Here is a 72,089-nt window from a genome sequence, read left to right on the forward strand (position 1 = left end):
TACCGAAAAACTCGAAGGGGCAAGGAAACAGAGCGTCATGAGACTCGTACAGCAAACCAACATGAACCGTGAGAGATTACAGAAAAGCTAAAGGAAAAAAATATTTCAAGAAACTGAGCAAGAGCCCCCCACAAACTATCGAGGCGCTTCGAACAAATAGTTGGACTCCCCTTTCACCGACGCGGAACTGAGATATGAAATTTCGGAACTCAACCCAAAGTCCGCGGCCGGAGATGGAGTCACGAACAAAATGCTAAGGAATTCTGATGGAAGCTCAATTACAGCACTCACAAACTACATGAATGACTGCTGGGCAGGAGGGGGCATACCACACGAATGGAAGAAAGCCAAAATAGTATTCATCCGCAAAGCCGGTAAGAGACTATCATTAGAAAACTTAAGGCCCATCTCCTTAACCTCATGTGCAGGGAAGTTGATGGAGCACGGAGTCATCACCAAGATCAAAGGGAGCAAAGGGACTGTACCCACACATCATGCTAGGCTTCAGACCAAAACTCTCTACTCAAGACCGTGCCGCTACAGCTACAAACACACATGTTAGACCCAGGAACCAACACAACGGACACAAAAGCCATAATGGGATTAGGCCTTAAGCAAGCCTTCGATAATGTCAGGAATGCGACGATACTCGGCGACATTCAGGACCTAGGCCTCGTGAGAGTATCTTCGAGTACATCAATGACTTCCTCATAGAAAGGGTGGCAACCCTGCACCTGGGATGCTCTCACTTTGAGAAAATAGAGTTTGGAGCGAGTGGAATGCCACAAGGGGCGGTGCTCTTCCCTTTCTTCTTAAGCGCTGTTATGATTAGCCTGACAAAAGAATTAAATCAGTTAACCGACCTAAACTACAGTCTGTAGGCCGACGACATCACCTGTTGGGTGACGAGAGGCAGCACCGGAGGCACCGAGGCCACGCTGCAAAAAGCGGCAACCACGGCAGAACGCTGGGCCGAAAATAAAGACGTGGCTTGCTCTCCAGAAAAATCAGAAATTCTCTTTTATGCACCGACTTCTAGCGACAGGAAGAGTCGCACACACAGACCGGATATTAAAATTAAGATTGGCAAAGGCAAAATACCCACAGTTAAGGAAATCCTCGTTTTGGGTCTACACATTCCGGAAAAGGGCCAAAGTGGAGAAATCATTAAGAAAATTGAAGCAAAAACGGCACAAATTATAAGGATGGTTATGAGGGTGGCAAATAAACACCGAGGCATAAAAGAGAGCAACGCATTGAGGCTGATCCAGTCTTTCGATATCAGCCGAATAGTATACGAAGATTCGTACATCAAATCGCACAAAGTAAAATAAACAAGACGGATGCACTCATCCGAAAACTTCACAAGCAAGGCCACCAGCAAGTAATATAACTGTCGCTGGGATTACACAATGATTTAGAGGAGCTCATAGAAGCACATTCCACAGCTCAATACACAATACTAACACAGGTAGATACATCCTGGAGAAACTAAACATCAACTTGCTCATAGCAGGGAAAGAAGGCGAATGTGAGATCATCCCGAATGAAGTCAGGGACAGACTCATCATTCCCCCACTCCCTAGAAAGATGCATCTGACATATTACCCGGAAAGAAGAAATGAATGAGCAAAAGTCCTTCACAGAACACACAAAGACGATACACGGGCATTGTACGCGGACGCTGGCGGGTACAATGGCAGAAAAGCCACAGTGGCAGTGGCCACCAATTTGCCCGAGGACACCCAAGTTACAACCACGATTCCTGTGCGACTGCAGAGAAGAGGCAGAGGAATGCGGAAAAGCCCTAGCCCTCAACATAGATGGTGACAGAAAAATTACCAGGGATTTAAAGAGAGCGATCAATAATTACGCAAGCGGCATAACATCCAAAATGGCACTTAGACTCCCAAATTCAATACCCAAAAATCTTATAAATGTTCTGAAATGGGTCCCCGCACACTCGGATCTCCCCGGCAACGAATCTTCCGACGCTCTAGCCCGAGGACTCGCATACCAGGTTAAAAGACTAAGCGGAGACGAAGATGAAGTGGGCGAAAACACGGCAGAACGGTTACTCAGCTACAACGAAATCACCGATCACTGCAAACTCCGAAGACATAAATATCCACAAGGTAATTAGCAATTAGATAAACATGAATGTGTATAGAGGAGACGGCAAACGCGCACGTTTCCAAAGGCAGCCTCTATGAACAGAATATATCAAGTGATATACGATCCCCACTGCAACCTTTGGGTGGCATCACAAAAATTGCAGTGGCTCTTCCACATCGCGGCGGCTCTTCCACATCGCGGCGGCTCTTCCACATAATTTGGCAAGCCCCCCTCCGCCCAAAAATATGCATTAAATATCATGAACGAAAACAATTGGGAGGACCACCATGGCTAGCTCAGACCTGAAAATCCAGTTGAATATCATCAACGTTGCGCGGCTGGAGGCCACCTCCGTCCGCGGGACCGAGCTCACCTCCAGCGCATGAGCGAAGGGGTGTAGCCAACTCCGGCTGATCTTCCCAAATGTTGGAAATGAAAGTTGTACTCTCTACCTCTCTCTCATAAGAGTAGTAATAATAACAGCGCTTCGCAGTGCCATGCAGTCTATTTTGGCAATTTGCGCCTGCATAATAGCCAGGAAAGTTGGCGTACTACGGCTAAAACGTTTTGCTCAATAACATTGCACTGCATGCAGCAGGAAAATTTCAGTTTTGTGTGGAAAACAGTGAAAAATAACTTGCTGTGGTGTCTACATTGACATCATGGGGCGTCATTGCAAGCAGTTGGACCCACTAGAAAGAAGCTATTTGCTTTTTTTTTTTGTGATCGCGATCAAATTATGTGCAAACCTATAGGGGATAATTTGTAGTTACATAAAAAAATATATGTACGTGATCTAGAAACAAGAAGGAAAAATTATTTCATCTTTGCACTGATGATCCACACGTGACAGTTGCGCGGCAGTTGCGCGTACACTCTAAGCCCCGTAACCCCTATTATAGGTGCACATTTTTAAATTCTAGTATACTTATATTTTAAGGGTTAAAATGTAACTTATACATTTGAAACCCTTAGTATAAGTATACAGGACAGCATGTAACCTTTAGGATTACGTGGTGTGTATGTACCACTTTACAGGTTACACGTCTGCTAACTATATATATATATATATATATATATATATATATATATATATATATATATATAGCTGTTAGATTTAAATAACGGTTCTGTTTTCAACACAGCACCTTGTACAATCTATATATATATATATATATATATATATATATATATATATAATAGTACAAGGTACTGTGTTGCAAACAGAACCGTTATTTATTTCTAACAGCTTCGACTGTGGACCAGTCTTCTGGAAAATGTAGTTAAATGAGTCATATATAGCACCATTTCACTACATTTTTCTGAAGAAGTGAGGTCCTCAGTCGACGGTGTTGGAAATAAACACTGCTTCTATTTTCAACATAGTCTCTTTTATTCCAAGGGCACATATATATATATAGTTCGCAGTTTTTAGGTTGGCGTCGAGGTTTAAAGAAAATGTCACAGTTTCGCCCTAAGGGCGAAGCAATGAATGCGATAGCAACAGAGCAATGTCATACGAAGTAAGGTGAGCGGCTCTGGTAGCAACAACACGCAGAACTGTTGTCGACGCCATCGGCGTTTTGCCCGCGTTAGCTCAAAATGCGTGCGGCGTTGGTGACTGTTGCTGGAGCCTCTGATATAAATAGGCACTTGGTGCCGCAGCTAAACGTCGGCTCCCTTCCCTCCCCCTCCCCCACGGACTCTCGCGCGTCTGAAGAAGGCGCGTTTGCTCTACATATATGGTCATTGTAAAGGAGAAAAGAGACGCCTACTTCTGCAGCCCTTAAGCGAGCATGGCGCAGAACGCGCGTTTGTTCTCCGCCGTGCGTTCCCTCCCTGTGAAAGCGCGCGTCCCTCGCGCCCTTTCACTCGCACATACAGCGTTCGGCGGCGCGCGGCGACGATTTCATCTCCAAATGACGTCATACGGAACCTCACGGCGACGGCGACGGCGACGGCGACGCCGACGGCAGAAATCTGCTTTTGAGTGTCCATATAATTGCTATCGCAATAAAAGATTGGCAAAAAGAAGTCATGTATTTTACAACTATAAGGAAGTATATATATATACATTAAGTGGCCGGGATTCTTCTTTCTGGGGTTTTACGTGCCAAAACCAGTTCTGATTATGAGGCACGCCGTAGTAGAGGGCTCCGGAATAATTTCGACCACCTGGGGTTCGGGATTCTAGTTTCAAAAAGCCCTTCACGTATTTTACTAAGCTGGCTGTAATAGCAGTGCAATATTGCATGGCACTATAGAATTCTCCCTCACCATATATTGCAGCTCAAAGGATGTACAGTGGGCTTTCTGCATATGCATACAAATGTGTAATCTGTTTAAAAAGAGTTCATAGGGATGAAATGGAATAAGTTTTTATTCAGGAAATTATAAACAGGAATATTAACTTCATGACTTAGTCTGATAAGACACAAGTGTTGTTGACAAGCTACAATGATTATATTGGACTAGACTAAAAAATAACTTCTTTAAATTACCTCCTTTTAAGCAATACTCCTTTTCTTTAACAATGCAAGAAAACTCTTCAAGCGCTTGCATGTAGCTCCCGCAGGCACAACTTCACATGGCAACACCAGCTTCTGAGTTAACAAAAGCATTTGGGAAAAAGCATAAGGGTACTGAAGGCTCTTAATGTAGTAGACCAAAAGGCAGAGAATGAGGGCACGCTCCAGACCGACAGTAGTGACTTGGATAATTTCTTTGTGACTTCCACCAAAAATACAGGTTCCCGCCGTACTGGTGATTATTGGGGAGCAGTTACAGCAAACTCTCCTGAAGGCAGCGGCATCTATACAAGTGTAAAAACATGAAAAAAAAACAATGCAAGTGTTATAAGTACAACGGTGTGAAGCACTACAAGATGAGACAATTGCGAAAGAACAAACCCAATCAACTCTTGTCACTAACAGCTCCGCAGAAAAATTGTTGTACATATAGTTACCTTACCAAGTAAGTTTACCATTGTTAAATATAGCATTTTAAATTTTCTGCTGTACCCATCAAGTTATTGTAAATTAGATTCTTTTTTGCAACTTGTTCCGTAGAACATTTTAACATGTTTGACTTATGCACATACCTCATTTATCCGAGCATATGTGGTCTTTCGCTGTAAGTGGTTCATTAGGTCCAAAAGTGTGCACTCGTGTCCTTGGCTTTCCGAGAAAACTTTCAGGGCACTGGCCACTTTTTTCTCCAACTCAGTTATGCTCAGACGAAACCTTAGTTCCGCTTCACTGCACAGCTACAAGAAATATCAATAAAATAAAAGTGAAGCGTTGGCTTCTAGTAACTACATCTTATATTCCACAGTAGCTAGTTCTATTTATGATATTTTATTACATATTGTGTACCATAACCGTACTGCTAACCATCAACATTATTTCACAATGTCCCACTGGCAATCCAATAGCAAAACTTCTTAGCTTCTTTGTCCACTGTCGAAAACTTAACACCAGAAAACAGTGGTTAAAGTGATTATATATAATGAACGGCAGTTGATGTGTAAAACTTGGGTAAACTTCTTATGAACTTTTTAGTAAACACCTTCCTTTCACTTCATTCTGTAGTGACCGTTTCTGTATGTCATAAATCTGCACTCTTTTAGTGATTGCTATATTGTCTTTTTAAGTGCTAAACTTAAAACTTGGAAAGAGCAGAGCTGGGTAAAGCTCAAGCTCTACAAAAGGCAATTAATATTTATCTTCTAAGGTGGTTATTTCAGCAGTCGTTTCAGCAAATTTTCTAATGAATCATTGGCAATAATTACGAAAAGCGTAACAAAAATATGTATATTTTCCCACACTAGAACAATACCAACACAGTGCTTACAATTTTTTCCACCAAAAAGTACGAAGGCAAAGGATCCAAGTGTACCTTGCATCTATCGGAAAGGGTTATTTGAAGAAGGTGCTTTATCATTTCCATGTCATACACTACACCACTGAAGTTGTATGAATTCAATGACTGAAATTCGTAAATATATTGTAAATATACCATGTTCCTCCTCCCAAATGTATCAAAGCTCAACATGTGTGCATAACGTTAAGCAACCCCAAGCACTAGACAATATTTTGTCAAAATGTCCTGCAACAAACCCGCAAATCAGAGGTAGCACGTTCACTTGTGATGGCAAGGATGTCTGTGGAGGCTGGACCAAGCGCTGATCTCTTCTTTTCTCTGTGCCTTCTAACTTTACGCGCAATTGATAGTCTTCGTATGAACACACTCTGTAAAAAAAACATTGAGCCCTTCTTTTATGACGTAGAAGTTTGGTAAATTGAACACAGGAAATAAAACAAAAAATGGCAAATACGCACTGCCATTCTCTATACTGTTTAAAATGTGTTCTGTCACGATAAGCTTCATTTTTAGGAAAAAAGATAATAAATTTAATATTCCGGAAGATATATCAGGGTTCTTTAGACCAAGAAGAACATGAATGCACTTATAACTTTTTGCTTAGTCTGTGACTTACATATACACGCCTTCGGGTCTGTTGAATACGGCTGCCTGGTTTGGGATCCTCCCACATGAGCCGGGGTTACTTTTTAAAAAGCACCTCCCCAAGCGCGTCATACTGCCAGCGGCACTCGGCTGTGTTGCAACTGGTAATTATCTGATTTTCACTGAAAACGTTCAAGACAATGAAGTTCATTTTTACATCACAATAACATCTTTATTAGGAGCTCAATAAATTTATAGGACAAGAACACAGTAATAACCTGATAATCAACAGTTACATCAGAAAACCAGAAAACAAAACGACGTGACTTACTCTGAGTACGAATAGAGTGACTTGCTGATGAAGCTTCAGTATCAGCCTCGTTATAGCACATAGCAGTGCTTACTACTGTGCTCACCGGCTCTGCAAGTTATAAAATGAAGCATAAAATAATCTTACACTCACGAACAGCCAGTTATCTCATTAAAACCACTGAAACAACCACTGCTGGGCTAATTAGTGAATAGTTTTTTACAGATTTCCGTAGTGTATCTATACAGCTTTCGTTCTGTGCACTGTAAAGCAACATGGAGTCCTCATCAAATACTCCGGCGTTAGCGCTATCCTAATCTCGCCAACGGGTAACCGCTCATGTAATCAGCATTGCACCTTATTCAAGAACAAAAAAGGTAACACTGACACAGAAAGGTCAAGCGAATTACACCCAACATCTGTCGACGAAGACAACGATGTGAGTTAGCGCACTATATTTAGAGGCAACAACAACAACAACAATTTGTTGAGCCGGCATCTGTGACGAGCCGCAGGAAGCCGCAGTTCACAAATTCGCTGTAATTTCGCGAAATGAGTGCCCATGGTACAGCACTTCAATGCGGGCGAGCAAGCGATTCGGATTTCTATTCATCGGTTGTTTCTTTCTTATCGCTCACCACGCCGAGTGAACAGCAGCTTGTTCCGTCCTCAATTACGTGCCCACAGCGCAGGTCGCATGAAATGAAGAGCGCGCAGCGCGAAACGGAGCAGAGAAGAAACGCGACCACGATAGGCCACGGACACGGGTCGGGGTAAGAAACGTACGCGTATTCTCGTAACGTTTCACACGGAATGGATCGCTGTTTACAAATAAATAGCTCAAAGCAAATTCCAGACCCGCGCTGTTGGTCTGGGCCTGCGCTGGACCAATGGCGCGCCCCCGCCTCGCAGTCGCGTCGACACACGCCACGGCTACGGCGCGAAACAGGAGCCGCAAGTGACGGCCAACGTGCAGCAGTGAAATACACCTACAATGTTCGCGCGCGGAGAGCCTCGGCAACACCAAGGTCGCAAAGGCGAAACTTCCAAAGCGCGCGCACAAACAACCTCCCCGCACGGTATGTTCTCAGAAGCAACGTGGCACCACGTTCTCCGCGGATAAATTCACTTAAATTAATAGACATAAATGCAGCGCAAGGACCAACAGAGCCTGTAAACACCGCAGCCATTCGAAATGCTATACGCACGCGCATGCAGTTTGAACAAAAAGCACTCACCAAGCTCGAGTATCTTCCCGTGCACGCCGTAGCAATGGTCACAATACTCCCATTTGATCGTTGATGGACCAGACACCGTATATTGCTTGCAGTCACACGGTTGCTCATTGCAACGGCCGCGTACAATCCCGAACAAATCCTTGTTGGTGAAGGTCACGGTGGTACGCAGCTAATATATCCAAATGGCAAAAAAACTAATGAACAAGGTGGGCAACGTGTAACCGTCAAGGCGCCAAATCAGCCCATCTCCCATCAAGCGCAAGAGCAACGCAGCAAGGAGATATGAAGCAACGAAGCTGGCAAAATGGCGCCTGCTCTTCAATCTTCAAGAGGGAACTCGCATGTCCCTCTAGCGCTCTCATAGCACGGATACTTCGCGCCGCCGCGTATAGATTACTACGTAAGGGTTACGCATTGGATTTTTTTCACGCAACCCATAAAGGTGGTTCGTAACCTATATTGCCTTAGTATGTCGGGTCTTGTAACCTTTAAACTTACCGAAAAAATCTAAACACCAAAATGAGCACGTTGTATCCTTTATTTTATGAGTTAAAACCGCTTATAAGTTACAGTATGCGTTACCGGGCTTAGAGTGTATAGCTGCGTCTGCTGCACATGGTCTCCGGGATATGAGTGGCGTGCTGCGTGGCGTAGTCTGCCGCGGACATCGCGCGGGGGGGGGGGGGGGGGGGAGGCAACGAGCCCCCTCGCCCTATACTTTGCTAACCGTAACACTGACCTCCGTTTTTTGAGACCACCACGCTAACCGATTCAGTCACTGTGGGTTCATCGTTCATTTTAAGCTTGAAAAAGTAGACGCGGCGTGCACGCTCTTCAGTGCACGCTCGGGCAACAAAATCTCTCACATAGAGGCTCCACAGCTGCAGAAACCTTACACAATTGGTATAGAAATGATTAATGGAGGAGGGAAAGATTGTGATCGCGTGTTTGCTCGCTTCCTGCCCGCCGTTTCCTGCCAGTTTAGGCCCGGCGGTCAATTGGGGAAGCTGTGTTTGGTTCGTTCTGCAGAAGTCACTGCTTACAGAAATCCTGTCCGTACTGTGCGTGGGCGAAACTGCCCAAGGTAAACGCTTTGGGACTGTATATGAAACAGACCACCGTCAGCCAACAACGTTAGCCTGCAACCTCAACAACAAGGAACCGTTTCTCATTCACGAACAACCATGTCTCTTTAATGTGTCTCAAACGCTCAAAAAACTAACCAACTTATACAACACTTGTACAACCCTCCCCTAGGGCTGTACAAGTGTGGCGTTCACCCCTGTTCCCGGTAGGGGACGGGTTTTAATTTTTTACTGCAACTTTTCTGCAACTCGAGGCGCCCGCTCATCGAATAATTATGCTCACCTCTCAAACGTTGGGGGCAATGAAGTCGCAGGTGGAATTGCAGATCACCCAAGTCATCCACGAATACAGAAGATGCCGGCATTTGCTGTATACATGTGTGTCTGCGTGCATGCGTGCGTGCATTTCTCACTCTGTGTGTGTGTGTTTGTGAGTGTGTGTGCTAGTGTGCATTTGACGAAACTTCTGCCAAGCTACTTTGTCCTGCGTCCTATTCCGCAGGCATACTGCACTTGAACGGCAGCGGCAGTTGTATGGGCCCATGTTCCCTTTCACATCTCATTGAAAACTCTGCGTGAGAAACAAAATGTACATTCTCGTCCAACCACAGTTTTTCTTAGCTAACGCACTGGTAGGCTTCCGCAGAATTCACCACAGTTGCCTCTTGAGTTGCGCCTCACCACAGAACGGGTCATTTTGACCTATTCTTGGGTCAGAAACATTTTTATAATAAAAATAACAGCCACAGTAAATTATCCTATGTAATTGTTGAAGCTGTTTTGATGCAGCGTATCTTCATAGTTCACACAGCTTGTTCTTGACGGAGATTTTCCTTATTTGTAGTAATGCGGTCTTCCAAACCTAACTGATCTGCGGGGACTTAAGTTCTCCCTGTTGTACAGTGCAATGACCTTTCTTACGAAACTTCAATATCACTAATCTCGTCTACGACCTCATTCTGACTCTTCTCATGACATAGCTGAGCGCGACAATGCATGGAAGCTACAATTTTTGCGAACCACTACGGCTCTTCCCAAAGGTGACCGTTCGGGAACGTCAAAGGTTAACGGTTTCATAGATGCCGGAGTGATAAGGGGAAGGCCAGGGGTCTAATGTGTTATGACCGCCCGGCACGCGAGATCGACTGTAATAAAAGCGCGCTCTTCTTTTCTGCTTTACCCAATCCCATCGGTGAGCTCTATTCCTCTGGGCTCTTAAGCACACGCTTCAGCCTATTTCCGCGTCATAAATCATTCTCCTAGGTAGGCTCGCCGTAGGGAATATAAAACGGCAAGAGAGCACCGTCGTATGTAAGCAGAGGCGCCGTGCTTGATCGGCTCTGCCCCGCTGGGGATGAACCGCCAGCTCCTGGTTCTTGCGTTACTCGGTGAGCACGCTTCTAGCCAAGCCTCGTACCCCGATTTCTCCTTCAAGGTTTTTTCGTTGTTGTGCCACCTACACATTAGCTTTTCGTGCTTTAGCACCTCTACATTCCATGGTGTGCGGCAGGATGTCCTGTTCCTGCACGTGGTCACTGAAATGTACCTTGTTTTTTTTTTCTTTTTTTCCTTTTTTCCCCGGCGTGCACAGCCTTCTGTGCGCCGCCTCTATGCCATGTCTTCACGTGGCTGTTGCTTTTCTTCGGAGTTCAACGGCGGGATTCCAAATATACTTTCCACACATTCCCAGCTGCAGGATATTCATGCTTTACTGAAACTCAACTTTTTCCAAGCAATAAAGGTCAGGCATTGCAGGAGGAGGAAGGAAGGCGGTGTCATTTATCACAGAGTGTAAAATGGCAGCAGCCGCGACCAGGTCACTTCATGAAGTTTGTTGAATGCTTTTGTGCAGTTGTCCTATTATTTTTTCTCAGAATTTTGCATATTTGTCTGTTTTTTTTTGCACTTTTGTTTCCTCATCTAAACTTGGGCGAAATGAAGTGTTTCTTTGCTTCACGAAGTATTTGACACAGGCTTTAGCTTAGGTTTAGTGTATTGATAAAGGGTCTTCAGTTATTTTAGGCAAATGCGAGAAGTTCTTCCAAGCAAATGGGATGATGATTTATCCTTCCTTTACAAATAGTAACTACTCCTCACGCACGTCAATAATTAAAATTCTCGTATATTTTCGCATTTTAGTTCACGTTCCAGGAGGCCGTTCGTAGGTGGTAAGACAAGTATATAACATTTGACCATAGCTCACACAACATTGCGTTTGTTGAACTGGGAGTACTTTCACCAAGAACATGTTTCCTGTTGGCGGCCATATTATTGACGGACTAAATTTAGACATTTCTATGGGCACACAATATGCCATAAAGTTAAAATTTTGACGCGAGACCGTTAAGGACCCTGTGTCGCAGAAAATACGCTTTCGGCGTCAGCGCCGGGGGCGTGGCCCGGCCAAGGAAATCATCTCGAACCACCCCAACCGCGCCGTCCCTCCATGTGGCGCAAGGCGTTAGTGAACAAAAACAGAATTTCTCAATATAATATCCGTCAGAAAATCGTAAAGTACGACTTAACCACAACCTACAGGTATGCTGGTGTCGGATCTTAATTTGAATTTACGAGAAAACATAATTTTGTTACGCGGAAACGCAAACACAAGCCCCTTTTCCAGCCTTTATACCACTCAAACAGCGGCGCGGAGCAGTTACCTCCTGGTAAAAATACCATCCAGATGACGCTCGACTCCACGGCAGAATACAAAAGCGTTGCATGTAGGCCCCCTACGGCATCCGCTTGTGGAGGCGAAGTTGGAAAAAAAGATAGCTGCAGTTGCCGGGAAGCCTGAAAAGCAGCCAGGGATCTGTGCAGGCTATGGCGTTCCACTATTAAAAGCGAAGCTTAAGGATCCCCCTTTTTCTTCTTTTTTGACTGTTATTCCTTCGGGTCTGGCGTGAAACCCTTCGTCTTACGTGCATATACATATGCATACAAATATATATTTTCCCCATATATATGGGAAAGTAGTTCTCGGGATGTGGCGTTTAATAAATTAAAAGAAGTCCATGGCGCACCGAGAAAACCACTAATTTCGGCATTTCGGCCGGGGTCCGGCCTTCATCAAGAGTGCGATGGCAAGCATAAAGAGCTCAATTTATACATTTTGACTTAACGAAAGGAAAAAAAAAACAAGAAAAAATACGGTACCTAGCTTATGACCTCAAGCACGTGTACATTTAGCGACGTCATGCACACCAACACCTACATTCATTCATGTCAATCTCGACGGGACAAAAAAAAAGAAGAGAAAAGAAATAGTTCCTAGCCTCTGGCCAGAAGCACGTGTAGATTAAGCTGCGTCACACATACATTCACTCATGTCAAACTCAACGGGAAAAAAAGAAGAGAAATGTGGTACATAGCCGATGGCCACAAGCACGTGTACATTCACTGGCGTCATGAATACCAACACGTACATTCAATCATGTGAAACTCAACGGATAAAAGAGAGAGACAGAAAGAAATCAACGTGACTACAAACTTTCGGCGCACATTTCGGCGCACATAGCGCTACTGTACGTGCGCAGAAAGTTTGTAGGCACGTTGCTGTTTCTTTTTTGTTTTTTCTTTCCATTGAGTTTAACATGAGTGAATGTATGTGTTGGTATGCATGATTGCACTAATTGTAAACGTGTTTGTAGTCATAGGCTAGGTACCGTTTTTTTTCTTTTATTTTTGGATAATTGTATAAGTGTACGCACCACGAGCAGAGATCCGGAAAAGGCAGTGAGTGAGAAATAACGAAGCAGTGCAATCGTAATTAGCGTAAAGAAAAGATAATATCAAAAAATAAGTATTAGCGCTCCGGCAAATGCTCATAGTTGAGGCATTATCCCCATGATTGTGCCAGACACGTGTAAGACGAAGAGTAATCTTTAGTGGGGACCTCTTTCGCAGTGTTTTTAATTGAAAGTTTCTTTGCAAACCCTCCCATGCTTTGCTGACCGTGGCTGCCGCAGCGATCTTGCTGAATATCGGCCAAGAAAGACAGCACTCAAACACTTGGCCGGCAAGTTTGTGCAAGAAGTAATTTCACGCTTTTTTCTTAGATCCTTAGGTTATTGAAAGGCGCGTAAGCCAATTGAAACCAGTTGGACTCATTATTTTATTCTATCTACAGTTCTTAAGACAACAAACATGTCAGTTTCAATTTCCCTGATCCAGTCGGAAACAAAAATCTTTCTATTCAACTTTTCGGGAAAAAAAGGACAATAGTTATAAATACAACAAATAATTGCCTTTTGCATGATAAAATGTGCTTGTGCAAGTGTCACACTTCTCCTGTTTTTCATTATGATAGCCTAAGGAAGGTAGCTAGCCAAAGAAATTGTCTCGTACGACGACCTGCCCTGACAAGGTTTCTCTTTTCTGCTCGCGGTGTTAGTGGTTCATGCCTTATTGTAGTGGCGAATGACACAAGTATATGAATTGATTACATTTTTTCCAGTATTATTCATGGTACACAATGAATTCGATCACGTGGTGTAGGTGCCACCTTTATTACAGCATCGCGCCTCCCGAGACTTCAACAGCTGCGCCAACCATATACGAACTTTGTGGCCCACACAGGAAGGCCACCAGCTGAGCCACCTCTCGTGGTTGGGCAGGGCGACCGAGTGGGATGCTTGCGGTAAGTTGCTCCTTCTCTTCTGCAGTCAGGTGGTCAGAGAGGGGCGTCACCGTAAAGCCGGGAAGTACGGCGTTGCAGCGTATGCCCGTGGCTGCGACGTCTAGGGCCATTGACTTGGTCAGTCCCAAGATGCCGGACTTGGAGGCTACGTAACTAGCAATGCCCTTCATTCCGCTCTTGGCTGCGAGGCTCGACACGTTGACCACGGCTCCTTCTTTGACCCCGGCTGCCAGCATCAGACGAATTCCTGCGCGGCTCATAAGGAATGTTCCCTGCAAGAAAATTCGAGTGAATGCCAGTTTAGATGCAGGTAGCCGTGAGTTAGCGTCGATAGGTTTCTCTTTTGAGTTACATTTCATTGCGCAGTAGTGGTATACTGTAGTTTGCTGGTGGTTTCCTCTTTAGCAGCACGTATGCGACATTTGTTTATACCGCGCCATTACCAGCACATTTTCATTATCATATTGGCTTCTTTTTCCGTTTGCTTCTTGCTTGGTTGCTGTCTCTGTCTTATAACGGCTACCTGAACCTATGTCGGGCTGTCATACAGCTTTTAGCCCTGCAGGTAGCCTTCTAGTGCTTCCTGGTGAATATAATGAACGAATAAATGAATGAATTTAAAGTTTCACCATGAATGCGGCAGCTTCTTTCTCGAGGAAGATATTTTCTAGCATACAATGTTTGTGGCGAAAAAATACGTAACCACTGCGCCTGGGCTTCAAAGCTGACCTTTACATGATTTAGTCCATCATGCACTGCTCGGAAGCTCTGAAGAGTTAAAGTGAACTCTCATCCTCAACCACATCCAACCCTCTCAGGGAGCTTTGACAAGGTAAAATAAACTTCGCAGTTCAGGCTTCAAGAGTTGGTCGAGTGCAACACAATGCCGCGAATGGATATTTGGCAGCAATTGTACTACTTCAGAGGCTTCCCTTGAAACGCTTTACGCACATATCACAAAAAGATGGCTGACTAATGGAGTAGCACACGAGGAATAATGATTATAAACAGGAATAAGGTGCCTCAGAAAGGCTGGCCAACGTTTCAATGGGAGGACCTATCTTTTGACGAAGATAGGTCCTCCTATCGAAACGTTGGCCAGCCTTCCTGAGGCACCTTATCCCTGTTTATAATCCTTATTTACGCACATATAGCAAGACATGCTTGTGCCTAGAAGTCGAGAATAACATATTCGTACTAAAATGCAGTGATGAGAAACGTGAAATATTGTTGAATGTGCACGAGGAGCACGAGCACTTGATTAGCATGACGAGGACGGAGAAAAAGGGTAAACAAGGCAAAGATGGCAACAAGAGATATTTTGCCTGAGCCTTGCTACTATCGTGGCCTAGTACTGAATGCTCAGCGATATGTAATTATCATAAATCAATCTAGCCCTGCAGCCAGTTATTTCCGGAAAATAAATAAATAACAAGAGTCTTGGAAAGAACTTCTCAATTAAAATTTGCGTGTTTCAGCAAAAGTACTACATGAAAAGTGAGAATTGCTGTCCAAGTAGAAAGGGACAACCAAAAACGCGTAAAAGAACGTGAGCGGTGACTTGAAACAATGGATGCTGAATACACAGAAACAGCTTCACAGATGCACTCAGCATGAACAAATCAACGGAAAGAATGCGTTGTTTAGTTAGTTTCGTGGTTAAAGTTGGTTTTAAAGTTTTTCATAATTTGTTCATTTCATATGTGTATATAAGGCTTGTTTTGATTTCTGCAGGATGCTCACTGTAAGTTGTCAAGCGCTTATGTACTAATTTATTATTTCCTTTCATGTCGCGCTCTAATGTTCCCTTCAAAAACATACAGTAAAACGTAGGACATTGACTAGTACCCCTAGGTCTTGCCGCTACTGTCGGAACGGCGCGTGAACTTTGCGCACGTGGAATTCGTATAGTTTCTAATAATGTCTAGGACACTGTAAGCAAGAAATGTGCGTTAAACATACTCAAGCGATCACGAAAGTGAAGAAACTGTCTTAATATTAAATTACTGGCAGTCATACGTCACGAAGTGCGACATGAAAACCATCTGGGTCAATATGTGCAAAACTTATACTTCGTAGTATTCGTCATTTTCTGGCAGGTTTCCCCAACAGTAGATATGTTCGCTAAACGGTTGCCAACGCCTTTTTTTTACAAGCCGCTCGGTTGTATACGGCAGGCTTCCTCAATGTCGGATTTCGTTCTAAGCGGCCGCATGTATTAGGTGGGCGATAATGTACATGTTTGGCTGATTTATATGTACGCCTACTTTCACAGCCCTAACAAACCATCGATTTCTTTTCGACATAACTGCAAATAAAGCTGATTGTTACAAGTTAATTACCGTATGTTTACAGTGGCATGAAAAATAACTGAAGGAAATCTGCAATTTCTAGGAACAAGTTCGCGAAGCAGTTCATGTGCTAGAACGGGTCGTAGTCACAGGCGCCAGTCAATTAGGACACAAAACAAAGTACAAGCACGAATGTGACAGCCAACAGTGAACAGTTCTTGCGTACGAACAAGTGCCGTTCCAAATTTGGTCCCTATTTATTATTTGCACCTACTGCTCTTACCCTTGCACTTTCGACTTAGCCCGTGCAAGAACCTTGACCGTGATGTACTCACACTAGTGTCCCATTTCGCATGCAGCAAAGGTGTCAATACTTGAGCCTCACCTTGAGATTAGTTTTTATAATGTGATCAAAGTCGTCTTCGCTAGCGTCAGCAATTGAAGCGAAGCGAGCGCCGATGCCGGCGTTATTAATGACTATGCTGACTGGTGTGCCACCACTGAACCCCTGAGTTTCCTCAAACAGTTTCTCGACGGACGCCGATTCACCCACGTCCACTTGCACGGCGCGGTGGTCCTGGTCCCCTGCGACGAAGAACACGTAATGCATTGTGTCAAACTGTCCTACTCTATCGGCCTAAGGAATGCCGTGATAAAAACAGCTGCGCAAATTATACGCGCCTTTTTTTGATACAAAAAAAAACCCGCATGACTCACTCCCCACCAAAATACATAAATATTTTCTTTAAAGTGCACCAAAAGCAATATAAAGTTCGTTGTCTGTCTGTCTGCACCAAAAGCATGCTCAAACAGGCGTTAGTAAATGTTAACACAGCCAAGTACATAGTTGCTAGCTGTTTTTCTCGTTAAAATTGTATTGAGCGTGTTCAAAGCATCACAATGTAAGCAGGCACGTCCCTAATCAAACGGAAATTCTGCGCTGTACTAATTAAAGTAAACACAAATAAAAGTAACCTGCTACTGCAGTACGCTGGTACTATACTTCGGACTCTCTTACTCAAATTAAAGTGAACAATATGGAATCCTTACACAACGGAGCCGTGTGGTTATTTTCTGGCAATTAACCCAGACCACCCGCAATTATAGTGTAATAAAGTGTTGCTTCAAACGAACGCAGCTTTGAACGCGCCGAGAACAATTTCGTCTGGTATGTTTAAGACGCAACCTTTTTAATCTTACAGTCGTTGACCAAAATGGGTAATTGCAGTCAACGACGTGCGTTACAAAACAACACAATCACCGTTCATCTGTCATCGTTCAGGAGTTTTACGTGCCAAAACCAGTTCTGATTATGTGGCAAGCCACAGTGGAAGGCTCCGGAATAATTTTGACCACCAGAGGTTCTTTTAAAGGGAAGACAAATTTCGCACGTGTTCTTAAACCATGCAATCAGATCGCTCGAGAGGTCTCCCAAGTTAATTAGATTTTAGGAATATCATTAAGACATATCTGGCTTTTTGGCCTGATATCGGACGTACAAAAACGACCATGTAGGAGAGTCGGTGATCGTCCAAAATGTGATCTGCGCGTCAAGCGCGTCGGCTTTCATACATGACTCGACGAAGGTTCCAGTGTAATCAGGTTACAAAACAATCCCAAACTATGACAATCGAAACAAGCGTGAAAGACGCCAAATCAAGCAAACCAAACAAGCGCGAGCTGACGCGAGCAGATGATAGGGGCACGAAACGAGTGGTCCGGCGGATACGAGTACGCATCAAGCGGGTTCGCATAACAGTAGCTTGGCGTACGTCACTGACGTTCTCCCTTTTCGCTTAGTTCGTTCGCTCGGTTACGCCGCCGACGCTCGCCGCAGGAACGGTCGCCTAAGAGCAGCGCTATAAAATGTACAAGCAATCAAATTATATTGTGCCCCGAAGAGGCCAATGTTTGAAAATCACAACGTTAGAATATTCGCAGGGGCCTTAGCTATTTTCATCCTTAAGCTTAGCTTGGGCAAGGACTCCTAAAAATTCGCATATGAAAGCTATGAGATGATATTGCCATGGGCAGCGATCCTGTGGTCGGTGCTTGAGTGATGCTGACGACGACGGTGAGGCAATCTGGTGTGCACGCACGCTCGTCCTACCATTGCTGCAGTGTAGTGTGATTTCCACTGTAAATAAATCCTTACGACGGCACCTTACATCACTACAACGCCCGTTCTGATGGTGCTGAGCTCTTGCTTGTTGTTCCTGCGCATTTTCGCTCTGCTGTTTTTGGCAAGTTTCACGATGCACCGAGCGTCGGACACTTAGACATATCACGCACCTATGATGGCATTCGTAAGCGCTTCTTTTGGCCTGGTTTCTATCGTGCTGTTTCACAGTACGTTGTGCCTTGTGACCTCTGCCACAGACACAAGACAACTGCCTTCAACTCGTTCATATCTCCGATGAACCATTTTTCCGGCTGAGACTCGATCTTCTAGGGCCTTTCCCCATGTCAGTCACAAGCAACAGACGGTTTGCAGTTGCTACTCACTACGCAAACGTGGTCCGCTTAGACATCAGCACTTCCCACCTGCTCTGCTACTGATGTAGCCGATTTCATTCTTTAGGATGTCATCCTGCGCCACGGTGCTCCTCGTGAGTAAATCACGGACCGCGGCCGCTGCTCCTTGTCTAAACTAGCCAACGACATTCTTCGTTCCTGCACAACCAATCATAAGCTCATCACAGCGTACCCTCCACAGATAAATAACCTCACTGAACGCCTCAACTGTACCCTCGTAGATATGCTTGCAATGTACGTGTCTGAGGACCACCGGGACTGGGACATCCACCTCCTTTTCAGACTTTTACCTACAGCTCTCCCTGTGACGACACCAGCTGGCTAGTCGCCTTTCTATCTACTGTTTGGCTACGACCCAACATTGCCCATAGACACAATACTTAATCCTCACAGAGACGCATCCACTGCCTGTGCTCGTGATGCTTTTGCCCGTGCTGACATCGCCCGCCAGGTTGCCTTTGATTGCTTATAGGATTCACAGGTTAATCAAAAAAGTTGTCGCAGTTTCACCTGAAAGGCGAAGCATCAATTGCGATAGCAAATTTGTAGAGAGCTATACGGAGTAATGATAGTAGCTATGATAGTAATGATAGTATAAACTTGGACACCGGCAACACGCAGAACTGTTGTCGACGCCGTCGGCGTTTTGCCCGCGTTCGCCCAAAATGCGTGCGGCGTTGGTGACTGTTGCCTCTGATATAAATAGGCACTTGGTGCCGCAGCTAAACGTCCCCTCCCTTCCCTCCCCCTCCCCCCCCCCCCCCATGGCCTTCGTGCGTCAGAAGAAGGCGCGTTTGCTCTACATATATGGTGATTGTAAAGGAGGAAAGAGACGCCTACTTCTGCAGCCCTTAAGGGAGCACGGCACAGAACGCGCGTTTGTTCTCCGCCGTGCGTTCACTCCCCGTGAAAGCGCGCGTCCCTCGCGCCCTTTCACTCGCACATACAGCGTTCGGCGGCGCGCGGCGACGACTTCATCTCCATTGACGTCATACGGAACCTCACGGCGACGGCGACGGCAGAAATCTGCTTTGGAGTGTCCATATAATTGCTATCGCAATAAAATGTCTTTATGACCGCCGACACGGAGTTGAAATTCCCTCCAGGATCGCTCGTCTTGCAGTGGTGGTCGTCACGTCGCGTTGGCCTTTGCGAAAAACTTTTCTCACGTTAAGTTGGCTCTTACCACGTCATACGAAAAGCCGCTAATGTGACCTATGAGATGGCTCCGCTAAATAATTAGTCAGCATCTGCAACAATCACGAGGGACATAGTCCATGTCTCGCGCCTTAAGCCGTGCCACTCTCGAGCCGAGCACAAATAGCACCAAGGCGTTGCTTCTGCCGTTGGCGGGTAATGTCACGGGCAGTGATCATGTTGTCGATACTTGGACGACGACGACGGTGTGGTTTTCTTGTTTGCACGCGCTAGCTCTGCCATTGCTATATATCCCTTGTGTATAGATTCTCCCCGTAATAATATAATACATGGTGTTCAAAATTAAGCTTTATGGTTTTCATAAAATTGGGCACTGGGAGGCACGCGAAGACCACCAGTGCAAATGAGTTATGTTGCCAGGGGGCACAAAGTGAGAGGATAATTATCACTGCCAGCAGCCCAATTACCAAAATTGAATAATTAACTTTTTGTTGACTGCTAAAAGTGGGTATGTTGGTATTGTAAAGTTAGATGCAGTCTTGTTTCTACACAGTATCAGTTGGAAGAATTCTTCTAGCGTGTCTGTGTTCCGAGATATCCGACTCCATATTTTAATTGTCGTTCTCATGATTACGCATGCACGAGAGCTAGGATCGGCGCAAAGCTCTTCGCTTATGTGACGCGGCTGTTGCCTGTGGCGTTTATTCTGACAACGAGGCGGAGGCATTGGCAAAGATGATAACTGTCCCCCTTCCCCTCGAGGCTGGCGAAAAAAAAATCTAGTAACCTGGAACCGCTGTCGTAACACACGACTGCGCAGCCTGCAAAGATGGCGGCAGCTGCCATGCCGATATAATGGCACGAGCGGTGAAGCTGGAGGGTAGTGCGCTTGCGTAATGAGGATAGACGAGCGGGGATGGCCCTTGCCTGGGCTACGCAAATGACGTGACTGCTGAATTCCAAGTATTGTCAGTTTTATTGAAATGAAGAGCAACAACTACACCGTCACCAGCAGAAACAGTTTCAGCTATACTAACGAATATTTCAAACTGCCACTTTAAGTTTGGCGTGGTCTTGCACAAATCTCATGAAAACACTTCACCCATCGAGATGTCAATACCCCAAAATGTTCAGAATGCCTCACTTCCTCAGCAACGCAAAGAATAACCCGCTATCGCGTTCACTCGATAACTCCGCACAGTACTTCTGGACGAATGCTCGCACAGGCAGATGCTATATACTGTGCTTCATATCATTTACATCACTGGGCTCTGTTGCATTATTTCGATCTTTAACGTAGCCCCAATGAAAAAAGTCTAACGGAGAAAGGTCACGGGATCTTGGCGGCCAAAACATCGCTCCTGCACGACCAATCCACTGTCGTGGAAAACGTGTGTGCAACGAGCTCTGCCGTGATGAAGAAATGTGGTGGTGCTCCGTCATCCTGGAAACACACTTGGCGCAGTTTCTTCAAGGAAAGACTGGAGACAAAGTCAGTTGGCGTTAACACCTAATATTTCCTTCCGTGGACAACTTTCCGTTCAAGTTGTCCTCAAAAAGTAAGGTTCAATGATCCTGTCCACGAGTATTCCACACCACACATTCACATTCCAGTGAGCTTGATGCCTGTGCTGCCGCAGCCAGTGTGGCGTTTCTTGTGACCAATAAAGAGCGTTATGAACATTCACAGTGCCATTGCGGAAAAACCGAGCTTCATATGTCCAAATTATTCTGTGTAAGAAGTCCTCCTCTTCGTAAATTTTGATCAGGTCTCAAATACAGAAGTGAATCCGGCTTTCAAAGTCCGCCTTACTTAGGTCCTGCTTAAGGTAAACATGATAGGGATGGAACTTACGCTTTCTTACCACATTTGCGACTGTTCCAGCGCTGCGACCACACCGATTGGAAATTTGCCAGATGCTGAGTTCTGGTATCAACGTTATGCACGCGACAACGTCTATTTAGAAGTCTTCATCGGAGATTGTCTTCCTGGTCTGTCTCGGATGGTGCACTGACACGGTTGTACGAAAGCGCCGAAACATGTTTATAAAGGTAGGCTTACTCGGAAGGGGACGGTGTGGGTGGCGAACAGCGTACAGCCGCATTGCCAATGAAGCGTTGCCATTCAACTCAGTCATTGCAAGTACATGTCTATTTTTTCTTCGGTAGAATACCTCGTCCCACCAGAAGCAGCCGCATTAGCACAAGGGGACTCCACGTGGATATTCTTCGTTATGTTTCCGTACATTGGCGCCCCTTTTCCAGAAGCACCCTAGTAGGTGACAGTGAAGCTAGCGTGTTCACAAGATGGTGTCGCGGTGCAATTTCTAGAAATACAAGAATGTGCCGAAAAATTATCTCCTGTTATCGTGTTTAACAGGATCATGCGTACTGCGTACGGTACACCGCACTGTCGTATCTTGATTTCGCCAGCCGAGAGGGGAAGGGGAACATGTATCATCTTTGCCTTTGCATCCGCCTTGATGTCAGACTAAACGCCGCCCGCAACAGCCGCCTCACATCAGGGAGGTGCTTTGCGCCGATCCTCACTCTCTTGCATGCGTAATCATGCGAACGACAATTAAAACTTGGAGTAAGATATCTCGGAGCACAGACATGCTAGAAAAATTATTCCAAGTGGAACTGTGTAGAAGCACGACGGCCTCTAACTTTTGAATACAAACACACACACTTACTGCAGTCAATGAAAAGTTAATTATTCAATTTTAGTTAAATCCACTGCTGACAGTGATAATTATCATCCTAATTTGTGCCCCCCTGGTCACATAAATTATTTGCACAGGTGGTCTTCGCGTACCTCCCACTGCCTAACTTTAAGAAAACCATTAAGCTTAATTATGAACACCCGGTATAGCATTGGTGAAGTAAGCTTCATGCAGAGCGTCTAGCAAGAGACAATGCACACATGATGTCTGCACGCGCTCTAATTAGGAGAGCTCACGGAGACGACATTGACATAGTTTTCGTTCACAAAAAACAAAAGCGACAACTCGGGAAATCATGGTGGTCTGGTTGCGTGTAAGCCTACAGGAAAAAAAGTTCATCCAGCATATTACAGCTCTCGCACTTAGTTTGGCATACTGGAGATCGTCTTTGATGGCGCCGACGTAGTCTCTGATGATGCGGAGGGGCAGAACCCATAGAGCTTGGCACAATATTTACTATAGAGAGAACTGAGGCGCTAATGTCTACGGGCACACCCAGCAGAGCTGGTCCAGCCACCCCCATGTGAAAATGATGGTTAATATATAAATTTCCTATACTTCGACCTGCTGCCTTTTAAACGGCTTCGTGACTTTGTAAACTAATCATTTTCAAGAAAGTGCTGCGTGATAAATACTTATATATGCTTTATGAAAATTGACCGTAGGAAAGATTCGAACACAGGAAGTCTAGCACAGAAGCCCGCTATTGAAGCCATTATGCAACAGAGGCATGAAGAAGCGGAACCGTTCCAATTAGCAACAATTTTGGGCGTTCGCAGAGTCTTATTTCCTTGTGCACTTTAACAAAACATTGATTTGAAATTTAGGCCAACGAAGGCAGACCGAGCTTAATAAAAGAACTCCCAAAGACGTCTGAAACGACAAGCACAAAGCTCAGACAAATCTATGTGCTGTCATTCTCATGGTGGAAGAGTGATCACAGCGCCCGAGCTCCTTCTAGTAATATTCTAGGAAGCCATATATGGCGGAAGCCCTCTTCGGCTCCTCATTTCTTTAAGGAACTCCCTGCCACGCCCAATCGACGGCGCGAAGGCATCCCGGTGAAGGGCGACGTACTTTGAAAAACAGAAGTGAAACTGCATTTTCTGAAATTTCTTTTTTCGTTCCACAAGTTTCGTTATTCCATTTGTCATAGACACGCACGAAGCTGTGCCCATGCTATCGGCAGTATCAATCGATCGATGCAATAGATGATAAGGAATAAATGGAATGGGATAAATGCGTGCTTGAAGGCCTCCGAATTTCGGGGCGAACATGTGCGTGCAAAACTGAACTTCACTAAAACACGTCGAAGTAAGATAGCTGCAGACAGCAGTCGTCGTTCCGATAAGGCGGCCACCTTAGTGCCTTGAAATTAGCTGCCATACGCTGTATTTTCTAGCAACGACTGCATGAAATCATCAAAAAGAAGGAATTTGAGTTCGAGTAATTGGCTGTTTGCTGACCAAGCTCATTAATGATGGGCATCAACCTTTATATGCCAGTCGTCAATATGATTGTATTTAACAAAATTGTTACTAATTAAAATTTAACTCAATGTTATAGGGGCATGCTGTATTTGCTTTAATTGAAGACATACACTACTCAGAGGACATCCTTTAATAGGAAACGTTTCTGACGACGATCACGATAAATGCAGAATAAAGTGGGCCATTGTATACATTGCGTTTCCCGTTATTAGGCTTTTTATTACTGTATTTTTTTAGCCTCACATCGCACGCACTAACTTCTCAATCCAGACGCATTGCCGGGAGTTTCTATCAAAATGTTATCGTTCGGGCTAATGCTTGCCTAAATTGTGGGGAAACAAACCACCGCCTCATTCACCTAATAAAAATTAGTTAAAATTCGTAACACTAATTATGACACTTTTATCGCATAATTTGCTGTCAGGTGTTGCTATAAACGTTTGTAAATAATAATCGTCATTCTGTGGGAAATGCTCTGTTTTTATCAATAAGAGAAAGTCGTCGAATTCGTACTCGTTGCGTGTTCTACATCTGATGGCGGTTGCAACGACCCCTTAAAATGGCACTACATTCAGAGCATGCATCACGTTAATTAGGGCCCATCATTCTGCGACACTCTAACGGCAAGTAATCTAACCGTGAGCGCATCTAACGGAGAGGCGATAGCACACGTGATAATACAAGATAACACCTTGTCTCCGAGCAAATTATTTCGCGATAATGTGTTATGCGTCCCTTGCGCGGAGCTTTCATACGCGGGGTAAAATTAACCAAAAGGCCTCAGAACAAAGCAAAGTACAGGGGTGGCAATACGAACCTGGCAGGCAGCTCGAGACCTTTTGAGCCGCTTCGAAATTGATGTCAGCTACGACGACACGGGCACCTCTCTCGGCTAGCACATGACAGATGGCTTCCCCAATTCCGCTGCCTCCTCCGGTGACCACTGCAAGGCGACCGGATAACTCTTTCTCGGCCGACATGCTCGCGCGTTCGTCTCTGGACAGCGTCTGCTCCAAGTGCAGTGACCAAGATGCAAGGGGCCTCGTCTAGCCTGCTCCCTTGTCGCTATATTCTCCGCCACTGCACCGCTCCCTATCACTGCGATAAGCCATCTCACTTGGTTTGACCGTATTTGAGCTTGTTTCGGCTGGCTGCTAAGAAGCAGCTGTCTTCTGTTATTTTTAAATTTTTTGTCGTACGGTGCCTCATTTCCATAACCACCGCTTTGTAGCCGCCGTGGGCCCTTTCTCTCGAAGTCGCATTTTGGCTGCGTCATTCCTTTGGATTGTCGCGAAAGGATCAGAAAACGAGTCAAGACGAGAAAACCAGTTTTTTTTTTTTTTAATTCGGCGGCCGATTCTTTGAAAGGCACTCCCGATAAGCTGTCGTTCTTTTTTTCCACCCTGCTGTGGCGCCCTTTGTTAGCAGCCAAGAGCAATGACAAAGGCGGCGGATAAAACAAAGATGAACGGATGGTCGCGCTCGAGTGGAAAGAATCTCGCTACGTGCTCCGTGCCTCCCTCCTTGCTACGGCAGCGGTTTGAAAACGACCCGAGGTGGCGACGGCGCCAAAGACCACGAATGGGTTTGTTACGCCAGCCGCCAATTAAGAAACCGGCTGCCGTTTTTCGTTGCGGCAGAAAACCTTCTTCTGCGCACAGGCAATCTACCACGACAACCACGACGAAGACGGCAAGCAGGATGAGAAAGATAGCGAAGTCGTCGTCGTTGTGGTTGAAGGTGATAGCAATGACGACGAGCCTCCTGTCAAGACACAGCAGCGAAAACTAAATAATAAATATAAATAATCTCTCCGCCATAAGATACCGTATAGCCTATCAAAAATGCCCCGCAAATTTTTTTTATACGTGGCTTGCACCGACGTCACATCCGGTCGCCGTGAGATGCCTGTCGGCCATGCTGACGCGCCACTGCCGGGCCACTGCTTGCTTACCGCCGCCTTCGTCAGCTCGCATCGTGTTGGTTCGCGACCACTCGCAGCTTCAATATGGTTTTCTGCGCAGTCGTTGGCTGCTCCAACCGTAGCGACAACTCCAGGCGAAAGAAGAAGCCTACTAACACGAACTTCCGAATTCCGAGGATCGTCGTAGACAGGTGCGAGCGCTTGGTAAGACGCTCAGCACAAATCGGCGCACGTTGTGGCTGGCTCGCATTAATCGAGCCGATCTGTACCCCTAGAACCTCAATTTACGGGTGTGCGGAGCGCACTTCGTGACAGGTAAGAGACTTGTGCCGTGAACTAAATGTTCGGGAAAACGTGGGAAGCAAGGACTACGCTCTGCATGAAGAAGTGAATTTTTTTTATTCGCGTGGACGCCATCCGATTTTTTCGATAGCACGAACCCAGACTGGGCCCCGTCGCTGCATCTCGGCTACAGCATTAGGCAAGCAGATGCGAATCGCTACGAGCGCAGCGAGCTACGACGGAAGAGAAAGAGACGGCAGAGAAAAACGAGCGTATGCACACCAGATAACCTGGCCGCGAACAGAGCAGTGTAAAAGAATAGGCATTGTTTATCTTCATTACTGTATTTTTACAGTGGAAATCAGACTAATTGGGGCGGAATTTGAACCTCGTAGCGTTTGCTGACATGCTCGGTAAATTTTGGTACGCGGGCGTCCTTGAAATTTGTCCGTCACCTAAAAACGGTGCCACCACATTCAGATGCACGATTTATTTTTCACTCCGCGTAAATCACAACAATAGCAGGCTATTTTTCTAGAAACGTGCCAGAAAAGGTTCTTGAGCTCACCTCTCCGAGGAGAAGCACCTTTTCGTCTCGTAAACGCATTGCAGACAGGCTTCTCGCCCATCTGCTGGTGAAATAGTTGTATGCTTCCATTGATTTGAAAGCTTTCATTTCTTCCAACGTAACAAAGCTGGAGGAGTAAACTAGATTGTTCACGAGTCACTTCAGGGAACACATTCAAGTCGATCGTCGTGTCGACGCCCGGTCGCAGCGTGTACGGGTCCATATCGTCGCACATTTGAACCTTCATAGTGTACGCGCACCGATCCCACAAGTTCAGAGTAATAGACTGCACCCAATGGTTCATTCCTCTGGGGAGGAGACATCGTTCCCGAATAGATAAGAAAACAATTCGCAGCGTATCAGGAGCGGTCAGGCGTCACAGGCAAGGCACTTGTCGGTACGGACCGCACGGACGGACAGCTGCGAAACGAAGAATGGGTCGCCAGCATGGACGCCGGCGCTTGATTTGGGCGGATGTGACGTCACGTGCAAGCCATGTATAGGGAACGTAGAATATTTCAACGCACCGAAAGAAATTTATGCTAAATTCACATGCCCAAACCTTCTCGGTGATCCCATGCCGGAAAAAGATGCAAGGGTTAAGCAATGTGAAGATCCGTGAATGTATGTTGACGTATTTATGGAGGACTAAAATAGCAAGAACACACGAGCAGATAGCAAATATTACTTCACAAACAAACTGTCCGTTATTTCTGTTTCTGCGCTATGAACGCCACAATGCATTACCACCCAGACGCCATATACGCAGTAACAAACAGCTCGCGTTCTATCTGTCTAGACGCACTTGCAGAGCTGGTTTACTTGTAGACGAACGTTGGGATGGCGCACTTCCAAAGCAACATCTAGAGTAGAGCCAGCAGATTCAGTATAAGCATGCATAATAATGTTGCCGATTTCCCTACCGAATGCTGTTTTATTGACGTGGACGAGGCTTTAAGTTTGACGTGAGAAGCAACAAGCCAAAGGATCTGTTTGAAGCTTGGTTAAGCTTTGCTGAATGTTTACTGGCAGCAGCGTGATCGCGGTGAGATATGCCCAATTTATTGCTCGCCTTTGCCTCAGGACACGCTTGCAGACTCTGAGCGTGCATTTAAGTAGTCGGTGATATGCCGAGCAAATGCTGTGAACAAGGCAGAAAAGGAAAAGACTGACCATGCAATTTGTGTATCAAATTTATTTACTGAATTTCAAATGAATTTGATTATTTTGCACAAGGGGGGTCAGGGCAGTTGCGATTGAAGCGTGACCAGTTAAGGAGGGGAGAAATACTATTAAAGAATAACTCAGTTCTAAATAAAAAAAACATGATTAGCTGTATTTTATTCAAACAAAATGTAACTTATAATTAGTTTAAAATAGATATGAATCGCACAGAAAAGGCGATCGCCTTTGATTGTAGCATTAATAATATTTGTACATATGTCTCTTTCGTGCTCCTGGGAGAAAAAGCGGGTGTCTACGCCGTTGCAGTAAAGCACGCTTGTGTTTTTCGCACGCCGTAGAATACGCCCCCATCAAATGTTTTCGGGTTTTGTTCCATCGGGTGTTTTCTGAATTGTGGTGGCGCGAATTTTACGCTTGCTGAGTACGGTGTTTACAAGGTGTGTTACAAATATGAGGTAACGTGGCTCAGTGAAAATCTTTCACGTGAAATGAGTAAGTAACACGAGACAGGTGTCGGATTCAGTGGCGCAGCAGTGTATGTGCAGCAATTTGTATGTGCCACAGTCAAGGCAACAAGTGCCACAGTAACCAGGCAACAAGTGCGAAGTTTAATCGCCTTAGATTACCCAAGGTACACATAGGACCCGTCCAGTGGATGAGTTTCCACAAAAGGAAGACTTCAGCCCATTTGTAAAAGTTGGTTGTTTTCTCATACACTCCCTATTTTCCGTCCTTATCATGACACGATTCATTGATTTATGGAGCAATTGATTGAATAGTTGATTGGTTGATTGATTGATTCATTCATTCATGCTGTAATATGTCGAAGCTGCCTTGTCAGGTTTCACAACAAGATAGACAAAGAGAGAAATAAGGAAATGCAGGTAGGTTAACCAGACGGGACGTCCGGTTCGCTACCATGCACGGGGGAGAGAAAGGAGAACAAAATTTTCGAGGGCACCGCAGGTTGCGTGGTATGCACAACTGCAGATAAGTTATGTCTTATCGAAGGTTCAAGTCCATGCATCGGCGATCCTGAAAAGAGGCAGAAATATAAAGTGTTTTAAAATCTTCAAAACACACATCACTTCATTTTACCGAGCTGTAAAACTAACACTATCAACAGGAGTACACGTAGAAGCCAAACATAAATCTAGATCGTGCCAGCTGCGTCACGAGACAAAAAGTGCCGATATAAGTATTGACAGATACGCAGTGCAAGAGTCAAGGTATTAAGTTTGAGCCAAAATTGGTATCCATATTCTGGTAGTTATGGTATGTTTGTATGTTCTCTAGTCACTCTAGTGTTGAGGCAGTTGTGTATCAATATGCAGAGTGCACTTTGTGGTTGTTATGCGCAAGGTATTGGGGAGCGCGAACCGCTGATCGTCATGTTTTCTTGTTGTCAGATTTAGTGTGGACTGTATGCCAACTGTGTAATTCTTTTTTCGGGTTTTTTACCCAATAAAACTCAACTGTTGACAGAAATGTGTGGCTAATTATGAATTACTTTGTTTAAATGGAAATTCGCTAGCAATATGGAGCATCACTCTGCATTTTCAATTCCCTGTATGTCTAAGAGACAACGAATTAATGCAATAACAGGTGCTACGATGAAGGGTGTGCTTAGCCAAATGGGAGAGGGATATTAATTGAGATCACAGTTAAAGCCGAGTACTAATTCTCGCAGAAAAACTAACGCGGAGCGGTGGTTATACCTAAATTCCAATGACTTCCCCCTAAAAATGAGTCCCTAGAAAAGCTATGAATTGGGCTAGTTGGTGTGTATTAATGTTTCTTGCGCTAAGTACTTCAGGACAGAATGCGGTTGAGTCGAACACTGGATAGGAGTCGGACACGCAGTGCACCCCCCCCCCCCCCTCCTCTGCCGGTGTCACTTCGTGTCCGCTTCACATTCAGTGTTCCACTTGGCTGTACTGCGTCCTGAATGCCGATATTTCACAATAAAACATGTATAGCGCAAATCTTAGCGTGTATCTACATTTGTGCATAAAGAGTCTTACATATGTGCGAGTAAATTGTACTTCTTGAATATTAATGTTTGTATTTGTATAGATTTGAATATGTTTTGAAGTTCTGTAACCCATTTATGTATTTCTATATGCTGTAACTCATGCCAAGGCAAGGGGAGGGAATCCCGTCAAGCTGCTTTTATACAGCTTTTTGTTCCTTTCCCTGCATTTTTTTTCTTCTTTGCAAGAAATGGAGGGAAAATGCGAAAATAAAGTTGAAGTTGAAGAAGTTAAATAGTTCCATTGTGTAAGTTGGCTTTCCCGCAGTGCGTTTTCGACGCTCACGGATAAATCAATGAGACATAGAAAGCATTGCTTTAATAAATATACAGATTTCTCTGTATGGGCCACCGTGGTAGCTAAGGGAGACATTCTTCACATAAGTGTGCAGCGCGTAGTTTATCGAAATGCGTAATCTATCCCCTACAAAGATATCAACCCAAAATTGATTCTGGAGGGCGTGCTTTTTTTTATACACTACCTCTCACGACCGGCATATACTGGTGATAAAATAGCTGGCAAGATCGATCCAAATAGGTTGCGAAGCTTCGGGCGAAAATCGCTTCATAACCAATTGTCACTGACATCAGCAAGGGTGGTTATGGGTGCAGCGACTGAAGCGCGGCTATGTGAGGAGGGAACAAACATTGAGAAAGAAATAAACACTTTTTTAATTAAAACAAGACACCGTTTGATTCACTGAACGAAAAACATTGCTATTCAATGTTATTCAATATTGGGCTGTCACAATATCTGGATAACTTAATGCTGCTCAATATTGCTATTCAATAGTGTGCTGTCACAATATCTGGATAACTTAATGTTATTCAATATTGCTATTCAATATTGTGCTGTCACAATATCTGGATAACTTAATGAGCCGCAAACGAAGTAATGGTCAGCAAGTTTAGTTTCTACTATAGCGGATTTTACGGCTAGATTCTGAGCGCGAAGTATAACGTGATCAATGCAGGACACGGTGAGCTTACCGGCCAAAAATTCTTCACGATTCGCTTGATAAATTAGACATTCCAAGCCCCATTTGGAGAGGCTAACTAAGTAATCTGCTACCAAGCCTACAGTGGGACGCAAAAGGTCAATATTGATATCACCTGTGATACAAACGTGCTCTTCAAGCGATAAGGTTGACAATGTGGAATCGAGTTCGGATAAGAAAAGCCGCGCATTGAAACAGGGAGGTCGATAAACCGCTAACAGAGACACCGAAAAAAAAAGGTGTGCTCAGGCGCAGCGATATCAGTTCAGCTTGAAAAAAGAAAAAAGTTAACTGTGAAGCTGCCCATCTGTTACAAAAACTGCTATGCCTCCTCCTCTTCTGGTTGGACGCGTGTACGAAAAGGTTTGGTAACCCGGCAATGAATACTGTGGAGTGCTATCGGAAGAAATCTTAGTTTCAGTAAGAACAAAAGCATCGAACGTGAGGCAAGATGATGAAGTGATGGCACAAAAGTGATTCCAATGTTTCCGAAGGCTGCGAATGTTAACGTGCGCAACTTTAAAACTGCTGTTAGAATCATCAAGAAAAAAACTATTTACATCCGCAAAGCCAGAGCATTTGATACTTTCAATGTCAGCCATGTCTAGGCAATCTTATTCAAATCCGAGAATTTTTCGACTCAAATGAAAGGTGCTCCCTCAGACTTTCTCGCCAGAACCTTTCCGTTTCTCTTCCACACGAACTTATATCCATTTTCCTTTCCTTTGGAGCGGGCCAACCGGAAGAGCTCTCGGTTCATCCGCGTCAGGTTTTCGTTAATGAACAGACGAGGAAACTTCTCCGACTGAGCACGATCTGGGAGATCTTCCCGAGCGCGAAACCATCTATCTTTCACTGAAGAGTTCTGTACTTCCACAAGAATAGGCGGGCTAGTGCTAGATTTATTGTGGGACGGTAAACGGTGTATCCTGCAAATGTCATCTTCCTGGAAGTTCCTTAGGCCCAGTTGTCCAGCTAAGTCGCCCATGAAGGACTTCAAGTCTTAGCCAGGTATCAAAGGGAGGCCATCGATTTCAAAATTGCAACGCCTGCCATATTGCTCAAGTTCATGTATTTGCACCGTCGTTTGGTCTAGAATTTCCGCCTGATGGGCGACTGTACCGGAAAGTGACTCCACTTGAGCCCATAGCTGAGACACTTCGGTTTGACGAGTAGTAACAGTAGAGAGCATAGAATCATATTTTTCCGAAAGGAAATCGATAGAGGCTTGAATGTCGGTCACCGTATCAGCCATATTTTCACAAGTGGCCTTGAAAGAGAGCAGTTATTCAACCCTCACCATGAGCGTCTCAACAGTGCTGGTTAGTTGGTCCAGTTTAGTATTATTAGTCGAAATGTGGGGACCAAGTGAGCCATCGCTATGACTGGAACCAGTTCCAGACCTACAAGTCTGACACGTCCATGTTTCACGTTTAACAGTGGTCATTTTGGAGTAAACACCGTCTGGTAATCGCGGAACAGTTTTTCCCTAAATGGAAACTTCCTTTGCAACCGGAACATACCAGGAATTTGCCCTCTACCGGCTTGTCGCATATCGTACACACAGAAGACATTGCAGTGCAGTCAGCGGCAAAACAGCTAAATGTGTACGTACTTAAGGCAGTTTAATACCCCGGACACACGGGCAAAAGTAAAGTTGTTCTTGTTGTTGCCTCAAAACATGGCTCGTACCCACGAGGCGGATTGGCCACACTGGGAAAGTAAAGTCCTTTGCAGGAAACTCCTTTTGTTACTCTGAAGGACCCTTTGCTGAAAGGAGTTGCGCTGATGACACACGGCAGCGCACTAACTTCTTTAGGTGGTTCCTCAAATGAACGCCGCAAGAAAAGAAAAAAAAGCGCTGCTTGTTAAAGCAGCAAGAGAGAACATTTTCAAGAAGCTGCGCATGAAGGTTACATTTAGTGATTGTAGAACCTAAAAACATTTTTTCCCATTTTTGATGGCTTATAATGCACATATTTGGAATTTAACATGGCGGCGCTATAGCGACGTTGTGCGGGCGTTTGAGAGTATAGCTAGAGTAAATCTTCACTGTTCGACAAGTCGCATTACCGCTAAAATTGAAAACATTTTCCAAAATAAAACCAATACTTACAGGGCACCTTAGTTATGTAACAGGTTTTCTTCTATTGGGCCAGTATTTTGTAGCGATGCCTTTCCGGTAATAATGCCGTTTCGCGCTTATCGCGCTTTGTCAGTGGCCAGAGCGACGGTCCGCTCGCGTTATCAACGGAATATCAGCCGGCCGTGAGCGGTGGATAATAAGACTAGTGTAGGATAAGTCGTAAGGCATTGCTACAAAATCGCGGTCCAAGATGAGTTGTGCACGCTGTATGCGAGAGTACACCTTTACGCTTGAAAAGTAGATGCCCCATCTTCTTTCCCGCAAAGGAACTTTGCCGGGAGGGAGATACTCCTTTGTCGTGTGTCACTGCGCTTTAACGCCTTTCCAGTAGATGTCCCCTTACCTAAAGGACTTTAGAGTGCCCGTGTGTCAGGGGTATAAGAAACCTACCTGCCAAGAAACGAAGTAACGTTTGAGTGACACCAGACGGTTTTGCCGCTGACTTCAGGGAAGCACCGGGGAGACAGGCTTTATGTACGCCGCAGCAGAGACCAGGCGGACCGCGGGTTGAGCTGTCTTGCACCAGGGGATGCTGCGGAGCTGTTCACGGTAAAGTCCCTATATAAGAAAAGTACCGCCATCCTTTGATAAACGCCGCTTCTCTCTCTCCTGTATCTCCGATTGGACGATGATAGCGCGCGCTTTCACTTCTTTATATTTTCTTTTTTTCCGCCTCGGAGCCATGTTGAAAGTCCTCTGTGCAGCCGCAGTCGCCGGCGGCGGCGGCGGCACGCGCCCGGCCTGAAGCTTCAACGTGGACTTTCTAGGTGCGCCACCGTCGACTTGGCATTCGTAAGCAAAAAGTAAAGAAAAAAGCAAGCGCTTTAGGAGAGGAGGCGGCGGAGGAAAGAGTAGATGGCGGTACTTTTCTTATATAGGGACTTTAGTTCACGGGTGGGACCGTGGATACGGAGACCGCATGCGCCGCAGAGAGTCTGTGATGCCAGCGACCGCCGACAGGGATGATAAGATCCGGGGGATGCCGCCGCGTCCAGCCTGTGAAATCTGCCAAGAAACGAAGTAACGTTGGAGTGACACCGGCCGGTTTTGCCGCTGACTGCCAACCAGAAGAACGGTTGTAATACCATACTGTTAGTTGAGACCTGCATGTGACGACGTAGAACATGCGAGTAGAAGCAATGTTCCCTCGTGTTACAGATAGCCCGCAAGGGATTTGGACGTGGGGTGAAATGACGTGGGATATGTACAAATTGAATATAAATGTATGCAACATTTATTAGCGGCGCCGTCTCTTGGTCGTTGGCTCTACTGCGACTGGCGGCGCCAGGTGCGCTGATGACGTTCCGATCAGTATAAGCCGTTATCACTCTTTAGCGCATTATCCACCATTGTGAACGAAACCATTGTGAACCATGGTCAACTGTGCTCCAGCGGCGGCTACGTCTGGTGCGGCGGCGCGGGCCATATCTTGAAAGCAATGAGCGATGCCGACAGAGAGTGCCCACTACGGATAGCATCGCGCGCTGTGTTTTCGCCGGTCACTTAGCATAGAAGAGAGACGCACGGGTACATATCTTGAAAGCGATCTGCGAAACGGGCAGAATGCTGCATATTCAGAGAGCCCCCGTGAGCGATTAGTTCTCGCTGCCTCGTTCGCGTTGAAGCGACAGGCCGCGCGAAGGTACAGTCGCTGCTGCGGACTCTATCTGGAAAGCGATCGTCTAACGGGGAACGACGGAGGGACGCACGGACAGTTTTCTTTTGGGGTAAGCATACGAATAATTGCAGATCTAACAAGCAAAATACAAAAAAGAAATACAAATCGCTGCATAAGGCGCAGCCACAGATTGCCACGCGCGATATGAAGTGTATCTCTAGAGCTCACGAGCAGTTAAGCGATGACTTTATGGGTGATTGTATTCATAAAGTCATAGCAATATATATATAATATCACGTAATGTGACGGTATCGCGTACAGTTATGTCGATTACTGTCGACACACACATCGCGCATGCTCAGCCGTACGTTGTTCTTGGTTCCACTCGTTCACGACAACTCGCGATGAGTCGTCAAGCCGAGTTCGTGGTGACCTCAAATGTTTCCTAGTTTTCGAGAATAAGCAGGAAACTATGCTGACTGTCAAAACGGCAACACGTGGGGTCTCTGCGTAACGCAACGTGCACACCATAGCATAAATAATAACATGAATGTGATAACGCTGACGGTGACTGCGTTTACAATGTTGGTTGTTGTAGTGTGAACGTGTGAGGGCCAGAAGAAGTCAACTAAAACCCTAAATCAGAATAATCACACGATAACCTCAGAAATCAGTGCGTTAATAGTCCCATGGGAAAGCTCACTCAGGATTACGTTACTCCATAATGCGATATTTAGCGCAGCTCTACATGTGTTTTCATATCGCGATATATTGCTGGCGCGGCCTATCTATCGGTTGCACTACTGTTGCAAACGGAGCGAAGTTTGGCGCCACTGCCCGCGTGTAGATGATGCGTGGGCGCGATTCACAGCAGCCGCCGCCGACAGACCTCCCAGACGACGCACGCTACTCTGGCGCCATCTCGTAGCCGCCGTCGCCTTAACACGCTTTTCTTCGCACCCTTTCTCCATGACCTCCTCCTCCGCTTTCTTCCTCGCTTCTTTCATCCCTCGCTGCGCTCCGCGTTCGCTTTCATCTTTCGCTGTGCTCGTTCGCTCGTTTACGAGCTAGCACGCCGACGCTCGCCGCTGGAACGGGCGCCTAATAGCGGCGCTCTACATCTAAGTAAACACAAAGATTCACGTCGACTAAATGACTGTAATTGGGAGAAATAATCCACAGCAAAGCAGCAATGATGCGGCAAAGCGCACCTGAATACCCCATTGACAAACTGAGGGCATCTTGTACCAGTGTACCACTGTAGCTATCCATCACGATTCGGCAAAAATAGTCATTTCTTGTTGACCCACACGCCACTCTGTTTGCCGCGTATTGAGTGAAGTGCAGAGTCAACTGAGTTCACGTCATCACGTTTATCCGGGAAAGGGCACTCCGTATTTGTTCGTCATCGCAGAGTGCACTGCCGACAGCATTTCGAACTTCCCGAAGTGAACAGTCTTGCGATTTACGGTGAAGTTCGCTGCCACGGCGTCCTCTCCCAAATCATCAAAGACGACGCACTTGTCATCTCCGTGAACCTTGAGCATCTCGGTCACCTGTAAATAAGTATGCAGTCTTATGCCAGTAGACAAACCTGGTCCACGAGTTACACTATGGCGCCGTTGGTGCAAGAAATGCCGGTAGTTCCAATCTTTAGCAGAAAAAAGGGCTGACATGGAAAGAAGCGAATATTGCTATTATTTTTTTTACCGCGATACATGGCGAAGCCATTGATATGAGCCGACAGGAAAGCTAAGATAAAGGACAGAAGTTTGTACAATATAAACACGGCTTACAAGACATGCAGAACAATTTCTCAGCTGATTACGATAGGTCGCCAATGCAGATAGAAGTCACACTCGTTCACAAAGTGCACGTTTGGCAACATGCTCAATCAGGCTCACATTAAACAGATTCATGGGCAGCCTCACTCACTAGAACTCAAAATGCTGCAGTATTTGACACTGCCCGGCTCCACGCCCATTACCATCACCAAATCACTAGCTAAATGAATGGGGTTACTAAATCAGATATCGGCAGGCTCCTCAATCGACAGACTCGGCAAACTCCTAAGTTAGGCGCCGGCAGGGTCCGTCACGTTCACAAATTCACGGATTCATGCTCGTTCGAACTCAATCTCGCACTTATGACAAACAATGCCGGTAAATATAATCCTTAGTGAACAAATGTCCGCAAATTAGAGAAAACTAACCCTGACTTATTCACAAAACAAACCTTGCTCCTTCAGATTTACGGGTTTACGGATTCATGCTCGTTTGAACTCAATTTCGCATCTACCACAAACAATGGCAGTAAATGTAATCTTTAGTGAACAAATGTCATCAAACCAGAGAAAACTGACTCTGACCTATTCACAAAACACACTTCATGGTAAAGGCTCGCACAGGCACAGATTGAGCAGAATCGCGCACGGTGTTGTGCATTCTCTCTCAAACTCGCCAAGAACACCACCGACCTGGTTTCCCTATGACCTCAAGATCTCCTGATGTCAGACTTCGCCATACTCATTAACACTAAGATCAATTGGCTAGCTCACACCGCCTAACAGAATACCAGACTCACACTGACACACACATGAGCTCAGCCACTAATCCCAATCTCTGGCTCCGATACTCAAACTCGTGGAATATTGAGCTCTACCTTGGCTCGTTCACGCAAACGATCAGACTGACTCGATATCGCGTGCACCCAGCCTAGCACTTCGTCCCACGGATTGAAAAACAATATGATTCACAAGTTATCTGCATTTATAGCACTCTTAATCAAGCTTCAGGCCTCAGGCCATTTCAGCCCTGCTTCACTCACTTCGATTGACACTCACATTTAAGCGAACGCACTTTAACGTAATAATATTCAGACTCACACATGCGTGTACTCATTGGCACCTAGACTCATACACGATTGGGCTCAATGTGCCTTCTGCGACTAAGAGTTACGCAACCTTTTTACCCACTTTCCGGCTTGCGCGTACGCGCAGCCACCTCAAATCAAATGGTTTCAAATACACTTGCTCGAACTAACTTCGACTTCCCCAAACAGTGACCTACGCACACTGGGGTTCACTTGGATTAATGGGTAGCTCCGGGTCATGCCTACGTTCATTGCCCTGCAGCCGCTAAGAAAGTACAGCCTCATTTACGACAGCCTGCTCAGCAGTACAATTTGAGCAGCAAAATATTTATTTATAGGTTGCGATTGAGACTATGGTTGAATAATGAACAGTATAGCCGATGAAGCTGCCATCTTTGAACAGGGTACTCGGTCACCATCGAATATCTTTCGCTGCCTCTTCGCGGTAGTAGACGACGTGTTCAGTAAATGCATAAAAACGGCGTTTTCACTTTCTGGGTGAATTATTATTATGAAAGCATTATATGCTCCATTACGCAAAAATCCGGCGTTGTAGTCGGTGGAACCAAAACGTGGAACCCAACGATGGAACCAAAAATGGCCGACGTCAAATAGTAACAACACATCAATAAATACTCGAATTGACGTCACATTTCTGACTTAAAATCCTGGAGACAAACTCAATTATTGCTTTTGAAAACAAAATTAGGTAAATTTCGGTCTGGGTTGGAATCGAACCCGGGGCTCCGGGGTGCCAGACGAGCATTTTTTCTGGACACCACTAAAGGTGTGCGTAATACGTGCGTAATTGCGCACGTCATGGCGCATCCGTCTGGCTAACTTAACGTGCGGCCTAGTGCGTGCGTCGTTAGGCACATGACGACGCAGCGAATGAGGAGGAGGTGGCGCCACGTGGTAAGTGTAAAAAAAAAAGTTGTCGCAGTTTCACCTGAAAGGTGAAGCATCAATTGCGATAGCAAATTTGAAGAGAGCTATACGGAGTAATGATAGCAGCTTTATCAGCTGTATAAACTTGGACATGCAGCAGCGCCGGCAACACGCAGAACTGTTGTCGACGCCGTCGGCGCAAACCCGCGTTCGCTCAAAATGCGTGCGGCGTTGGTGACTGTTGCCGGAGCCTCTGATATAAATAGGCACTTGGTGCCGCAGACAAACGTCGCCTCCCTTCCCTCCCCCTCCCCCCCACGGCCTTTCGTGCGTCGGAAGAAGGCACGTTTGCTCTACATATATGGTGATTGTAGAGGAGGAAAGAGACGCCTACTTCTGCAGCCCTTAAGGGAGCACAGAGCAGAACGCGCTTTTGTTCACCGCCGTGCGTTCACTCCCCGTGAAAGCGCGCGTCCCTCGCGCCCTTTCACTCGCACATACAGCGTTCGGCGCGCGGAGACGATTTCATCTCCATTGACGTCATACGGAACCTCACGGCGACGGCGACGGCAGAAATCTGCTTTTGAGTGTCCATATAATTGCTATCGCAATAAAATGAGTATGAAATAACAAGTATTAATGTCCAATTGAACGCCGCTGAGCGGTCCTTCGAGTTATGAACTCCTCGTGGGCAAGCGAGTCCGTTTAGATGCTTCGCGCGTTTTCATTTGGCCTTACCGAGGCGCAGTTAGAACGCAGGCAAGAGCTTGCGTGGAGAAGGAACGCGCGAAAGAAAAAAAGATACATTTCACCAAAGAGCTTCAATGCTTTCGCTTTCCTTCATGTAAGCAATCTTAAAGTGTCTCGGCCGAATTTTCTTCGTCAGTCACACAATAATGTTGCCCGAAAGCAGAAACGGAACGTTATATAGTACTGGTGCTAATTTAACAGGTCCGTATTTCTGCCCAGTGCCTGCAAGGCAGCAGTGCCACAAGTCAACGCGTGCGCGTGCTCCGATAAAGTGATACCCAACTGCACGGTATATCGTCTCGCAGAACCTACGGCGTACAATACGCAATGTAAAGTTTGTCCCCTGATGGCCACCTTATACTACATGGTGTGGGCGTCCCAACAGAATTTTAAAATATTGACCGAATTTTGATAGCCGAATGGGAGGCGACCATCTCGAGCTCGAATACAGAACAGTAACAAGCCGTGGTCAACCGAGCCCGGATGGCGGCAAAAGTCAATGGTCTTCCGGACTAGGAGATACGACCACAAAAACGAGTTTAATTTTTGACTAATCAATCTTTTAATCTTTCTCTCTCGCACAAACTGATCGCGCTTAACGCTCAACTACGGTGTCTTGTGCCGTGACAGTGGTGCAATCTGTCCATTTTGCTTTCAGTGCAAATGCAACAATTCCCATGCTTTCACTGGATTTGCAACAATTGACCTGTCAGAACATGCAGGAGAAGGGTAATCTCCGGACATGCATGTGGAGCTAGAATCCTCTAATATAACATGACGGTCTGCTCACATGTGGCACTAGTGTTACATTAACTTACGGTATGAAATAAAGTGGGCTGACAGATGGAGTAGCACACGGGATATAAAGGGTATAAGCACGGATAAGGTGCCTCGGAAAGGCTGGCCAACGTTTCGATAGGAGTACCTATCGATCTTCGTCAAAGGCGGCCTCATCATCCTCGGCGGGCTAGTTTTAACGGGCTAGTAGAGCGACGTCACGTCAATGTCGATGGCGGCTGGCTGTAAAGGGAGAAACTGAAAAGAAAATGAACGCTGCCGTTTGACTGTCTCTAGGCGTGGTTTCTAAGACGAGGGGACAAGAGCGGGCAAGCTGGAAAGCAGCAGAAAGAAAAGAAAAAAATCACAGCATATCCACGGGGTGAATGATGATGAGTGGGCGAAGCTCCGGAGGGAATCATCGGATCTCCCGCTTAAGGGGACGCTAGCACAAACGCGTTAGAAACGTACAGTACTCTCTAGTAAGAGGGAGCAGCCACAGCGTCTTACGCAGCCATTTACACATGCCGGAACGTGCACCGCGTTTGCCGACGCCATCACATGACTGCTGAGAGAGTATACCCCCCGTATTCATAAACGCTCCTCGACTTGAACTTGACTTGCCACCGCCTTGGGCAGCGCGTTCGAAACGCGTTGACGGTAAGGCGGAGAGGCCACAGCGTCTTACACCAGCTTCTTACACGTGCCGTAACGCGCTAGCACAAACGCGTTAGAAACGCGCTAGAAACGCGGCCTTTCGTTAATGTTGGGTATTTATTGCCATCGTGGTGCGTGTGTCTATGTGCGCTTCGGGGCGTAGTGGTTAGCGCCGCGCGTTCGAAAGCGAGGGGTCCCTGGTTCGATTCCGCGCTACGTACACAACTTTCGGAATTTTTTTTTTTCATAAAACGCCGGAAGCGTTCTCCGGAAGCCGGAAGCTGGCTTCCGGAACCGGAAGCGGAACCGGAAGTGGAAACGGAAGCGGAAACGGAACCGGAACCGGAAGTGGAACCGGAAGCGGAAGTCGGCTTCCGGTTATACTATACGTATACATATTGCCGCGCCTGTACTCTGATGAAGAGGAGGAATATGCGAGCAGGCACGCGCGTTTCTATCAAGGCGCGGTGAAGAAGAAGAAGTCGCGGCAGCGCGCTGTATTAAAAAGGCGACCTCCTGCTATTCCTCTTGATCAGGGCTGTGCGACCTCTGTTTCTGACGTTGCGACACTGGTGGAGGTGCTGGAGCCTTGAACCTCATGCGTTCAACCCCTATAAGGACTCGTACACCCAGTCCGGAAGCTCCACTTCTCGTACAATACCGCTCGACAAGAAACTACTCGAATGACGCCCTTCAGCTTGGTCCACGGTCGCGAAGCCACGACGACGTTGGATGCCATGCTGCCTCACGAGTGTGACGACATACCTACCGACGTTGTCGAATTTACTCAGCGCGCCGAAGAAGCTAGACAGCTTGCCCGCGTACGTATCTGCTATCAGCAAGGCCAAGATGCAAAACGGTACGATCTTCGACACAGGTCCGTTATCTACACTCCCGGCGATAAAGTATGGGTTTGGATACCCATACGCCGTCGTGGACTTTCTGAAAAACTGCTAAGACGGTACTTTGGGCCATACAGAGTGATTCGACGAGAAGAAGAAGTCGCGGCAGCGCGCTGTATTAAAAAGGCGACCTCCTGCTATTCCTCTTGATCAGGGCTGTGCGACCTCTGTTTCTGACGTTGCGACAATATATATGTATATATGGGTATACATACGCATACGGACACACAACGCCATCTATTGAGCAATTCATAAAACTAGACGTGGCTACCTACTACGACGGGGACGAACGAGTGCCGCTATTAGGAGCTTCGCCCCTAAAAGAACGACACAGGAGGATGTTTGGGGAGCGAAAGGATAGGGAGCGTTCAAGGGTGTCGTAGGCGGCGTGTGTTAGGGGTCTTTGAAGAGCCGGTCAGCCGGTCAGTGTGCGAGTAACAACACGGCAGGTTCAAAGAATGACTTGAGTAGCGTAGCATCAATGCGTCGGTAGTAGTAGTAGTCATAGTAGTATAAACTTTTATTAAAGATTACATCTAGGTCCAGTGGGTGGGTCCTTTAGTCCAGGGCCCCACTGGCGATAGCGGCACGCCGGGCTTGGTCGAGAAGGGCCAATTGGTCCTTCCGCATCGTGCTGGCTAGCCACACCTCCCACTGCCTACTGTTGGAGTTTTGCCCCAAAAGGGGTGATTGGATTACTTGTGGCCGACTCTGGCATGACCGTGTGATATGGTCAAGAGATGGCCGCCCCCCGCACCAAGGGCAATTGTTGGGGTACCGGGTGAGGTGTATGTGATGTAGTAGGAGTAGGTGGGGGTATGTACGGGTTTGGAGTCGGCGCCAGTCCCGCATTTGCGCCGAGTCCAAGGATGGGTGTGGAAAGCTATACCGTTGCCTTCCTTGTCTCTCTGCCTCCAAGATATCGTTTATTGTGATCGCAGATGCTACGAGAGTGCGTTCCGGCGCTCGGATGCTATATTCTCGTGCGAGGCGGTCCGCCCTCTCGTTACCCGTCACTCCGGCATGCGCCGAGCACCACGTAATAGCGTGGTGTTCTGTGAGATTTCTTCCTATGGTTTTCATTGCGAGTTTGAGCAGGGTGCTTGTCACAAAAAAATTACACCATCTTCCCGTAGGGGAACCCTGAGTAGTGTGCGAAGCAGCCATGGGGTCGACCATGGCGCTGACACTGGCGTTGACGCTGCCGCTGTCCGTGGCAGTCATCGCGGCGTTGCGTAGGTAAGATTTCTGACGCTGCTCGACGAGTAATGGCTGATCTCGTCGAAAACCTCTGAGCCGCCCCCAGAGGCACCAGCAACAGTCACGAACGCTACGCGCGTTCGATGCGAACGCGGATAAAACGCCGATGGCGTCGACAACAGTTCTGCGCGTTGTGGCGCCCCCCAGCGGAGTATGCAGCGCCTACCGTCGCGCCTCTAACCTAAGCTGCTTCGCATTATCGCGCGCGGAGCCGCAGGTGTTGCCATTCGTTGCGCAATCCTGAGAGGTGAGGGGCGTCGGAGAGGAGAGGAGGAATGCTGAGAGGAGAGGAGATGAGACAAGGAGAGGAGGGGGAGGAGGATGCGCATGCGCAGTGCTGGTGTAGTCGCGAGAGGAGGTGGAGGAGGATGCGCGATGCGGGTGTGGACGCCACACGGCGGAGGGAGTGGCGTAGCCCTGACCATAAGCTGCTTCGCATCTAAAAGGCGACATGCCGACTGCAAGTCGGTTAGTATTAAAACAGGATGTGCTCTATTTTCAGCGTCACGTATAGCCAGAGCCACAAGCGGTAGCCTCTGCTGTGGCCATTGACTCTTGTCTGACTGTTGCGGAAATAGTAGTTTGTGGGTTTGTAGCTACTACAGTGAAAGTTTTGCTATCCTGTTTGAACGCGTCCGTGTAATAAACCTCCAGATTTCTAACGTATCTGCGTTCAAGCGTCCTGGCTCGTGCAAGGCGCCGTTGTCTGTGGTATTTCTCGCTCATATTTTCAGGGATTGGGGACACAGATATCTCAGCTTGTATGTCTGGTGGGAGGAGTTCTGTTTGGTCGTTACAATGTGCCGGTCTGAGTGGATCCCCTAATTGACGGTGAAGTGTTCGGCCTTGCTCCGCAGCATTGAGCCTTTCTCGTTGTGCGATCAGTGTTGCAGTCACGAGTTCCTTAAAAGTGTTGCTAATACCCATTGCCTCAAAAAGGGCCGTGCTAGTGCAGATTGGTAGACCAAGCGCCGCCTTATAAGCTGTGCGTATCAGGGCGTTTATTTTAGTTTCCTCTGAGTTTGATACTTTGTGGAAAGGAAGGCCGAAGGTTACACGGCTTATGATAAATGCCCACAGGAGCATTATCATCTCTTTCTCCTTGAAGCCTTTTCTGTTTCTTGCTACTCTGTTTAACATCCTAGACACAATGTAAACGGTTTTCCGGAGATTTGCGATCGTGTGCCCTACCGCTCCATTTTCCTGCATCCATAGTCCGCGTATACAAGCTTTAAATACCTCCTGTGTTGTTTGACCTCCAAGAGCAAGCTTTATCGGACATCTATCGTCCTTTCGTGTATAAGGTGCTCTTACTCGGATTAGTTCGGACTTCTCCGGGGTGCAATTCATGCCAGCTTTTGCCACATGATCCTCTACAATGCTAATTGCCTTCTGGAGGGTTTCCTGACATTCCCCTAAAGATCCCTTTACGGTCCAAAGAGTTACCTCGTCCGCGTAAATCGCATGTCCTAAGTTTGGGATTCGTTGTAGTTTCACTGCTAATCCTTTCATCCCTATATTGAAGAGAAGCGGTGAAAGAATTAAACCTTGCGGCGTTCCTCTTTTGGGGGTCCGTAGAACGTCTTTGCGGGTGGATCCTAGCCCTATCGTGGCTGTGCGGTAGTCTAGAAAGGATTTTATGTATTGGTAAGTCCGCTGTTTGCGGTGCATGTTCTATAGTTCCGTTAAAATGCTCTCGTGCGAGATGGTATCGACTAATGCCACTATGAATCTGTCTGTATTCCCTCTCTCTGGGTTTAATACTTCTTCTTTCAGTAGGAAAAACACGTCCTGTACCCACATATGCTGCCTAAAGCCGAACATAGTGTCTGGGAAAAGGTTGCTGTTTTCTATGTACCTAGTGAGTCTCATCTGCGTAACCTTTTCAAAAAGGTTACCCAGACATGAGGTAACGGTCGGAGGACTTTTATGTCCCTCCGTTTCCCTGGTTTCAGTGTTAAAATTATTTATGCATGCCTCCTTGCCTATGGAATTTGAGCTCCTTCAGTCCATACATGTTTGTTAAAAAGATATGTTAGCCCGGTCAAAACATTGAGGCTAATGGTATCGTCAACTGGTCGCCTCGGAGCGTTATAGATCCCTCTCGCGAGCGGCGTTGTCTTCGGGTGGTTGAAAGAGGGTGCGCGCCTTGCGTTCGGCTGGTTATTTTCGATCGCTCTCCTCCTGCGTCGAGCGCTCTGAGGCGCTCCGCGCCCTGTCGTCGTAGGGAGCCTACATGCAAGCATACATACATACATACATACATACATACATACATACATACATACATACACAAATGCATACATACATACATACATACATACATACATACATGCATACATACATACATACATACATACATACATACATACATACATACATACATACATACGCAAGCACGTACTGAGCAGCTGTATGTGCGTTGGAGCGCCCCTCTCCCTCCGACCCCTCGAACAAAGCGAGACTCTGCACTGGTACCGCTTACGTGGAACAGCGAAGTTTTGCCACCACCAAGCACAGCATCTAAAGCTTCAGACGGGCCAAGCCCGTCGCCTGGCTGTACACAATACTCGGTTGCGGGAGTGCACGAACACTGAGCGAATGAAATCCTACGGCTGACCGCCACGCAAATGAGCGAAAGGGCTAAAGAAACATTTTCGCTTTGAAGGAAGTCCGCGTAATAAGTTATAGCTTTATTGGTAAACGAACACGCACCGACTTGGGAGTATTCATTCTCCGCTATGAGGCTAAAATGTAAATTTTAGATCTGTGCAAATTATTAACAGTCGGAACGTTCCGTTGGCGCTTTACGTCGAAAGTTTTGAGTCCATGGCGAACAACCGTGATTCACCCAGAAAGCTAAATCGGCGTTTCTCTGTATATACTCCGCAAATTGTCTACAACGGGAAAGGGGAGGGAAAAAGCCGCTCCACGGCAGCGCGGTCAGGCGCTTTGAGATGGCCAAGCCGATGCTGGGGCACTGTAAAGCATCTATAATCGTAATATTTGGTCGCGCTCTACACCACATGGCACCTCATTTCAGAGCTGAAATACCTTGTATGACAGCGTCGATCCGGTGTCGTATGCGAAGAAGGCCAGCAACTTTCCGCTGCGAATGAGACGCCAAAAGTGCGTGTGCGTCGTGTTGTCGTAATAATAGGTGGTACCCCCCTTATCCTCCACCGGGTACTTCTTATTGCTGGTCTTGGTCGTGAACTGCAAATAGGGTTGCCACATAAACCAGAAAAAAAAAAAGGATTCAAATGGTTGGCAGACTGAGTACGGACGATCGTATGGATTCTGGGATCTCTACTGAAAATGAGTCCCGCGGTTAGGGAGTCACTAGAAATGCCTTCGCATGTTTGCCTAATAATCTGGGATATATTTTAACACATTAACCGACCGGCCAACTGAAATCATTGACTGACTGACCGAATGAAGTACTGATAGTTTAATCGAACCGACCAACTGACCGACCAAAGAACTGACTGGCCGTCGGAGTGATGGGTTCAATCATCATAATCATTATCATCATAGCTGGCAAACTTATTAGTGAAGAGTCCGTTGTGTTGCCATGTATATCAGCCTCGCTAGGCTAATAAGGCACATCTATGAATTACCAATTAATACCTCAACTAAATTTAGGGATTTTATGGTCAAAAACAATGATATGATTACGACACATGCCGTAGTGCGGGACTCCGGAATAATTTTGATCACCTAAGGTTCTTTAACTTGCACCCAATGCACGGCCTACTCGCACTTCGTCCACAGCGAAAGGCGGCCGTCACGGCCCCTCGGATTTAACCGGGGAATGCAAATGCCACTACGCCACCGTGGCGGGTTCAGATATTAAACAGAGTGGGGAAATCAACATCATTTAAAAAGGCATTCTAATATGTCCCTTATGGTTTCTTGCCTAAAGACGAAGAAAACATTGCACATTGATCAGCCTGGGTATCATGATGATCTGATTACTTAGGTAACCCAAAATAATTTCCTCAGGTAGACGCCTAAGAATTGGGCAGCCTACCAGAGACGTCAGGAGGATGCCAAGAAAGTTTACTTGAGCCCTGACTTTTCATCTATATTAATGATGTTAAATTAATTTGATCATAAAGTTAGGAACTTAACGTCAGATTACACATAATTGTGCCAGTTGGTTTGTATTTCTTATCAGAGTGACGTAAATTACATCTTAGATCATTTATTATATAGAGTATCCTACATAATACCGAAAGAAACTGTTCTTTCCATTACATGCAAGAAAGAACCGCTTATATATACCTAAACACTAGGACCATCACCTGTACGGGGAGTTATAGCTGGTGTTTCAGCGAACACTTTCAAAAATTTGTAGAGGTTGCCTGTGGTAGATGCCACAATTCTAGTTAATGAGCTGGTCTACTCAAAGAGGTGGACATTAATTGCATAAGAAATTGAAATGCATAATCGAGAAATAAAAAAAAATTATTCATTAAGTTTTTAACTAATTACCTGATGAGCCATATTGCAATTTACACATTCTAGCCGTGGAGTTCACTAGGCGGATTCACTTGGAACGAATTCTCAGGATGACACCAGTTTCGAGATATTAATTCCCGAACTTTGCAGTTGGAACTTGGCGTTCCAGTTACTTGTGTGCTTCAATGCATAAAACGACGTTTTGTTAGAAAGTTCGAATATTCGAATTTTTGAATATTAGAGTTGGAATATTAGATTTTTTCTATAAAGGAAAATACATGCAAACATGAGCATCAAGACTGACCTCGCTTATCATCTTTGTTAGAGTGCTGGCAGAGCTGTGCGAAGAACTACGTAGTCAGAAAAAAAATTTTATATGCCCAAATGGTCACCTTACATTGATGGTTAAATGTACTATATTTTCTTTTCAAGTGCCAATGCTTGATTGAAATTTACTGATTGGAATTAAAACGGGGTGTGACATGGCAGTTGGTGGCGCTGTTTCTGAGTTTGTGACACCAGTGTTTTTTTTTTTTTTTTTTTTAGCGGGTTAGTCATTTCTTTTTCTACGGAAGCCTTGCTTGTAGTTGTAAGAAATTTGTTCAAATTTAGTATTGCGTGCTTGGCGTGCCTTTGAGCAATCAGCAAGTATTCGCGCGTGTTTTTATGAAAGCCGCGGCGAGACTCACCCTTAACCGACCGAATCGTTGCACGTCCTCCTCCTGGCGGATAGGATGGACGAAGTCGATGTTATCGGCGCTGTTCCTCGCGTAGTTGATGGCCGTCGTGACGGAGAAGCAAAGCTTCTGGCGTTGCAGCACCTGCTTCCAGTGTGGAAAGTCCCTCAGGATGTCCAGCTTGAGGAGACAAGGTAAAAGGAGGCGACGCCATCAACTCTTGGAAGCGCGGTGGTCGTGCGAAAAAGTTCAGGACGCTTCGTTCATTTGCAATGCAGCCGCGACGCGTAACACCACGTCAGTCACAACTAAGCTCTCAGTTGTCGATGATAATAATGATCATAAATTCCATTGGCTTCGTCTTTGAAGCAGTGCGGTGACAAATTGTCATATACCTTGCTTGACCTAATGAGATTTTACTACATCTATGGCGGTTTAGCGCTCTAAGAATATTTCCTCAATTTGGTCTTTCATCGTTCAAACATGTAAATCCATACTGTACAGGTAATTATGGATGTAACGAACCCAGCTATTTCAATCTCTTGCCTGATCTTTTCCGCCAGTACTCTAAACGTCTCTTGGTTATCTTGACTGCTGACCAGTTCATACTTTCAGCGGCTTTGAAGCTAAGAGATTCTCGAAGTTAGACGTTTCCTATATATGGTTCTTGCTGGGTGAATATCTTGGCATTCCATTACAATGTGGCAAGCCATCTTGGAACTTTTGCTGCTTGATCATGTTGCAAATATTTGGACATCAAATGGCAAGACACTACCGTTTATGCTATCGTGCACACATTCTGTGCCGATATTTTTCTACCGAATATGTAAATCTCCGTGGACGTATATTGCGAAAGCATCTCACCATCGTCTACACAACATCCGCCAACCCAATCTCCCAACATTTTCTTTTTCTCAATAGAGATTGGTTGGTTGAGAACTTGGAAGTCCTGGTCACCGCATATTTGGAAAGTACGTCTGGAACTAATCAATTACAGTAGCGCCTATAGTGAGGCCGCTGTAGTAAGAAACGAGCAAGCAAAGAAGAATAACACTTCCTCTGAAGCACTACCATAAGTGTTAATAATTCATACTGCCACTCGAGCACGACGTCTCGGGCCGCAGAGTTGCTGGCAAAACACACACACACCCATACACCCCCCCACACGCCCCCCCCCCCCCCCCACACACAACACACACACACGCACGCACACGCACACACACGCTGAAAAAAGCGCTTGCTTCCCTGTAAGACATACATAAACTGACTCCACGTGTTCAAAATTATCCTACAGCCCTCGACTAAGGCATTTATTATTATTACATTCCCCGTGATACTTGCGTGCATTATGAATGTACGAATGAATATTTATTTTTAGAAAGTTAGACATCGAACCAAAGATTGCATGAATGAAGGAAGAAAATGATTAATCAGTCAATCAATTGAACTGTCAATGTAACAGTCGAGGACTCAACGCAGTAGTCAGAATATGAAAAATTGAAAAAAACGCTTTTTCTTTTCCTCACCATTCCCCGTGTGCCTGGACCAGCTGGCATGATCGGGTTAGGCGGAGAAGCGGCCAGGTAGGGCACAACGTTACCCGACGCTCGGCTCAGGATGATATTGCTCTCGTCGGTGCTATTGCTCGTGCTTATACCGACTACGTCGGCATCCCTGCGCAATGGAACCAACCGGATGCAGATGAATGCGACAGTTTCGTGCGAAGAGCGGAGCATTGACATCGACACCAATGCTTTGCATGGCGCTTGAACTCCTCGGACGACATTTCCTGTTACACCTTCGTATGGCAACTTTAGCTTGATAAAGAACGCCGCCAGTGATATTGGAGGCGTCACACCTCAATGGCGCACGAGACAAGAGCGACGCGAAACCAGTTATGTATTGCATTGCCTCCGTGATCGGCGCGCTAAATTTTCCCCTCACTATTAGCAACGAGGGCGGTGACTGTCTTCCATAAGGTCATCGCAGGATAAGAAATAGCTGTGTGATTAGAGAGAGGGGGCGGTAGAGGTGGTATTTCTCGCAATAAGCACCACTATAAAACAAGTTTAGAGGAAGGTAAAGCAATGTAGTTTAATTCCATGGATATTTAGTGTGTTATGTCCGGAATGAATCTTAGTATTATCCTTGGTGGCGTTCTAATTGTGAGAAAATAGTTAATGAAACAAAGGAAACACAGGCAAAAAAAGGCGCACTTTCGCCCGAAAGCCGACGCATGGATTGCAATAGAAATTTACCAGGCAGCTATATGAAGTAAGGATAGCCGTTTTGTTGACCGTCTAAATTTGTTAATATTCGCCTAATAACTACATTAACAAGCATGGTGTCATGCGTGCACAGGAAAACATAAACACATCTCACCAGATGAGCGCGGACACTCGCTGTCAAAACGCTGGCGTAAGCAAGAGCGGCAGCAGGAGCGAACGAATTGACCTTCGTGCTGCCTCTCGTTTCAACGCGGACTATTCGGCCAGAACACAGAGCACACTTAGTTATCAGCCATCGGCGCACCTATACTCATCGCAGATCTCTTTCAATTAATATGGGGCCCGCACAGCCGCGCGGCTGACTCCATATTCATCGCGAATTGCTTTCAAAATAGTGCCCGCGCGGCCGCGCTCAGTCGCGCCATGCGCAGCCGCAGCCGGAGTATAACCTAACCCCCCCCCCCCTCCCCCCGTGCCAGCATACGGCGCGCGCGCACGATGTTATCGCCCCTGATCTTTGTGCGGGACCTCTTGGCGACGCCGTCGGCTACCAGGGCGAAAATGCGCCTGTCTTTTCCATTTAATTGCTATCGCGATATTAACCGCATTTTACGTGAAATGCACGAATTATAAGGAAAAGGAAAACAGGGAACGAAAAGACAACTTGCCACGCGGGGGAGCCGAATTCGCAACATCTGTATTTGGCTTGAAATGATGTAGTCCTCAGCTACAGAGGTAGCTGTACTCGGGTACAGTTCCTTGGGCATTTTGTACATTAGTACTGGGTATACAGCCCTTGGAAGGTTAGCCAGCACCTTTCGCGACCGTGGCAACAGATATGCAACATTATTTCAATTGTAAGCGTCAGGCAGTCCACGAATTTTGAACCATACGAGTTACCAATATACGCTGGTATGTTGCCCCATGACATCAATGGTAACGAATTCGAGACCCTCGCTGTGGAATGAGCGAGAATTGCACAATTTCATGTGACGCGACTCGCTACCCAAGACGAATGTAACACATCGTGTCCCATCTTCCGCGCTACAGTACGTCGCATTGAATCAAAGCGATTAGACCAGATTTTATTGTTCTGCTAGGACAATAAACAGAGGGAACCAACCCACTTCGACATTTACTGTTTCGATAGGCACGGAATGCAAAAGCGCTCGTGCTCTAAGCTTTCGTTGCACGTTCAAAAACGCCCTCATGCATTGAGCGTACTTTGGAGTGAACCAATTTGTTTGCAAAATTTTCTTATCAATCGGGCCGCTCAGCGTCCGCAAGGATGGTGGCCCCGCCGCAATATCTGCGCCATTGACTAAGGGCAAGCAAGATGGAAAAAGAAATATATTTTCGATAACGTCAGGTGGAGCTGGTAGAACCGTGTCTGGAGTTTCCCACTACCACGTTTTATGGCCTTCCCCTTGCTCATGTGGGATATGTGAAACTAATCAATTATTCCTTTCGCCACCTTATCAATTAAATTAAGTTCACAAGGGCAATGTTCATTGGACACGAGCACTATACCAGTGCTACCTTGGGTTGAGCGAAGGCCATCTTCAACGCTTTGAATAGGAATATGTTTCAGAGGTGTCCGCCACGAAGCAGTAACAACGGGATTACATCATACAGCAAGGACCGGTTGCTTATTTCTGATATCCTAATGTTCCTACTTCGTGGTAAGCAACCGTAAAAAAGTGGAATATCCGCTACCCTAATCGACCGCTGCTTATGTATACAAATCTGATAGCTCTGTTCCGAATAAGAAAGCCCACGAGTCCAGAACATGAGAAATCAACTTCATCGACCACTCGTATACGGCTAAGCATACATGATAATTACGATTGTTGGAGCCTCTCTGCACTGAAAAATTGGCGATGCCATATGCGGCCACAAGTGTGTGTGTTCGTAAGCCATCCTCGATAACCTGCGAGTTTTGCGATCTTTCAAATTTAGAAGTGTGATAAACTAAACCAGGATTTTAGCTACTTCTTTTTACATGTTTTTAACAGCGTCGGCAGCTGTGTGCTCGCGAGTAGGCTGGCTGTGTGCATCCGTGCATCTTTTTTCCATTAAGCCAACGAGGATGGCCGTCGTCGTAGTGGTCTTCGCCATCAGGCCACCACATTCTTTCACGTACAGCTTCACTCCCACCACCACACAAAACAAAGTTGAAGTCTGCCCAATGACACCACTGTGATTGAAATTAATGCGCCTGCAGCAATGCAACACTTGGCAGCTGAAGGTGCTATAGCCACTGCGCTGTCGCACGGCATCGGTACTTTACTATGTGAACTAGGCGGAGTCTTACCCGCACTGACTCCGAGAGTATGGGTATCTGCACGTATTTCGGATGCTGTCACAAGTATAATGGTAGCGACAAGGAAGACATCTTGTGAAGCGCGGGAAAGTTCTTTAGATCTCTAGATGAAGGTGCGGTCCACTGCGAGATCCTGCTGATCTCGCATTAAATAAATTCAGCGCCGAAAGTGTCCAATATCTATTTTCCTTTATTTTTTTCTGCTACATTGAAAATCCGGTTCACGTTCTGTATGCTATGTGTATTTGAAAGCGCCATTCTCCAAATGCTCGTGTTTCATTCACATTAAAAAAGACTCGCAATTCGAACACCTCCAGCATGCAACATGCACCTGAGTATATCGGCCACCATCTTTTCTGGAACCAATGATCCTCCACCTGGCCAAATGGCTGCCGTGTGAATGTAGGCCCAGTGCGGTTCCAGTATGGGATCATTCACTGACCTGAAAGCCTGCGGACAAATAGCGCCATGAATCAAGAGATGTTACAGGCTGGATATTGCGAGAGCAACATACACATTGCTATGTATGCGTGTATCGCCCCAGAATGTTGGAAAAAGTTCAGCAGGTGTTACACTGATGTAACACAAGAAGGCGAAAGCCTGCTGCACGTTTGTTAATACTTCATTGTAAGGCATACTGGTAATGTATTAGGTTATACAATCGGGGATAGACTTCTTGCAAGTCATAACGAACCGCAATGGGAAGTTGTACGTATGGCACTAAGGCGACCTCCTGAACGACACATATGAACACTTAACGTTGTACCTAAAGTGCAGCATGTTAGTGCACGCACTAGGCGCATCTTTAGTAAGCCAGAACCATGGAGCAGGCGTGGCTTCAGGGAAGCGTGATCGTCTTGCACTCCGGAAGTCCACGTTCGAGTCCCACCCAGACCAAAATGTACCAAATTTTATTTTCAAAGCCCCTTATTGACTTTGTTTACAGGAACCTCCCTTAGAAATGTGACGTCACTCAAAGCATTTTTTTTGCGGTGTCGGCCGCTTTTCATTACGGCGCAGTGTCGCCAAGGTCAACGCCAAGGGCACGCAAAGGGCACCGCCAACAAAGAAACCTAAGGCATCTGCCTTAAAAAAAATATCGTTATTGTGAGGGATGCATGCTTCGGAGATCTGAAATGAAAATTGAAAAAAAAGAGGAATACTGGCAGAATCCATGTCATGAATAATCCTGACGTTAATGCGATTATCACGGAAGAAATGTACCAACGCACTGTGCTGCCACCAGCAAATGGCGTCATCCGCGAGGCGTGTAATCAGCTAGCCTCCTCCGTCGCACTTACCTCTGTACACTGCTCGATCTAGGGGCGCCGACGCCAAGTCCGCGCGCGGTGCGCGTGAGAAAATACATTCCACAAGATTATCTGAATGCCCATATGAGGCGCGTTTGATTACACCCCGCTCACGAGACATATAATGTATTTTTACAGCAAAGCTATCGTGGATTTTTCGTGTCCTTCAACAAGTCGGCGTGTGCAAAAATTCAGATCCCGAATTTCATGCAAAATCGCTTAAATTCTATGCAAACGCTTATACCACTCATTACTTGGATATTCATTTTTAGTGGATTAGTTATCAATAGGCACCATTTTGAATATCAGTAGAATCTCAGGTCGACAATAGGGGTTTCTCAAAGATTTGCCGCTGTGCGACCCGCGTCGGCCATGTGTACGCTCGCACCACCCTCTCTTCGTCGTCGTTCCAAGCGCTTGCGTGCCTAGTTTTTCTTCCGCTCTACCGGCGGGCCGGTCCCGTCGCACGTGTCTACTTTACGCCGGCTCCCCTAGGTGGCGGCAGTCTTCCACGCGAGTGTATGTCACCGATCAAGTCCGCTGATCCAAATAAAAAATTTGGAGGACGCTTAAGCTTCGCCTTCAAGAGTGGAACGCGCTAGCATTCAAAGGTCCTTGACTGTTTCTCATACTTCCCGGCAACTACAGCTTATGTAACCGTAATATTTACCGGGAAATGCTGGTGGTGAGCGCTATGCCCGAAGGCGTTCTTTCTGGTGGAAACGCGGCTTCTTTCGTGGGCCGGCGTTCTTTTATTGTTTGCACTGTAGTGAAGAAGAAGAACAGGGAGCAAGCAGTAGTGGGGCGCTCTCATAGATGTAGGGCGCGAGCGCAGATCACGAGCTCTCGGCGCCGAGACCGTTGCTCTCTGGCGACTGAACTGGTTTTTCGCCTGCCGCTTGCCGTCAGTAAATCTCCTTATCAAAGTGGTGGAGGTGCTGGGTACCCCCTTCAAACCTGGAACTCCGAAGCCGGACGTTGCCCACCACTGCTCCGGCAATGCCTGATGACGCCACCCAGCAAGACGCCGCCCAAGCTCCATCGGTCATCGTGTCAAGCGCGCTGCGTCAGCGCGATCCCGCTTTCTTTAGCGGCACCGATGACTATGACGTAGAGGATTGGCTAACGTCATTTGAAAGGGTGAGCGCGCACAACAAGTAGGACGACGCTACAAAACTACGCAGCGTCCTGTTCTACCTAACACACGTCGCAAACGTCTGGTTTGGTAAGCATGAGTCAGACTTCGCCAATTGTACGGCTTTCAAGACGAGCTTCGCGGAAGTGTTTGGTCGCCCCGCAGTGCGCAAGCTTCGCGCTGAACAGCGTCTACGCGGACGTGCGCAGCAGCAGGGCGAGAACTTCACGAGCTATATTGAAGACGTCATTGACTTGTGCAAGCGCGTGAATCCTTCTATGATTGAGCAAGACAGGATAAAGCACATCATGAAAGGCATAGACGACGACGCCTTTCAGATGTTGCTGGCCAAGGACCCACGCACTGTGTCTGAGCTCGTGACCTTGTGCCAGAGCTTCGACAAACTACGTAAGCAGCGCATCCTAGCTCGGCGGCAGACGTCAACAGACGATTCCCTCGCTGCGTTGACCATCGGCGGCGACCACATGGCGCTCCTGTCACAGATTAAGGAGCTTGTGCGTGAGGAAGTTGCTCGACAGCTTTCATTTTTTCCGACCACGCAAGTGCCTACTCCTAGGCTGACTCCAACAATCCGACAATTGATACAGGAGCAGGTCACCGAGGCTTTGCCGTCAGCCTTTCAGCCGACTGGTGTCACCGCGCCGCTATCATTTGTGGTGCCGTCTGCTGCTCCTCCGGCTCCTGTTGCCGCGCCTCTGACGTATGCGGATGCCGTCATGAAGCCACGTCCTCAACCAGTACTAACCCCTCAACCACCAATTCGACCACCAGCGACGGTGCTTTTCGGGGCGCAGCCACAGTACGCAAATCCTTGGCGCACTGCAGACAACCGCCCGATCTGCTATGCTTGCGGAATTCCGGGTCATGTTGCGCGATTCAGTCGCCGACGCTTCCCGGCGACCACGAGTACGCCGAGATATCCAGACTACTCCTTCCGACCTCCCTATCGCACGCAGCCAGAACGAGAGCCTGAAACATGCGCCCGTGATCACCAGCCCACTTCCGATGCCCAACCTTTTGCTGCTCGTCGGTCCTCCTCACCGCGCCGCCGTTCTCTTTCGCCTATGCGTCGTCGGTACAATACTGGTGAGGCGGAAAACTGACTACCGCAGCTTCTGAGGCACGAGCTGCGCCGTCGTCAACCTGTCTAAGTCCTCGCTTGTCCCCCGCCAATGTTATTGAAGTGTTTGTTGACGGTGTACGAACTCTTGCGCTTGTGGACACCGGCGCCGCTATTTCTGTAATGAGCCATACGCTTTGCCGTTCTATCCGTAAAGTGACGACGCCACCTTCAGGATTTTCTCTCCGTACTGCGAGCGCACAATATTTTCAACCCGTTGCAGCATGTACGGCCAGGGTGCTCATACAAGACGTGATCTACAGCGTTGAGTTCCTTGTGCTGGCCTCGTGTTCCCATGACCTGATCCTCGGGTGGGATTTTTTGTCCCGTAACCACGCTGTTATCGACTGCGCTCGTGCTCAGGTAGAGTTCGCTGTGTTTCCCGAGACGCCTTCCACCCATGTGGCCGGTCCTGGGGATAGAAAGCTTGTCGTCACCGCCGACATTGACCTGCCACCACTGAGTGCCGTCATTGTTCCCGTTTCCTGTGCCGCCTTTTCCGACGCCACCGTTCTGTTCACGCCATCTGACCTGTTTCGTCGCCGCCACAATACGTCACTGCCTTTTTCCATCCTCACGCTTCATCAGGACAATACCGGCCTACTTGTTTGCAACCCAAACTCAGGCCCTCTGACTTTTTACCGAAATGAAACGCTTGTACTGCTGTTCTCGTACCCCTTGACCCCTCTGTGCCTGAGACTCAGCATCCGCTGAACGCCCTAACCCCTCATCTTGCGTCCGACGCCGTGCTCTCGGAATCTTTTCACCGTTCCATCGACAGCGACCTCGATCCGGCGGCATGGACGCAGCTTCTTGCCCTTCTACACGAGTTCCGCACTTCGTTTGACTTACCGCAAGCGTCACTAGGCCGAACTAATGCGGTTGTTCACACGATTGACACTGGGCCTCACGCTCCTTTGCGACAGCGCCCCTACCGTGTGTCACCTGCGGAACGTCGTGTCATTACGGAGCAGGTTGACGACATGCTTCAGCGCGGAGTCATTACGCCTTCTTGCAGCCCCTGGTCCTCTCCTGTTGTACTGGTCAAAAAGAAAGATGGCTCTATTAGATTCTGTGTGGACTACCGATGCCTCAACAAGATTACTCGCAAAGACGTCTATCCTCTTCCTCGAATAGACGACGCACTCGATTGCCTTCAAGGTGCCGAATTTTTTTCTTCCCTCGACTTGCGATCGGGATATTGGCAGGTCCCTATGGCGGCGTGTGATCGTCCGAAGACGGCGTTCGTCACATCGGATGGCCTGTATGAATTTACCGTGATGCCTTTCGGACTTTGTAATGCCTCCGCAACATTCGAACGGATGATCGACGGCATTTTACGCGGTCTGAAATGGAAGATATGTCTGTGCTATCTGAATGACGTCGTCGTGTTCTCTCCTGATTTCGCTACACATCTCTCTCGTTTACGCACAATTATCCGCTGCCTTACAAACGCACGTCTTCAACTCAACCTGAAGAAATGTCACTTTGGGGCTCGCCGGCTAACCATCCTCGGCCACGTCGTCTCCAAAGATGGCATTCTCCCTGACCCGGAAAAACTACGTGCTGTTGCCGAGTTTCCGAAGCCTTCTACCCTCAAAGAACTTCGAAGCTTTGTCGGCTTGGCCTCCTATTTTCGTCGCTTTGTCCGAAATATCGCCTCCATCATCGCACCGCTTACGAAGCTCCTCGCCGGCCCCAGCGACCTTTCCCACTGGACACCGGCCTGCGACGACGCATTTGCGACACTGCGCCGCCTACTTACTTCGCCCCCCGTGCTACGCCATTATCACCCTGCTGCGCCAACCGAAATATATACTGACGCCAGTGGTATCGATCTTGGTGCAGTTCTCGCGCAACGCAAGCCCGGCTTTCCTGAGTATGCTGTGGCCTATGCAAGCCGCGCCCTCACCAAGGCGGAAGCGAATTATTCGGTCACCGAAAAAGAGTGCCTCGCGATTGTATGGGCGTTAGGAAAATTCCGCCCCTATTTGTACGGCAGGCCTTTCGACGTTGTAACCGACCATCATGCCCTCTGCTGGCTGGCTTCCCTCAAAGATCCCTCTGGTCGTCTCGGTCGATGGGCTCTTCGTATTCCAGAATTCGACATTCGCGTCGTTTACCGATCCGGGCGCAAGCATTCTGACGCGGATGCGCTCTCTCGTTCACCCGTCAAATCCGAAGCAGGGCCTCCTTCAGCGGTAGACTTTTCCCTGGACGCTCTGACCATCACCGACATGCCTTCGGAACAGCGCAAGGACCCATGGATCGCGTTCCTCTTGAAATTTCTCTGCGCCTCTTCACCCGCTGGCCAACCCCGTGCCCTTCGTCGACAAGCCAAGCATTTCTCAATACGCGATTCACTTTTGTACCGCCGCAACTACCTGGAGGACGGACGTAAATGGCTGCTGGTCATACCCAAGCACTTGCGAGCCGATGTGTGTGCATACTTCCATGGTGATCCGCAACATGCCCATGCTGGCGGGCTGAAAACGTATCAACGGATCCGCCAATGCTACTACTGGCGTGGGATGTACACATTTGTCCGTAAATATATACGGTCTTGTTCCGCATGTCAACAACGAAAGACGTTTAACCATACACCCGGTCAGCTGCAGCCTTTACCATGTCCTGCCCGCCCTTTTGAACGCATTGGAATCGACCTTTATGGACCGCTTCCGTGCTCTGTTGCTGGCAATCGCTGGATAAATGTCGCGGTGGACCATCTGACGCGATACGCAGAAACCGCTCCACTCCCTGCGGCTGGTGCTCGTGACGTCGCTTCCTTCATATTGCGCCATTTAATACTCCGTCATGGAGCCCCACGGGAACTGCTGAGCGACAGAGGCCGTGTGTTTTTGTCCAACGTGATACAAGAGCTGCTCCGCTCTTGTCGTATTTTTCATCGCACATCAACTGCCTACCATCCTCAAACGAATGGGCTCACGGAACGTTTCAACCGCACGCTCGGTGACATGCTGTCGATGTACATTGATTCTCATCATTCCAATTGGGACGTCGTTCTCCCCTTCGTGACTTAGGCGTATACCACCGCGACACAGTCTACGACGGGCTTTTCACCATTCTTTCTTTTATATGGCCGTGAACCATCCTCCACGCTTGACACAATTTTACCGTACCGCCCGGACGCCTCCGAATTCAGTGCAATTTCCGACGTCGCCCAGCATGCCGAGGAGTGTCGTCAGCTGGCCCGCTCATTCACGTCCGACAGCCAAGCTCTCCAGAAAGATCGCCGCGACACCGATGAGCATGTGCTGAGTTTTGCCGTTGGATCCCTCGTCTGGCTCCGCATACCTTTCAACTCTCCTGGCCTCACCCCCAAGTTTGCTGCCAAGTACCACGGGCCATACCACGTCATCGAGCGCAGGTCTCCCGTCACTTATGTCATTGAGCCGGTCAACCCCTCCTCGGACAAGCGCCGTCTCGGTCGCGACACGGTCCACGTCAGCCGCCTCAAGCCGCATCACGACCCTCTCATCCTTGCGTCCCCTTGAGTCGCCAGGATGGCTCCCCTTCGCCGCCGGGGTTATTGTAGTGAAGAAGAAGAACAGGGAGCAAGCAGTAGTGGGGCGCTCTCATAGATGTAGGGCGCGAGCGCAGATCACGAGCTCTTGGCGCCGAGACCGTTGCTCTCTGGCGACTGAACTGGTTTTTCGCCTGCCGCTTGCCGTCAGTAAATATCCTTATCAGCACCTTTAATATTTCATCCTGAGAAGATTTAGCATAAAAGGCATGCGCTGCCGGTGTTTTGTTTCATGACAATTGTTTGTGGGCTGTCACTCTCAAAATTCCGAGGAATAACTTCGTAAAGAATGCAAGACAAAGTGTGACCAACGTTAGTGGTAAAATATATTTGGAGGGCATGCGTGGTTTGGGATGACTTTCTCGGCTGCGGGCGGCAATGCCGACGCCGACACAGGATTTTCTGCGACACGGGGCCCTAAACGATATCGCGTTAAAAGTATGTGCGCGTGTGTCTTTATTCGGGGTGACCGCCGTCGCCGCTCAAGAGAAATAAAAGTTGCTCATACCTTTGATCTCAATTCTGTGTCACCTCTATGTCGCGGGCTAAACTTCTTCGCTGCTTATCCGCCTTCACAGCACTGGAATGGAGCGCGATTTTTTTTTCTCAGTGAGGGGCGGCACATACCCAGTCGCACACACTCAGTGACTCCTGTTGGCGTGAACGAGATTTATTGAACAGCGGCAACGACCCAGTGACTCAGATTGGAGGAAAAGAGGTTCATTAAAGAGAGACACATAGCCAGTGTTACACAACTAGCGATACAAATTAGTCATAGATCTGGTTTTGAACCCGGTTCCTAAGCACAGGCGCCCGATGCTCAACTCATTCGACCACGGCATACCCAGTGACCCAAGTTGGCGGGAAAACGATTTCTTAGCCCGTGAAATATTCTAAGAGTGCTAATCGCAATATGCCCTAGAAGTTCAAGAGGGGCTCAGTCTTACGACACTGGACGGACACTGGACAAAATATTAGGTCAAGGTTGATCGGTGAATCGTAGCTCTGGGAAACGAAGTACAAAGCTGGACTAGCCTATTTTTAAATACGAAATACACTGAAATACAAACTGCACTCAAGAATGTATATTGTATTCCTGTGTAACGCTTGAGTAGCGCATATTATATTCAAGAGCGACGATATAGCAGTCTGTATTTACTTTGGAATACAGAATCGACACATCGTGTTTTTTTTTTCATCTGTAGAAGGGATTCTGGGGAATACGTCACGAGAAGCTTTTGCTGAAGGCGGTCAAACATTTGGAGCTTTCCGCTACGGCGTCTCTCGTAGCTTCAGTGTATAGACGAAGTGCCGATCTCACGTAAGCCGTCAGAGGATCCATCATACTGCTGCACTTTCGGCACTCCAGCATCATATATTACAAAATATGATACTACTTCTGATACTGAAAAAATAAAACACTTCAATCTCGATTCAGAGGTTCTGCAATGAAAACATTTTGCGCTTCCGCATTTGAATGAAAATAACGGAGATCACCAGGATCTAGTATTTCTCAAGCAAAGAACGAAATTGGTAATTGCTGGTATTTGAAATTTTAGCTTTCTACGTACTTCGCCGAACGACTGTGCACGGCCCAGCGGCCTTGTGTCCACAATGATGGTGTTGATAATGGCGAAGCCGCTGATGTCACTGATCTTCAGCTTATCACTGAAGTTGCCGCGAAGCGTTCTACGAAGCGCAGCACGGAAGATGTCTTCGTTCCACAGGCCTGACCTGTAGGATTGACAAGAGCACGGAGTTGGCACCCGAGGCGAGTCACCAAACGAATGAACCCAACAAAATTAGCAGTGGCTTAGTTTGGCTATGCCAGGATATAGGTAGCGTGAGCTAAGTCGGCCATATCGTTCAGAACCGGTAGACCTGGTGGCATGGGTGGGTAACGATACCCTTTGGTAACGCTAAAGAGTGGAGTCTTCTGCTTAACGAGAAAGTTCTTGCACGTTGTACATACCCGCGCCACGGAACTGAACACAGGGATATGCGGATAATTAACGTGTATCTTTTGCCGAGTTCTCTTTTTCGCCTTTGGACAAAGCTGTCAGAGTATCGTCGTCAAAATACTATAACGGCAGCTGGGAAAAAAGACATGAAAGTAAGCAAGAGGCGCGCGTGTTCCTGGAAACGTTGACTCGCTGTTGGACTTGGATTTCATTGGATCGTACTGGTCTAGACAATAACATTTTCTGCCTATTCGAAGGCAGCCAAAGCGCGCCAACTGTTTACTCAGTTGGCGTGCTGCCCTTTCCGCTGTTAACTAGGAGGACGCAAAGTCTATCGGAGTGAACTGAGCGCGTTATCAGCAACGACCTTAATGTAAGTCGCCACGAGCCATACCATTCTCAAATCCCTTTAGATATTTCGAATGTCAGGACTCGCACATCGCGCTAGCCAGCGTGTAGTGGCTGCATGCTTAGCAGGGAGTGCTTTAGCGCTTAAGGCGCTTTCACAGTGGTAGATTTCAGACCACCCTCAAAATTAGAGGCCGTCAAATCCACGGCCCTCCAAGAGAAAACAGATTTTGGTATGCCCATTGATACAAGACCTTTTTCGTCACCGAAAAAAAATTTGTAAAGCATTGCCTGTGGGAAAGAAATACTACTACAGGATTTCTTGGCACAGAGAGCTAAGCCGACCAAACATGGCGAACGCAAGCTTCCATGCCTAGCATCAGCATTTCGTCGCATGCGAGCCCATCTTCACTTCGTCCTATTGAACGCGCCGTGCGAGCATTGTTTCCAAGGGCCTCCACGTCCGACAATATCAACTGTGCAGTTCGAAAGGAAAAATAAGTTTAACCGGCCTCGTGCGTTCTGTGCCGTCTGCTAGTCGGACTTTCCAGCCTCTGCGTACCCATCGTTTTCCTTAAACTTCAACAAGTTTAGCCAATTCCCAAAACGTAATGGCTAATCTGTCTCTTGATGTAGGTGCTTCTTAGTGTCAAGATGTGTTGTTTACACCAGTGCCGCCAAAAGTCAAATCAATCTTTCCCAAAACATCTCCACCATACGGGCGCTAAGCAATGAACTTCCACGTTATTTTACTAGACGCACAAGCGTTGTGTAACTCAACATCGTCTTGTTTTTCTTCTGAACAAAAATTGACTGTCAATGAAGTATCCTTACGTGATTTGAAGGCGACAGCATTTTGACTAATTTAATTAGTTTCTTCCATGACACGTGCGTAACACATTGTCACGTGTCATTCACAACTCTACCTTGATCCACTTGAATGCACCTTAATCCATCTTAATCCACCTTGGTCTGATTTGTACCAACTTTAATCCACCTTGTACTAATTTTTACCCACCGTAATCCACTTTAATCAACCTTGATCAACTTTATTTCACCTTCTTTCGCTTTGCTGCACCTTAATTCACTTTACTCCACCTTATGTCACCTTACACTAACTTGTCACCTTATTGTAACATCGCAGCCAGATGGTTGCAACGTGACGAGTGCAATCACGCACGCATTGGGCACACCTTTAGTCAGCCAAAACTGTGGAGGTGTCGTGGCGTCGGGTAAGCATGCTCGTCACGCCTTCTGGTAGCCTTGGTTCGATTGCCGCCCAGACCAAATTGTGCCAAATTTTCCTTTCACAGCCATTAATTTAGTTGGTTTACAGGAACCTCCCTGAGAAATTTGACGTCAATCTGAGCATTTTCTTACGTGTCTCTGCTCCGTCGGCTATATTTTTCCAACCATCGTTGATCACGCCGGAGTTTTCTCCTCATAGGACATATAATGCATTCGCATTAACATTTCGCTAGTGATAATGATGGTATAATTGATAGGCGTCTGTGAGAACGATTGCTCAAAGCCTTGCTTTTTCCCTTAACAGTGGTGTTCTTCTATATTGAGAGAAAATAGATGTAAAAGCCACCATACGCACATAACGAGAAACAAGTTTTTATAGAATGCGCAAAAGCAGAGCTTACTTTATAAAATTCACCTGCATTCGCTATTTTCTGACGTTCTAAATGCACAGTAGTTGCAATTTGACACCATCAAAGTAAAGGACATCTATTTTTCTAATATTTGGATATAATAGCAAGCAGGAAAACAAATTGACTCCATGCACAGCTGTGCTTGCTGTTATACTCAATAGTTATATGTATACGTTTCGCGAAAAGTAAATCAAGGACCTCGTACAGCTGACAGGAAGTATAGTTTGGTCATTTTGGCAAGACCCTTTGAAGCAAAATGGAATAATATCGAGAAAAACAGTTTGCGTCTTTTTTACTTATTTATAAGTGAAACTGGTGATGTGCTTTCAAAAGTCCGCTAGATGTCAATGTGGTGTGTGCTGCCCTACCAGCTTCATCACGCTACACTCACATGAGGCGGCCGAACGTGGCACCCCACATGCCGAGGAACCAGCGTGAGTGGTTCAAGGCAAGCTTGCTGTTCCTCACGTAGTTGTCCAGGGTCCTGTAGGAACCCAGCTTGCGCCACACTTCGGGGGTGTCGTCGTAGTACAGCCTGACGTTGCCATCTGCGACGGACAACACAGCACATCAGAGGCTGCTTTAAACGGCCTCCAAATTTCAAATATTTCATTTATACAATGGATGTTGTATATCGCCATCTATAGGGGCGTTTTATCGCAGCATTTCTTTTTTTTTAAATGAGCAGATTTGACTTAACGGGGAGATAGGAGAAATAAAAATTTCGCATCTCCACGCTGCCCAGAGACAGGCGTCAAGACAACATAGACCACGGCTGGTCTATGCAGTACGTGGCGCGTTAGGCGCGCGCTGCGTAATACAGACTCGTCGTGCATAGATACCATCGTTCTTTGATTCGACTAGCGTTCGCAAGCGACGCTAATTTTCTGCCTTCTCCAATGCCAGAGCGGTAGATCGTGTCTTGTTCACGTCCCTATATAGCCCCGCTTGCTAGGCTTGCTTTGCAAAGTGTCCCAAGCTTTTGTGACTGTGAAGGATCGGTGCCACTGCTGTCCTGCCGAATAGCTCATAATGGATTACGTGAAATTAAATTACGTGCCCAATAGCGCAATGGGACCTCGTTCTCCTGCAAAGCAGCTCGTTGATCGAGCCATGTGCCACATTAGGACGTTTACTTCTATCGTGCAAATTTCGGCAAGCTATTTGAGATGATCGCCGCGTGTCTTGCATTGCGTGGCACAGGTGCGCGCGCACATCACCAGGCGCCGACTTCCTTTACTCCACAGAGGGTTGAATGAAATGGACAAATTTATATCAATTCATTACCCGCTGAGCGAAATATTCGCTTACATAGACTCTAAGATGTACACCCGTGAGCAAAAGTATACGGACCAGGGGTTGCGCGATAAAGTCGATTTTTCCATCTGCTTGTGAATACAACTTGAAATTGAGGACTGCAGTCCAAACTTGGCATTGCGAACTTTTTTTGTACCCATTATTTCCAGTTTATGCCTGCTAATTCGAAGAAATTCAGTTTTTTCGGCGGCCCCGTGGTCCGTATACTTTTGCTCACGGGTGTACGTTGGACCTGTATACTTTTTATTTTCTCTTCATTTCATGCGCTGCCACGCAACGCACTTCGAAAAGCGGCTTTGCACTTTCTACACCGAATGGTTTACGGGGGTCTAGTGCAATAATCGGTGACGCTGCAGACAGTCAAGTCAAACGTAAACAGATTTGTGCATGTTGCCGTGACTGTCCGATCGGAAGCGCGGCGTCCCCGAGAGGAAGGAACGCTTGGGCTTCTGTTTGAAGTTTCATCTGTGTCCGGGCCGCGCAGCCGTTTAATACATTGCGGACATGACTCTGATCTTCTTATCTACGCACCGCGCATGTCTGTTTGTAATTGTCAGACAGGATGAGGTGCCCCTTAAGAGAGCCAAAACATATTTTCGAGCAAAATGATGCTTTAACCATAAAACTATCAGTTGGCGTTGGAGTGCCTAAGTACTTTGCAAATTCTTATTTTGCGCCATTCCATGGCACATGCCTCAGACATTGCCCACAACCGCCTTGGATCGTTACATAAAATATATTATAACTTTATCTACTTGATAAAAGTTATTAGTAGTTTGTTCAAACTGTGAATTTTCACAAAGAGCGAGAAATATCCAATCCAAAACGAAAAACTGTTTCTTAAAAATTGTAAGAAAATGATTTCTTTTTTGGATGTCGCACCTGAGTTCCTTAATACTTGATTCGAGGTGAAGTCATGTTATATGTCAGTTTTCTTTCTCTCGGATATAAGGCGAAAATGTGCCGATAATACAGATATCTATATTTTAAATTATTTTCCCATACTAGGTACTCAAGACACCTTTTATGGATGCACCGTTGATGTTTTCATGCGTATCAAGGTTTGAGATCAGGTTTGTTGGTTGTCCATGTTACTGTGAATTACAGCGCGCACAAGGACAGTGACAATGACAGGAAATGACCAGGACAAGCGCTGTGCTGTAAGGGCCGGAAGAACATTCCACAGCTTGTCCTAGTCATTTCCTGTCGCGGTTCCGGTGTGGGCTGTTATTGAGAGTTGATATGCATATACCTACATGTAATAAATGCACTGCTTTTCCTGTAGAAACTCGCAGAACTCAACAAAAGCTAAAAGGCGTGTCAACTAAAGTCGACGCGTAAGAAGACAAGGTCGACATAAGCCACGAAATACATACTTTTATACACTGAAATTGCTGCAATAAATACGATGCAATGTTGCATAATTGGATAGTAATTTTGCATTATTTGCAATATTTTTTTTCAGATCATACATTATTTTCAAACCCTTTCTCTTATTCAGATTGAGATGTTTTTTTTTAATTTGCTTTTATTTAGGCGCATGTAAGTCTATGTTGCCTTCTTTCGCATTTACCTTGATTGACAGGTCTTCTTGTCTTAGGCCATGACGCCCAGTTGGAGACTGTTAGTCATTACCAGTGGCGGTGGCAAACAATTATAGGGCTATATTTAGGACTAACGTTAAGAGACAGGATAGAGAGTGGTGTGGATCAGAGAAGAAACGGGGATAGCCGATATTCTACTTGACATTAAGCGGAAGAAATGGAGCTGTGCAGTCCATGTAATGCGTAGGATGGACGACAGGTGGACCATTAGGGTTACAGAATGGGTACCAAGAAAAGGGAAGCGCAGTCGAGGTCGGCAGAAAACCAGATGGGATGATGAAGTAAAGAAATTTGCAGGCGCAAGTGGAATACGCTAGCGCACGACAGGGGTACTTGGAGATCGCAGGGAACGGCTGCACTTACGGATGTGAGTTGGTGCACCGTGTACAAGTGGATGTTACAAGAGGGATCAAGGGATGGCGCCACCATCCCATGTGACCCGCTGGCGGAGCGCTCCTTCTGAACCCACGGTTTCTGCTGTCTATGCAATCCTCCTTCTCTGTATCTCGAAATATCTGGAAGACGCACGCCTTTTGGGTTTCAGAGCGAACATGGAAGGATTTTTTTACCGCCTGTATGACATCAGCTCATCTTGCTGCGCAGTTGCTGTCTAAGTAGATGCTGCCGGCGCCTGCACTGCAGCGCTTAGCGCTAGCAGACGACAGGGCAGGTAGGGCACACAGAGGGAACTTACTAGCGGGAGCTCAGTCACCATTGGAATGATCGCTAGTACAGGGATTTCTCTGATCTTCGTGTTTGGTGCTTCAGACGTTCTCGTGAATTCGTTTATTACGCTTTAGAAGGTCTTAAATTGGCCTAATTTTCAAAGTAATTTATACATTTTTTATGCAGAAGGTAACAAGTTTCTGCAAGCACGCATTATCGCTGCCAATTGCAGTGGTTCCGCTTGTCCATGCGTCCGTGGCGTAATGGTTTCGAGATCACGCTTCCGTGCTTGGAGGTCCGGTGTTGTAATCCTCTCATCGTATAATTTTATTTACGTGCACTTATTTAAATAGACAGGAAGAGAGCGGTGTGGATCAGAGAACAAACGGGGATAGCCGATATTCTAGTTGACATTAAGCGGAAGAAATGGAGCTGGGCAGACCATGTAATGCGTAGGATGGATAACCGGTGGTCCATTAGGGTTACAGAATAGATACCAAGAGAAGGGAAGCGCATTCGAGGTCGGCAGAAAACCAGATGGGATGATGAAGTTAGGACATTTGCAGGCGCAAGTTGGAATACGCTAGCGCAAGGCAGGGGTAATGGAGATCGCAGGGAGAAGCATTCGTCCTGCAGTGGACATAATATATAGGCTGATGATGATGATGATTTAAATATATATCAATACTCTCTTAAAGATGATCACTTTGGAAAGTCACGAAGCCATTGAAAGCCATAAAGACTAAAGTTAGGCAAATCCATGCACCACCCATCAGTGCCATGCTGGCTGAAATGCCCTGCATGCAGCTCCCGGAGCTACTAGCGCTACAGTTCCATTCACTAATTGTATGAAACGCTAGGCCTTTAAGATATGCCCCCCCCCCCCCCTCCACACTGATAGGGCGAAGAAGCCTGTAGCTTCCGCGGTGCTGCACAGAAATACTGAAAGCTTTATTTGTGACCGTTGTAACGAAAGAGGAAGGCAGAATCTGTCGCGGCGCAAGTGCGCACTGGTGTACTTCCAACACACCCGTGCACGGGACCAGAGAGCATATTTTTGTCATCCACACATTTTGAATATTCCCTGAATGAACCAATCAGAAGGGTCCGGGGCGGATGACATGTGTCCAGGATGAGCAGAGAAAGGATCATGAATGATATCTACTCGCTGTTCCGTCTGCGTGTGGCGCGGGGGGTGAGAAGAAAACTATTAGCTGGGAATTCCTTCGCCGTGTCACTCAGGCAGTCAATTTTGGGGAAATATTGCCCAATCCAGGTACCTGCGTGGCCAAGCGCGGTGTAAGATATCCGCTAAACATTATAAGACGGCCGCTTTCCCGATCTCCTATCTAATAGAATGTCATATGTCTCAAGCTAGCGACTAATGACGTATAGCCCGTTTTCTAGCACGTATCTGTATGTATTTTTTCGATTATCGGCACCCCAACTGTGCCTGATAAGTCAACGGAACGAGCCATTCCTGCATACGTGTGGCCCCCATTGTAACAAAGTTGCTGAATTTATTTCTTTACACGGTGCTCCTTCTGTCTTTTGCCTCCCTCATCTTGTCCGTATCTTCATCGATGAGCCCTGCTCTAAAGCTGACGAAGCGCAGAGAAATAGTCTATTATTATCATACCTGCTTCCTCGTGCCAAAGTGCCACATTTTTCTAAACCTTGATGAATACCGTTCTACCGGTGCAATGCACTGACAATAAATTCATGCGATGTATACTGCGTGTTTCAGCGAACACTTCCAAAAATGTTTAACGGTTGCCTGTGGCAGGTAGAAGAATTATAGTTCATGAGCTGGCCTACTCGGAGAAGCGGACATTACTTGCAGATAAAATGAAAATGAGTAATCGTCTAATTCGCACAAATTCAATAATTAGTTTTTAACTAATTACCTTATGGCCCATGTTCCCATTTCAATAGTATAGCCGTGGAGTTCACAAGGCTACGTGCGTGGTCGAAATTATCAGGGCGATGCCAGTTTCGCGATATTCATTCCCGAACTTCGCAGGGAAATGCATTGGCGTTCTAGTTCTTTTGTGCGTCAATGCATAAAACGACGTCTTGTTGAAAAAGTAACTTTAACGCCAATGCATTTCGCCACAAAGTTCGGGAATTAATATCTCGAAACTGGTGTCATCCTGAGAATTCGTTCGAAGTGGATCCGCCTTCCGAACTCCACGGCTAGAATTTGTAAATTGCAACATGGGCCATAAAGTAATTATTAAAAAAGTTAATTAGTGAAGTTGTGCGAAATAAACGATGATGCATTTCAATTTTGTTTGCAAGTAAAGTCGCCTCTTCGAGTAGACCAGCCCATGAACTAGAATTACGCTGTCTGCCACAGCGACCCTATGAAAATCTATGAAAGTTCTCGCTAAAACATCCTGTATATATATATATATATATATATATATATATATATATTGTCACGAGCCATGGCAAAGACAAAGACGTTGTAGTGGGGCTGGGTCAGAGGCTCTTCTGTCAAACTGAAACCTGCTGGAACCTGTGCGCTCTGTGCGCTCTGTGCAGTCTTGACTAGACAAGCGCTAGCCGTTTACCGGTAATTAAATACTCCCCGTAACATCTTTTTGGTGGAGGTTGCGGGTTCTATTCCACCCGGGCCTGGATCTTCGGAGCGGACGCCTCGTTTCTCCTGCCTCCATGGCTGAGGACAGTACGCAGTCATCGCAGCCCGCGCCCGCGGCTCCAGCAACCGTGGTCCTTTCGCAACCCCTTGACCCCGGCACGTTTTGCGGCACGGACAACAATGACGTCGACCATTGTCTCTTATTGTACGAGCGCGTCTGCAAGCACCACAGGTGGGATGAGACCCTAATGCTCGCCAACGTCATTTTTTACCTACGGGGCACGGCTCGCGTGTGGTATAACACGCACGAAGAAGAACTGACGAGTTGGGACGTCTGCAAGGAGAAGATGCGCGCATTGTTTGGTCAATCGGCCGCGCGACAGATGACAGCCCGGCACGAGCTGGTGGCCAGAGCTCAGACGTCCACGGAATCGTACGTCGCATACATCCAAGACGTGCTAGCCTTGTGCCGCACAGTTGACAAAGACATGCCAGAGGCAGACAAGGTTGGCCACGTGTTGAAAGGCATAGCTGACGATGCCTTCAACATACTTCTGTGTAAGCACTGCACCACGGTTGACTCCATCATCACAGAATGCAGGCGGTTTGAACAAGCAAAAAGCAGACAGATTACTCAGCGCTTTAACAGACTCCCGAACACAGCTGCGACCTCCTCGTGCGAAGATCCCATGACGCCCCCTCCGTTCTCGACGCCTAACCACTTGGCCAAGATTGTTCGCCAGGAGCTCGAAGCCATGGCTCCAGCCGCTTATCAGGCACCTGGTCACGACCATTTGGCGACAATATCCCTCATTCAGGCCGTCGTCCGTCAAGAGGTTGCAAATATGGACGTCCTAGTACCAAAGCCACCAGTTATGCTCCTCCGCCCATGTGCCCTTGCGGTCCTCACACTGAACACCACGCCGCCCCAATTGTTGCTGCTGCCGCTTCTGCTCCCCGGTTCACACCCCGCTACCGAAACCCATCTGAGTGGAGGACGCCTGACGACCGCCCAATCTGTTTTTCTTGCTCTCGCGTCAGCCACATTTCACGCCACTGCCGCAATCGTCGGAATTACCGACCAAGCTTCCCTGGTGACGGCCGCCAAGATCGTGGCCAGTACTATAGCACATCTCTTCTCGACGACCAATTTCCGGCCCGTGATCCTCCCCGTCTGTCTTCGCGCTCTGAATCGACCTACGCCGATGTTGCCGCACAAGGACACTGGTCCAGCCGATCGCCGTCCCCTCAAATTCGCCAGTCGCGCTCCCCTCAACGCCGTGGCTCTCCTTCTCCAGCTTCCTCTGGCCACCACCCGGGAAACTAGCCAGTGCAGCTCCGGGAGGTGAGGCCGCATTGACGAGAAGGACCGAAAAACCTCTATTGAACCCTACTTCCAGACGCAATTTGCTCGGTGTTCTCGTCGACGGTGTGCCCGTTACTGCTCTCATTGATACTGGCGCCCACATATCTGTTCTTAGTTCTACGCTCCGACGCCGCCTACGCAAAGTGCTGACACCTGCCGTCTCTCCTACTGTGCGAGTAGCTGACGGCACCCGAACACCGGTTCTTGGTATGTGCACTGCCCGCGTTACTGTTGCCGGTCACAACACTTCAGTTCTTTTCGCTGTCCTAGACGCTTGCCCTCATGATGTCATTCTTGGTATTGACTTCTTGAGCGCCCACTCTGCCCTCATCGATTGTTCTACTGGCATTTTGCGGCTCGAACTGCCATTGTGTCCTGATTACGCCGCATCAAGTCACACTCACCTACGTTCCATGGAGTTTCTACGACTACCCGCGCAGGCTGCTACCTACGTCCTTATGTCACCGTTTCCACCGGTCCCTGATGGTGAATATGTGGTCGCTCCCCTCACAGACCTGATCCTCTCGCGCAACATCGCGCTTCCTCATACCATAGTGGTTGTTGCCAACAACAGAACGCTGCTTCCAGTCCTCAACTTTTCTACTTCGACCCATGTTCTTCCTCAAGGAATTTCACTAGCCGAACTGTCACCTCTGGAAGAATGTACTGTTTCTTCATTCACTGCTGACGCTGAGCCCATGACCCAACCTGTCATACCGGCGCCAACCCAGGCACTTCTGGACAAAATGATATCCCCTGACCTCTTACCGTCCCAAAGTGAAGCACTCCGTGGTGTCCTATTTTCGTACCTTGACGTATTTGATGTTGAG

General features: G+C 46.9%; 1 protein-coding gene across 1 annotated transcript; it reads right to left on the minus strand.

The window, feature by feature from the left end:
* Window positions 1–13,158: 13,158 nt before the first annotated feature.
* LOC119441701 (estradiol 17-beta-dehydrogenase 8-like) lies at window positions 13,159–25,247 on the minus strand. The gene is made up of 3 exons (XM_037706297.2): window positions 24,872–25,247; window positions 16,531–16,730; window positions 13,159–14,126 (listed from the first exon to the last, which is right to left on the minus strand). The coding sequence occupies exons 1-3, from the start codon at window positions 25,032–25,034 to the stop codon at window positions 13,725–13,727; spliced, it is 765 nt and encodes a 254-aa protein (XP_037562225.1). The 5' UTR covers window positions 25,035–25,247; the 3' UTR covers window positions 13,159–13,724.
* Window positions 25,248–72,089: the final 46,842 nt, after the last annotated feature.

This window comes from Dermacentor silvarum, chromosome 2, assembly GCF_013339745.2.
Source record: "Dermacentor silvarum isolate Dsil-2018 chromosome 2, BIME_Dsil_1.4, whole genome shotgun sequence".
Lineage (NCBI taxonomy): Eukaryota > Metazoa > Arthropoda > Arachnida > Ixodida > Ixodidae > Dermacentor > Dermacentor silvarum.

What these genes read in the sequence shown, in the direction of transcription:
- LOC119441701 (XM_037706297.2), bottom strand. Translation starts at nt 25,034, where the DNA reads ATGTCGGCCGAGAAAGAGTTATCCGGTCGCCTTGCAGTGGTCACCGGA. An exon ending in GGTCTCGAGCTGCCTGCCAG is followed by an intron (nt 16,731 to 24,871) that starts GTTCGTATTGCC and finishes TCTTCGTCGCAG; the next exon opens with GGGACCAGGACCACCGCGCC. An exon ending in TTATAAAAACTAATCTCAAG is followed by an intron (nt 14,127 to 16,530) that starts GTGAGGCTCAAG and finishes ATTTTCTTGCAG; the next exon opens with GGAACATTCCTTATGAGCCG.